Source organism: Papaver somniferum, unplaced genomic scaffold (assembly GCF_003573695.1).
Source record: "Papaver somniferum cultivar HN1 unplaced genomic scaffold, ASM357369v1 unplaced-scaffold_8, whole genome shotgun sequence".
NCBI lineage: Eukaryota > Viridiplantae > Streptophyta > Magnoliopsida > Ranunculales > Papaveraceae > Papaver > Papaver somniferum.
The window spans coordinates 878,514-950,602 of NW_020650970.1; the positions used below are offsets into that span (position 1 = coordinate 878,514).

Consider the following 72,089-nt stretch of genomic DNA (forward strand, 5'->3'; position numbering starts at 1 on the left):
TGGGGGATGGAGGAAAATGACAAAAACGAGATTTAAATAGTAAATCAGAGTCACCCCTTATCCGGATACTTTATATATTTCCTAATCTACCCCTCACTAATTATGTTAAGATGTGATGTGGTTTTTAAAAACACCTCTATTAACCTGGACAAGGTTACAATGGATACTCGAAGGCTGATCTTATGGTTCCTCCTTCTTCTTCTAAAATTATGGATAGAGTGGATATTAAAACTCCACTGCAGGATGTTGATTTTATTATGTCTGTTGATGGTTCTTATAAGGATCTTAATATGGGTATTGGAATTATTCATTGTGATAATGCAGGGATAGTAATTCAGTCAAGAGCGGACTTTGGACTGGTTGCAGGTGTTGTTGGTGCTGAGGCAACAACCTTAATTTTGGCTATCTCTTGGGCAGTAGAGATGAACCTGTCTAAAGTCCAGTTTGTGAGCGACTGCCTTCAATTGGTGGATTTTGTAAAAGAAGGCAAAGGTGATACGGATTGGCGCTGCAGTGATCTTTTAGAAGAATGTCGGATTTTTCTTTCTAGTTGTTTTAGCTTTAATATTGTGTATATTAGGAGACTCAAAAATAAGATTACTAACCGGCTTGCACGTCGGGTTAGAAAGTTTCACTTGAAAACTTCCTGGGTTTTTATTCCTCCTTTTCTGGATATTTTGTTGAGGAAAGAACCTTTAACCGACGTTTGTACTTTCCTTCTAAGTTAATGCATTGGTGTGTTTCTCAGCAAAAAAAAAAAAGTTAATAGATTAATTTGATGATGAGCAACATAAATCATTATCACTCTCACTAATTATGTTTAGTTAACTAATTATAATTAGTTAAGTTAATAGACTATTTGATGATGATTAACATAAATCATTATCACTTCATTTGGGTGGGAGCAGAAAGGAGCAAAATGAATTTTTTGTATGCCGACATGGAATATGTTTGAATACTATGCCGGCAACTTGAATATGCTTGAAGACTATGCCGGCAACTTTTGAAGACTATGTCGGCAATGAAATATGTTTTGAAGACTAGCCAAGACTATGCCGGCAATGAAATATGTTTTGAAGACTATGCCGGTAACGTTGAAGTCTATGCCGATAATGAAATATGTTTTGAAGACTATGCCAGCAATGAAATATGTTTGAAGACTATGCCGGTATTCATTGCCGGCTTTGTTATTCCTTTCTAGTCTATGTCGGTAAATTTTGTAACTGAATTCTTTTTTTCTGGAAAGATTTTTACTACTCCCGGCATTGTAGTCAAATAGTGGAGTATACCCGCATTGTATACCGGTATTGTTTTTTCTTTCTAAATCAATGCCCGCATTGGAAACACATTCACCTGATGTAACGAGTCAGATTCACCCATCTTCTTCTGGGATTTCTCTTGTTCACGAGATATAAATTTATCATTAGAACCTAGGTATGTACTTGCTGTGCAAAATTTATCATCTACGATTAAGTTGAGGGCTAAATATAATTTTAAGAGCTCGGTTTGTAAATACTCAAAAAGAAGGATCAAACCCGGTTTGTAGAAACTTATAATTCATTAATCAAAAAATAAAAAAAAAAACTTGCCATGAACATTTTTTGGGATAATAGGAGTTTGATACTTAGGTTTAGACCAATACTAGGTTTTGGTCTAACATTTGTCCAACGTTAGGGTTTGGTACCTGGACCAGACATTGACCCACATTGACGGTTAATGACCACATTTTAATTAAATTTATGAAATAAAAATTTGTAAAGTACTAAGATTACAAGTATATCCCTGAGGTGGGTCTAAAATCCAACGATTGAAAATAAAATCATTTATTCAACGGCTAGGATGCAATAATCCTAATACTATAACTCTTTTTCCTCCGCCTCCATATCCCGCTCAATCTTCGTCTTCTTCCTCTGCCAGTCTGCCTCAGTTCTGCATCTCTCACTCTTAACAACTCACATGTCAAGTAGAGGTTAGAATCATATCCAAGTTTCGTTTACTAGTTATTGCTTCATCTTCTTCTTTTTCTCTAATTTGTTTTTGTTTAGTTGATCAATCCAGTTTCTTTGATTTCTATCAAGAACCCAAACGCCGCAAACTCTATTAACTTCTTCCCTGATTTCTTCAGTTCACAAATCCATTAGATGAATTACTCTCCCAAATCAAAACCCAACTTTTAAATCAAACAAAACCTAATTTACCGAATCAAACAAAACCCTAATTTGGTGATTCAAATCAAGATCTCAATTTCACTAAACTGTAACCTAATTTATGAATTGAACAAACAATTATTTACCGAATCGAACAAAACCCTAGTTTACCGATCAAATTATAATCTCAATTTCATTGAATCAAAACCAAAACCCTAATTTCTACCCAATTTTGCTAAATCAAAACCCTAACTTCTGTACATGGAAACCCAAGTCTATGTTGTTATTTTGTTTTCTGGTGTTTGATTAGTTGGGGAGCTGTTACATCGGTGGGGGATATGGCGATGCTAAGGGACAAATGACAACGGAGAATGAAATATATGAAATTGTAATGAAGAACTTTTTCCCACTTACCCTACTTATGTATAATAAGCTCTGATTGTGTTTTTATTGTCTATTTGTAGTTAAGAGATTAAGAAATTGAAATAGATTGATGTTTTCTGCTGTTAATAGAAAGAAGTTGTGATTGTGTTTTTCCGGTCATGTGGGCACTGAATTAGTTACTCCGGTGTGGAAACTTGATGGTGATAGACATAGTGGTTGAACTGGTAGCGATAGAGAGACAAAAACGGGGATGGAGATGGTGCTGATGGCTTTAGAGAAAGAACAGAAGATGATTCCCTTCCTTGGATTGTTATGATGTAATTGTTGATAAAAATTAAGGGCATGATTGTAAATTGGTTTGGCAATTTTGTTTTATTTTTTTGTTTGGCAATTTTTTAATAATATTTGGACAGAAATCAAGACTTAAAAATGTCAATCCGGGTCAACGTTCAGTCCAGGTACCAAGCCCTAATTTTGGACAAATGTTAGACCAAAACCTAGTGTTGGTCTAAATCTGAATACCAAACTCCAATTATCCCACATTTTTTACTATCAGAAACTGTACCCTTAGCCATATCTGCAATGTTACAAAAGCTGAAAAGTTAACAAGAAAAAGAGTTACTACCTCCCTCTAAAAGCTTTCCTTTACAAGGATCGAACATTAGTAAGTCTCAGCATATGGTGTTAGTCTACCACACAGTTTACAAGAGGTGCAACAAAATGATATACCTCGTGGCATCATTTTCATCATTGAAAGTGTTTGCAAGAATAGAAAAGGTCAGCAAATCTGAATGACTTCAAACTGTTAGTTCTGGTAACGGGAGGATCGATTAGCGGAGGGACGATCCGAAATGTACAAAAGAATCAAAAGTCATTTACCTACAAATCTGAGGTGAACTGAGCGCAGACTAACCATATCCATAAATAGTAGGCCTTGATGCTATTGTGCTTTGTTAGAGAAAAAGAAGAAGCTGTTGCGTATAGTTTGGGATGAAGATGTTAAAAGGAAGAGAAGAGTGCATGGTGTAGTTGTAGGAAATCCTACAACCACATCCATTCAAGATTAAGTAACACTCTAAGAAATCATGGTGAAAATCATTTGTTTATTCATTAAGATCTTAAGGTTGAATAAGATAATACAAAGACTTTTCTTGCTCTCCAAATAAACTTTCTCTGTTTTAATTTCTTGTCTCACACTGACTCTAGAGATCTCCCATTACACAGTTTCTTTCCCTTTATATAGGGTGATACATAGTGGATGACAGCTAATAGATCCCCTATTTTCGGAATCACTGTGCGTTACAGTCGCTCATGTACATTCGCTCGACTTCGCATACTTTACACTTTCGCACAGATCATCACACTTTACTCGTGACTATGCTGACATCATCGAATATGTCATCCTATTTTTACCATGTGCGATGATCTACGCTTACATTGGATGGCCTTTACTTCGCACAAATATGGAGTATGCGATATTTCACTCCTACATTTTGCCTCTTCTCATGTCGTTCTCTCTATAAAGTGAGCGATATGAGAAATCTCCATCCAATAATATCGCACATGCTCAAATTTTCATATTCTGCTTTGCCGACACATTTCCAGAATTTGAGCTTCCCTAATTGACGCATGTCTTTTTATCCATTCGTTATCTGACACGTCCTTACAACCGTTTATTTCTATCCATTCATTCTTCGCATTAATGAGATAAAATCTCGGAAAACGAAGATAAATTTTTCTTATATATCTTCTTTCATCTTCTTTTTTCTTCTTTTTACCTTCTTTTTTCTTTCCCTCCACTTATGCATCTTAACTGTGATTTCATCAATCTGATTAAGATACATTTTCTTTTACCTATATATCTGTCATTACCATTCTTATAATGGCTCATGCTGGTAAAAAGATGGAAATAGAATTCACCAAACTGAAGAATGAATTTGACGCAAGAGACTATACACTTTCTCTTCCTTCCAAATCTGATTATTCATGCAAACTCAATCTTGAGTTAATAAATTCCGAACAATGGACTAATCAAAGGATCATCGTTTCATTAGGAAAACTTTTGAATAACCTTCATATTCCATTGTATGATCCAGAAATACCCTTATTCTACGAAATTCTTTCTGATGATCGATTCGCAAGGGGCATATTTCAGTTAAGTGGAGATGCTATTAGAATAGCTTTGGAATATTTTCGTCGTCCAGTAGGATTAGGAACTTCTTATTCCTATGAAGTGCGACATGAATCATACCGTGATAAATCCATCAACCCTGTAGAGTATACTCTTGATAATTTCTTCAAACATTACTATGTTGCGATCATGAAAAACAAATCAACTAAATGGGTCGTTCGTTTAAGAAGGAAAGATGGTATTTCTGAAGACAAGAAGATTATGCGAGATGTTGATTGGAACGACAAATCTAATAGTACTGCTCGCAGATCTAAGGATTCATGCTGGTTTAATTTTCCCGTTATTTTAGAAGGTCCTTATGTGTCCGGCAAAGCTGCTGATGGTTCTGACCTTCCCCTTCCTGAGAAACTTTCTTCTTATCATCCTTGGAAATTTGCCTTATCCGAGAATGAGAATAAGAAGATGGTATACGATCTTCGCATAAATACTCTTAATTTCGCATAATCTTATTTTCTTTGTTTCTTATTTTCCTACTTCTCTGATTTCAGGTTGCTAAGAAAGCCAAGACATCACATAATGCGTCATCTTCGCAGAATAAGGAAGTAAGAAACATCCTTTATCTAACTTAAACAATATTGTTGCCTCTGTTTCTTATTTTGGTTATTCGCGTAGGTTGAAGCTTCGGATGTTGAGACTACTGGGAAAATCAAGAAGCAACCCAAGAGACCCGTGTCTAAATCTGAGTCTAAAGCCTCTTCTTCAAATCTTTCCAAGAAGCGCAAGAATTCTACCCTTCTTCAAGTTCTGAATCCAGTGATGACGATATTTTTGCTTCTGAATATCCATCAATCTCTTCTTCAATGAAATAATTATCCAACCTTTTCTCTGATCCAATGTCGGCTCTTAATAATGGTGATCTACAATGCACTTTTGGAATGGTCTCGAAAGTCTGCGACGCTCCTATTTTAGATGATTCATCTCTTCGCGGAGCTGCTTCTGCAGTAAATCCAAGTTTCCAATATGAATTTATTTATATATCCATATTTTCTTTTATATTCTTTCTAGTCTTCCTTTCCAACACATAATACCTTTCTTATATTTTCGCAGGTATCTCGCTTATCCTATGCAGTTTCTTCGGATTACCAGAGGAAACTTCTCAGTCTGGGGAAAGAAAATACCAAACTTAAGACTGAAAATTCTGCCAACACTGAATTACTTTGCAAGGATCGAGAGAGGAATGACGAACTTATTGGTACGTAATCTTTAACCTTTTCATTCTCCCTGCTTTATGTGATAATTCGCACTTCTTATTTTTCTATACTCGCAGATATTTATAACCTTTCTGATGAGGCATCTAACTTTCTTGACGAGGAAAATCTTTTAGAACATCTTAATTCTTCTTTAAATAATTATCCTACTAAAGGATTTGAGAATCTTAATCTGGGGGAATTAAGAATGAAGTATACTGCTATTAGAATGGATCACAAACCCTTATTAACTACTCTTAATAACTTCAAACGTCGTCTTCACGAGAATAAGAAGATAATTCAGGTTTTGGAAGTAAAGAAGAACAAACTCATTAATGAAAAAGATGAGGTTGCTCTCAAGGGTGCGGAAACACTAGAAAAATTCCAAGAAACTGTCCTTAAAGTTCAAGATGAACGTGATTTAGCTTTGAGCGAAAAGAAAGCACTTATTGAGGAAAGAAATTTAATCCGTTCTCGACTTCTCATAGAAAATGAGGCTGAATTTAGTTGGGCTGCTAGAGTTTTGAATGATGTTAGGGAGAATTTATCCGTAAATGTGAGCCTTCAATCTGAACATTCTGCACTGGTTAAAGACATTATTTCCATTCACGAAGGTCATTTGTTTCTCTTTCATATTTGTCATTTCTTGAGGATGATATCTTTTTTAACTCTAACCAGTTTGTTTACACTTGCTACCGAAGAGAATAAACTCCTTGAGGAAGCCAAAAAGTTATCAATGGAGTTATCTGCTCGCAAATCCAAGTATCAGCAGTTAAAAAAGAATTACATCCTCACTGTTTCAAATAATAGCAAGGATGCCATCCGTGCTCGTGATGCAGCAGTTAAGAAGGTCTGTGTTGATAATGACATTCCTCTCTCAAAGTATAAATTCGCAGAAGTTCCTCCCAACGAAGTTGTTCCTGATATTATTGATAGTGAAGAAGAATATGAAGAAGAAGTAAGTGATTCTGAGACCGAACGTAATGATGAATATAATTTAGGCAAAAAATAATTATTTTTCGCTTGCTGTAAATTCTTTTTCTGCGTTTTGTATATCTTCATATATTCTGGAATTTCTTCTTCAATATATACCTTTCAAATGTTAACTTTCGCTCCTTTAACATAAGTTCCCTTTAACTTACATTTGCATTCGCAGATAACAGAGTTCCATCCTTTTTCGCATGTGCATAAGACTATCAAATGGGGAAAATAACATTCTTTTTATGTTTTCATTCCCATTCTTTCCTATGTTAGTTTTCACATATTGATAGGCTAATGAACATAGTGTCGCTCTCTTCCTCAATCACATTTTGTAGCATGCGAACAACTTCGCAGCAAACTTATTTTTCTGTCAACTCCTGCAAAACAAAATTAGATTATATCTTATTTTTCTCATGAGGTCTTATTTTTCCTTCCTAATTAAAGGTTTTATTTGGCCCAAAAATTTTCTTTGATCTTGTGCGACGAAATCGCAGGAAGTCTTTACACTGTAGTGTACCGACCCATTGATGTCGCCTTATCTTTTTCTTGTATTATTGCCTCTTCAGGTTTTTCTTGTGCATAATATGACAAGCCTTAATACTCCCGTGAGTAAAAGCCTCATGACATTTACGTATTTTTACACAATTCAGTTCCCTAATGGAGGGTGTCGTCCTTATATTCCCCCTGATTGTCCCTTCAAGGAAGCTTACCTCTACCGGATTAAGGTTGGCTCCTCCCATCCGGTAATACAACGACCAGTTGATTTCATAGTCTCTTATCCCTCCACCGATAAGGTTTATGGTTATGAGACCGCACCTAAATGGGGTATCTTCGGACCGAGTGCATCATAGTCAGGACTTGTCAAGAGTGGCAAGTAACGCTCCAGACGCCCCGGGGACTCTTGACTCAACCGTGTACCTCGGCGCCCTGATCGAGTTTCTGCACTCCTTAGGAAAGATCTTATTACCCCAATCTTTCGATTTAGGTGTCTTTCCTGGATGGGAATTTTCGTTTTTCTCACCCCAAATCTCCATGACCCAAGTTTAAGGGTCGATGTAGCTCTCCTTTGAGTCATGCTTACGAGGTTTTCCCCGATTATGACGTGCGATAGGTCTTACTTTTTGCCTCTTGCATTTATGCGAACTAGGTTGCACGCCACTTTCGGATGCCTAGCCTCCCTAATTAGAGTTTTTATTTCTGTTGCCTTCTATTAAGGTCTTACTATAAGGACTTACATTTGCCTGATATTATGTTATGAAAATAGAACTTTGCATTCCCATTCTTATTCTTGAATTATATCACTCTAGTACATAGAATCCTTAATAATTTTTCATGCATGAAGCAAAATATTCATATTACTCGTTTGCTTCTGTCATCTTTTGTATTTCTTTAAGTTCGCTGATGCTTCTCAGAACATTATTTCGCATGATAACTTCAATCTCCTTCGTGCGGGAATCATCACACGTTACCTTTTTCCTGAGAAACAACTTCTGCTCTCTGCATTCGTTCTCCTTCTGTAGAAGCAATCTTCCTAGCTCGCTTGATATTATTATTCGTAGAAGATTCTGCTTCAGTATCCTTCTTGTCTATCTTCCCAGATTTAGACACTACATCCACCATTAATCTTTCACCTCTTTGACTATACTTAGCATGCTTTTCCAATTTCGTTTGTATTCTCGTTCTTCACACTTGTCGTATCAATTTCTTGACAATTTCTACCTTCATTTGTATCTCCTCTTATTATACCAAGACCTTGAGGTAAGGAAACTTTATGCATTGATGAAATGACGAAGCCGCACCCAAGATACTATGCAGCCATGGTCTCCCAATCAGAGCATTATAAGGTGACTCAACATCAACAACACAGAATACAATTTCTGTTGGCAGACTTCGCAGAGAATTCGCATTGTCACTTCTCCTTTTGGCTTGTTCGCAGCGCCATTGAAGCCATAAATTTTATAAGTTGAAGGAATTAATTTATCATCTCTTCCTCCCATAGTCTTGTATGTATGATAAAAGAGAATATCAACAGAACTACCAGGATCTATGAGTATTCTATTTATAGCCAAGTATTCGCTTCATCTTCTTCATCATCATCATCATCTTTTTTATTTTCGGATTAATTGCTAACTTCACCACTAATGGACACTCGTGGTTCTCCTGCTCCTGGTGTTTCTTCCCACTGAACGAAATAGTCTGTTTTTGCCAATCCTTTAATGGTGATATCTTCGCAAGGTTGAAGATTTCTCTTCCATCATTATCTCTCGCATGCACACGACTTAAGATGTTGTCATGAAAATCTTCTATATTTTTGAAAGAATGTATAATCAAATTACAATATAGTTCTTTGCCTTCGCACCTACTTCAATTACAAATGTATTCTTTCCTTTCTCCGCACCATATGTAATTCCTCCTGGTGGTGGTGGTGGTAGATTCGGTGGCTGATGTACTAAGAAGTGCTCCAGTTTTCCTTGCTCAATCATTCTCAGTATGATTTTCCTCACATTTCTTCAATTACTTGTTGTGTGACCATGAAAGCGATGATACACAGAATTATTTCCTTCTACATGGTGGCGGCTCATCTCCTACATTATGTGGTTCAGGAATTTCTTCCATTAGTATAACAACTTCCCAGATTTTGTCTACTGTAGTATTCAACTTTGGCAAGTTTTTTGTTCCCAGACCACCTTTCCAGTCCTTGTCTTCTATTATAATATGGTTGTTGACCTCCATAACCCTCTGGAGGGTTGTCCATTCTTTAAATCTTATTATTTCCCCCTCGAGTTTTGGGATTGTCTTTCTTTATATTCTCTTTCGAGTTCCTATTGATCTGCACTACCCATGGATACCAGCTTTTGTTCCACCTATGTAATTTTCTTTCCTTGACTTCCCTGCGATGTGCTCGCAATAGCATTTGTCATCCTTGGGAGTAAACTTGTATTCCCATTGTTCGCATTAGGCATCGCAACTGGGTAAGATTCCATTTCTATCTGCTTCTGCTCAAGCGCTATATACTCCTCTTGAAATTCACCCAACTCCGACATTGTTATGGTGTCTTTTATCCTGAAAATCTGTGTATATAATAAGTCCGTAGGAAAAAGAGCATTGATAAAGGCTAGTATAAGATATCGTTCATCTACTCGTCTTTCCATTTCACTACACATGGTTCTCCAACGTTTTGTTAGATGACACAAACTTTCATTGACCCTTCTACGAAGTCCAAAGGTCGTCTCAATTCATGGTCGCGCCATATTATTGATGATATATTATCCTAAAAAGACGTTTTGTATATGACGAAATGATCTAATAGTTCCTACTGGCAATCCTTCAAACCACTGCAAGGATTCTCCTGTCAAGCTCACAGGAAAATATTTACACAACACCGCATCATTTTCTTCCCATTGCAGTAGAGATCGGCTATAAGCTTTTATGTGTTGTACTGCACACGTACTACCATCAAATATACTAGTGAATACAGGTAAATTGTATTTTGGTGGTATTATTGTAATTTGAATTTTCTTTGCAAAAGGTGTTTTTCCAGCTTCCTCTACTTCTTCCTCTAACTGTCTCCTTCCACCATTTCTTCGCGTACTCATCATTTCTCTCAATTCTGCCATTTCTATGAGAATTTCTTCGCTCATAGTTTGGTCTAAATCCTTTCGCATAGATCTTTTTAGTCTGGCTTGCCTTAATCTGTTCTCATGATTATTCTGACGCATGGCCTCTTCAATCTCTCTTTCTTCAGCTTCTTCTCTTCTTCTCCTACGCCTTTCCCTTTCATCTCTCGCACTTTCACGAATGGCATTGTTTATCTCTTCCTCTTCTTCGCGTGATCCCTCAATATTTCTCTACCATGTAATAGAATTCTCCCTTGTTCCGTATCATCTTCTTCGTCATTTTCTGATTCATGGTGAGTGCGATGACGTTCGGCTGCATCTTGAAGCCTGTTGTTACTTTGACCTTCTTGTCGGCGATGGCGTTCGCGCGGTTGCTTGTATCGGTCATATACTGTGCGTCTCTCGTCGCGCTGATCTTGTAGATTATCATCTACTTGTAATTTCCCATCAATATTACCTAATGGTTGCTCTCGCATAGCATCTCTTCGATTATATTGACTTTGTCTTGATGAACTTCTACTTGTCCTTGACCTTGATCGCATAGCGCTTATTGATCGCCGTTCTTGCAACCTGATATTCTCTTCTCTTAATCATCATTCTGACGTATCAAATTCGCACGCTCTTCATCCTCTCTTCGTCGTTCTGCAATCAATCTTTCTCTTAGTTCTTCAAGTGTCATATTTTCTTCATTTCCTTCAATCCTTCCAGCATCTCCAGTTCTCTGTGTCTCTTCTTCGGTAGAATTCGTATGTGCAGTATGAATACTCACTCTATCATAATCAATATCATTGTGCTGCTCTTGTGTGCGCTGAAGTCCAATCGGAACATCATTTCTTTGATTTTCTCTTTCTTCTTCCTCTAGTTGTTCAGGAATTTCACTTCTTCTTCTTTCTACAATTCTTTTACTTCTTCTGGCTGTTGCCGCTTGCTCAACAGTAGATCTGATTCTTACCATTTCCACTTTCTTGTATTAGCAAAGGAAAAGCTACTTTGAAAAGGATTGAAAAGGTGCGATGATGAAAATCTCAAATGTTTAAAGAAAAGTGCTAGATCTTAAGTTCGGGAAACTTGATTTCTAAACGGATTCACCAACAGGATATATCACTCCAAGCTGTTTCTAGCGCCAAAATGTAGTTGCAGGAAATCCTACAACCACATCCATTCAAAATTAAGTAACACTCTACGAAATCATGGTGAAAATCATTTGTTTATTCATTAAGATCTTAAGGTTGAATAAGATAATACAATTACTTTTCTTGCTCTCCAAATAAACTTTCTCTGTTTTAATTTCTTGTCTCACACTCACTCTAGAGATCTCCCATTACACAGTTTCTTTCCCTTTATATAGGGTGATACACAGTGGATGACAGCTAATAGATCCCCTATTTTCGGAATCACTGTGCGTTACAGTCGCTCATGTGCATTCGCTCGACTTCGCATACTTTACACTTTCGCACAGATCATCACACTTTACTCGTGACTATGCTGACATCATCGAATATGTCATCCTATTTTTACCATGTGCGATGATCTACGCTTACATTGGATGGCCTTTACTTCGCACAAATATGGAATATGCGATATTTCACTCCTACATTTTGCCTCTTCTCATGTCGTTCTCTCTATAAAGTGAGCGATATGAGAAATCTCCATCCAATAATATCGCACATGCTCAACTTTTCATATTCTGCTTTGCCGACACATTTCCAGAATTTGAGCTTCCCTAATTTACGCATGTCTTTTTATCCATTCGTTATCTGACACGTCCTTACAACCGTTTATTTCTATCCATTCATTCTTCGCATTAATGAGATAAAATCTCGGAAAACGAGTATAAATTTTTCTTATATATCTTCTTTCATCTTCTTTTTTCTTCTTTTTACCTTCTTTTTTCTTTCCCTCCACTTATGCATCTTAACTGTGATTTCATCAATCTGATTAAGATACATTTTCTTTTACCTATATATCTGTCATTACCATTCTTATAATGGCTCATGCTGGTAAAAAGATGGAAATAGAATTCACCAAACTGAAGAATGAATTTGACGCAAGAGACTATACACTTTCTCTTCCTTCCAAATCTGATTATTCATGCAAACTCAATCTTGAGTTAATAAATTCCGAACAATGGACTAATCAAAGGATCATCGTTTCATTAGGAAAACTTTTGAATAACCTTCATATTCCATTGTATGATCCAGAAATACCCTTATTCTACGAAATTCTTTCTGATGATCGATTCGCAAGGGGCATATTTCAGTTGAGTGGAGATGCTATTAGAATAGCTTTGGAATATTTTCGTCGTCCAGTAGGATTAGGAACTTCTTATTCCTATGAAGTGCGACATGAATCATACCGTGATAAATCCATCAACCCTGTAGAGTATACTCTTGATAATTTCTTCAAACATTACTATGTTGCGATCATGAAAAACAAATCAACTAAATGGGTCGTTCGTTTAAGAAGGAAAGATGGTATTTCTGAAGACAAGAAGATTATGCGAGATGTTGATTGGAACGACAAATCTAATAGTACTGCTCGCAGATCTAAGGATTCATGCTGGTTTAATTTTCCCGTTATTTTAGAAGGTCCTTATGTGTCCGGCAAAGCTGCTGATGGTTCTGACCTTCCCCTTCCTGAGAAACTTTCTTCTTATCATCCTTGGAAATTTGCCTTATCCGAGAATGAGAATAAGAAGATGGTATACGATCTTCGCATAAATACTCTTAATTTCGCATAATCTTATTTTCTTTGTTTCTTATTTTCCTACTTCTCTGATTTCAGGTTGCTAAGAAAGCCAAGACATCACATAATGCGTCATCTTCGCAGAATAAGGAAGTAAGAAACATCCTTTATCTAACTTAAACAATATTGTTGCCTCTGTTTCTTATTTTGGTTATTCGCGTAGGTTGAAGCTTCGGATGTTGAGACTACTGGGAAAATCAAGAAGCAACCCAAGAGACCCGTGTCTAAATCTGAGTCTAAAGCCTCTTCTTCAAATCTTTCCAAGAAGCGCAAGAATTCTACCCTTCTTCAAGTTCTGAATCCAGTGATGACGATATTTTTGCTTCTGAATATCCATCAATCTCTTCTTCAATGAAATAATTATCCAACCTTTTCTCTGATCCAATGTCGGCTCTTAATAATGGTGATCTACAATGCACTTTTGGAATGGTCTCGAAAGTCTGCGACGCTCCTATTTTAGATGATTCATCTCTTCGCGGAGCTGCTTCTGCAGTAAATCCAAGTTTCCAATATGAATTTATTTATATATCCATATTTTCTTTTATATTCTTTCTAGTCTTCCTTTCCAACACATAATACCTTTCTTATATTTTCGCAGGTATCTCGCTTATCCTATGCAGTTTCTTCGGATTACCAGAGGAAACTTCTCAGTCTGGGGAAAGAAAATACCAAACTTAAGACTGAAAATTCTGCCAACACTGAATTACTTTGCAAGGATCGAGAGAGGAATGACGAACTTATTGGTACGTAATCTTTAACCTTTTCATTCTCCCTGCTTTATGTGATAATTCGCACTTCTTATTTTTCTATACTCGCAGATATTTATAACCTTTCTGATGAGGCATCTAACTTTCTTGACGAGGAAAATCTTTTAGAACATCTTAATTCTTCTTTAAATAATTATCCTACTAAAGGATTTGAGAATCTTAATCTGGGGGAATTAAGAATGAAGTATACTGCTATTAGAATGGATCACAAACCCTTATTAACTACTCTTAATAACTTCAAACGTCGTCTTCACGAGAATAAGAAGATAATTCAGGTTTTGGAAGTAAAGAAGAACAAACTCATTAATGAAAAAGATGAGGTTGCTCTCAAGGGTGCGGAAACACTAGAAAAATTCCAAGAAACTGTCCTTAAAGTTCAAGATGAACGTGATTTAGCTTTGAGCGAAAAGAAAGCACTTATTGAGGAAAGAAATTTAATCCGTTCTCGACTTCTCATAGAAAATGAGGCTGAATTTAGTTGGGCTGCTAGAGTTCTGAATGATGTTAGGGAGAATTTATCCGTAAATGTGAGCCTTCAATCTGAACATTCTGCACTGGTTAAAGACATTATTTTCATTCACGAAGGTCATTTGTTTCTCTTTCATATTTGTCATTTCTTGAGGATGATATCTTTTTTAACTCTAACCAGTTTGTTTACACTTGCTACCGAAGAGAATAAACTCCTTGAGGAAGCCAAAAAGTTATCAATGGAGTTATCTGCTCGCAAATCCAAGTATCAGCAGTTAAAAAAGAATTACATCCTCACTGTTTCAAATAATAGCAAGGATGCCATCCGTGCTCGTGATGCAGCAGTTAAGAAGGTCTGTGTTGATAATGACATTCCTCTCTCAAAGTATAAATTCGCAGAAGTTCCTCCCAACGAAGTTGTTCCTGATATTATTGATAGTGAAGAAGAATATGAAGAAGAAGTAAGTGATTCTGAGACCGAACGTAATGATGAATATAATTTAGGCAAAAAATAATTATTTTTCGCTTGCTGTAAATTCTTTTTCTGCGTTTTGTATATCTTCATATATTCTGGAATTTCTTCTTCAATATATACCTTTCAAATGTTAACTTTCGCTCCTTTAACATAAGTTCCCTTTAACTTACATTTGCATTCGCAGATAACAGAGTTCCATCCTTTTTCGCATGTGCATAAGACTATCAAATGGGGAAAATAACATTCTTTTTATGTTTTCATTCCCATTCTTTCCTATGTTAGTTTTCACATATTGATAGGCTAATGAACATAGTGTCGCTCTCTTCCTCAATCACATTTTGTAGCATGCGAACAACTTCGCAGCAAACTTATTTTTCTGTCAACTCCTGCAAAACAAAATTAGATTATATCTTATTTTTCTCATGAGGTCTTATTTTTCCTTCCTAATTAAAGGTTTTATTTGGCCCAAAAATTTTCTTTGATCTTGTGCGATGAAATCGCAGGAAGTCTTTACACTGTAGTGTACCGACCCATTGATGTCGCCTTATCTTTTTCTTGTATTATTGCCTCTTCAGGTTTTTCTTGTGCATAAATATGACAAGCCTTAATACTCCCGTGAGTAAAAAGCCTCATGACATTTACGTATTTTTACACAATTCAGTTCCCTAATGGAGGGTGTCGTCCTTATATTCCCCCTGATTGTCCCTTCAAGGAAGCTTACCTCTACCGGGTTAAGGTTGGCTCCTCCCATCCGGTAATACAACGACCAGTTGATTTCATAGTCTCTTATCCCTCCACCGATAAGGTTTATGGTTATGAGACCGCACCTAAATGGGGTATCTTCGGACCGAGTGCATCATAGTCAGGACTTGTCAAGAGTGGCAAGTAACGCTCCAGACGCCCCGGGGACTCTTGACTCAACCGTGTACCTCGGCTTCCTGATCGAGTTTCTGCACTCCTTAGGAAAGATCTTATTACCCCAATCTTTCGATTTAGGTGTCTTTCCTGGATGGGAATTTTCGTTTTTCTCACCCCAAATATCCATGACCCAAGTTTAAGGGTCGATGTAGCTCTCCCTTGAGTCATGCTTACGAGGTTTTCCCCGATTATGACGTGCGATAGGTCTTACTTTTTGCCTCTTGCATTTATGCGAACTAGGTTGCACGCCACTTTCGGATGCCTAGCCTCCCTAATTAGAGTTTTTATTTCTGTTGCCTTCTATTAAGGTCTTACTATAAGGACTTACATTTGCCTGATATTATGTTATGAAAATAGAACTTTGCATTCCCATTCTTATTCTTGAATTATATCACTCTAGTACATAGAATCCTTAATAATTTTTCATGCATGAAGCAAAATATTCATATTACTCGTTTGCTTCTGTCATCTTTTGTATTTCTTTAAGTTCGCTGATGCTTCTCAGAACATTATTTCGCATGATAACTTCAATCTCCTTCGTGCGGGAATCATCACATACGTTACTTTTTTCCTGAGAAAACAACTTCTGCCTCTGCATTCGTTCTCCTTCTGTAGAAGCAATCTTCCTAGCTCGCTTGATATTATTATTCGTAGAAGATTCTGCTTCAGTATCCTTCTTGTCTATCTTCCCAGATTTAGACACTACATCCACCATTAATCTTTCACTTCTTTGACTATCCTTAGCATGCTATTTCCAATTTCTTCGTTTGTATTCTCGTTCTTCACACTTGTCGATATCAATTTCTTGACAATTTCTACCTTCATTTGTATCTCCTCTTATTATACCAAGACCTTGAGGTAAAGGAAACTTTATGCATTGATGAAATGACGAAGCCGCACCCAAGATACTATGCAGCCATGGTCTCCCAATCAGAGCATTATAAGGTGACTCAACATCAACAACACAGAATACAATTTCTGTTGGCAGACTTCGCAGAGGAATTCGCATTGTCACTTCTCCTTTTGGCTTGTTCGCAGCGCCATTGAAGCCATAAATTTTATAAGTTGAAGGAATTAATTTATCATCTCTTCCTCCCATAGTCTTGTATGTATGATAAAAGAGAATATCAACAGAACTACCAGGATCTATGAGTATTCTATTTATAGCCCAAGTATTCGCTTCATCTTCTTCATCATCATCATCATCTTTTTTATTTTCGGATTAATTGTTAACTTCACCACTAATGGACACTCATGTGGTTCTCCTGCTCCTGGTGTTTCTTCCCAACTGAACGAAATAGTCTGTTTTTGCCAATCCTTTAATGGTGATATCTTCGCAAGGTTGAAGATTTCTCTTCCATCATTATCTCTCGCATGCACACGACTTAAGATGTTGTCATGAAAATCTTCTATATTTTTGAAAGAATGTATAATCAAATTACAATATAGGTTCTTTGCCTTCGCACCTACTTCAATTACAAATGTATTATTTCCTTTCTCCGCACCATATGTAATTCCTCCTGGTGGTGGTGGTGGTAGATTCGGTGGCTGATGTACTAAGAAGTGCTCCAGTTTTCCTTGCTCAATCATTCTCAGTATGATTTTCCTCACATTTTTGCAATTACTTGTTGTGTGACCATGAAAGCGATGATATACACAGAATTATTTGCTCCTTCTACCTGGTGGCGACTCATCTCCTACATTATGTGGTTCAGGAATTTCTTCCATTAGTATAACAACTTCCCAGATTTTGTCTACTGTAGTATTCAACTTTGGCAAGTTTATTTGTTCCCAGACCACCTTTCCAGTCCCTTGTCTTCTATTATAATATGGTTGTTGACCTCCATAACCCTCTGGAGGGTTGTCCATTCTTTAAATCTTATTATTTCCCCCTCGAGTTTTGGGATTGTCTTTCTTTATATTCTCTTTCGAGTTCCTCTTGATCTGCACTACCCATGGATACCAGCTTTTGTTCCACCTCTGTAATTTTATTTCCTTGACTTCCCTGCGATGTGCTCGCAATAGCATTTGTCATCCTTGGGAGTAAACTTGTATTCCCATTGTTCGTATTAGGCATCGCAACTGGGTAAGATTCCATTTCTATCTGCTTCTGCTCAAGCGCTATATACTCCTCTTGAAATTCACCCAACTCCGACATTGTTATGGTGTCTTTTATCCTGAAAATCTGTGTATATAATAAGTCCGTAGGAAAAAGAGCATTGATAAAGGCTAGTATAAGATATCGTTCATCTACTCGTCTTTCCATTTCACTACACATGGTTCTCCAACGTTTTGTTAGATGACACAAACTTTCATTGACCCTTCTACGAAGTCCAAAGGTCGTCTCAATTCATGGTCGCGCCATATTATTGATGATATATTGTTCTAAAAAGACGTTCTGTATATGACGAAATGATCTAATAGTTCCTACTGGCAATCCTTCAAACCACTGCAAGGATTCTCCTGTCAAGCTCACAGGAAAATATTTACACAGCACCGCATCATTTTCTTCCCATTGCAGTAGAGATCGGCTATAAGCTTTTATGTGTTGTACTGCACACGTACTACCATCAAATATACTAGTGAATACAGGTAAATTTCATTTTGGTGGTATTATTGCAATTTGAATTTTCTTTGCAAAAGGTGTTTTTCCAGCTTCCTCTACTTCTTCCTCTAACTGTCTCCTTCCACCATTTCTTCGCGTACTCATCATTTCTCTCAATTCTGCCATTTCTTTGAGAATTTCTTCGCTCATAGTTTGGTCTAAATCCTTTCGCATAGATCTTTTTAGTCTGGCTTGCCTTAATCTGTTCTCATGATTATTCTGACGCATGGCCTCTTCAATCTCTCTTTCTTCAGCTTCTTCTCTTCTTCTCCTACGCCTTTCCCTTTCATCTCTCGCACTTTCACGAATGGCATTGTTTCTCTCTTCCTCTTCTTCGCGTGATCCCTTAATATTTCTCTACCATGTAATAGAATTCTCCCTTGTTCCGTATCATCTTCTTCGTCATTTTCTGATTCATGGTGAGTGCGATGACGTTCGGCTGCATCTTGAAGCCTGTTGTTACTTTGACCTTCTTGTCGGCGATGGCGTTCGCGCGGTTGCTTGTATCGGTCATATACTGTGCGTCTCTCGTCGCGCTGATCTTGTAGATTATCATCTACTTGTAATTTCCCATCAATATTACCTAATGGTTGCTCTCGCATAGCATCTCTTCGATTATATTGACTTTGTCTTGATGAACTTCTACTTGTCCTTGACCTTGATCGCATAGCGCTTCTTGATCGCCGTTCTTGCAACCTGATATTCTCTTCTCTTAATCATCATTCTGACGTATCAAATTCGCACGCTCTTCATCCTCTCTTCGTCGTTCTGCAATCAAATCTTTCTCTTAGTTCTTCAAGTGTCATATTTTCTTCATTTCCTTCAATCCTTCCAGCATCTCCAGTTCTCTGTGTCTCTTCTTCGGTGGAATTCGTATGTGCAGTATGAATACTCACTCTATCATAATCAATATCATTGTGCTGCTCTTGTGTGCGCTGAAGTCCAATCGGAACATCATTTCTTTGATTTTCTCTTTCTTCTTCCTCTAGTTGTTCAGGAATTTCACTTCTTCTTCTTTCTACAATTCTTTTACTTCTTCTGGCTGTTGCCGCTTGCTCAACAGTAGATCTGATTCTTACCATTTCCACTTTCTTGTATTAGCAAAGGAAAAGCTACTTTGAAAAGGATTGAAAAGGTGCGATGATGAAAATCATCGCACATCCTACAACCACGTCCATTCAAAATTAAGTAACACTCTACGAAATCATGGTGAAAATCATTTGTTTATTCATCAAGATCTTAAGGTTGAATAAGATAATACAAAGACTTTTTTTGCTCTCCAAATAAACTTTCTCTCTCTTAATTTCTTGTCTCACACTCACTCTAGAGATCTCCCATTACACAGTTTCTTTCCCTTTATATAGGGTGATAAATAGTGAATGACAACTAATAGATTCCCTATTTTCGGAATCACTGTGCGTTACAATCGCTCATGTACATTCGCTCGACTTTACACTTTCACACAGATCATCACACTTTACTCGTGACTATGCTGACATCATTGAATATGTCATCATATTTTTACCATGTGCGATGATCTTCGCTTACATTGGATGGCCTTTACTTCGCATACATATGGAATGTGCGATATTTCACTCCTACACGTGGCATTATGTCCTTGCCATGTGTTGTCTTACTACCACACGTGGAGGAGAACAAACCATCTTAGTCTCTTGCAGAGTGTTTGTTATTGTTTCCCACGTCTGACAAACGGAACACCTCTGACTTTTGCTTAAAATCCCATTAAAGCAGCAGAATTGTACACATTCACGGTTTATCACTTGATGGGACATAGTTTGCAGCAATAGAACTTTTTTTTTTTTTAATTTAAAATCCATGTGGTTTGGAGTCTTTGGACTTGTTGGATCGTCGTAGCCTATTGAGCTGCCATTTGGAGGTTGTGATGCTTTGGTTCACGGAAATTATTGCTGCATTATTTCAACATTAAATCAATGCCAGTTAGAATTGTGGGAAGGTCTTCAACATAAAATGTGATTCCAACAGTGGTAGTGCATGGGATGCAACTGCCAATAGCATCTGAGTAAGGGTGTATGAGATGCAACTGCCAATAACATTTGAATAAACATAACTGATTGCGGAAAATGGGTCATATATCAAAAATCCATAAAGTGCGGGAGCAATGGACTTGTAAAATATACATCTGGGTGAAAAAGACACAAACAAATTTAGTCACATATACCCTTTACTTTAAACTTTATTTTTTTATCATATCCTTTTCTCTTTCATTTTTATTTTCTTTTTCTAATTTAAAATTAATCTCGAGAAAGGTCTTAACTTCCGAAATATAAGTCCGATTTTAATAAAATTTATATTTTTGGAAAGGGTTCGAAACTCTCTACAAACCAAGATCCATTGTTGTTATGAAATTCGTAGAGAAAAAGAAATTATTTTAAACCATGCCGAGGATACATTATGCATGCAGGTGCAACTTGACCAAGGTTTATTTCCTATAACAATATGCAGTATGCACCCAGGTGTAACTTGACAAAAACTATTTCATATAAAAATATGCATTATGCCCCTAGGCGCAACCTGGCCAAAAACATTTCTCCTATGAGAATCAAAAAAATACACATTATGCACTCGGGTGCAACCAGCCAAAACCTATTTCCCCGTTAGAATTATACATTATGCATTCGGGTGCATCTTGTGTAATTAGGGGATAAATCTAGATTTATCCTAATAATCACCTGCAATATATTAAACATAACCTAATTTATTAACTCATGATCTCGAGCAATAAATCTTCCACCATTACCATCACATTCACTATCAAAGCATCACAAAAACAAGCTTTAAAGAAGAAAAATAAAAAGAATAACAAAAAATTCAAAAATAATATACATATTGCACTCGGGTGCACCTGGGCAAAACCTACTTTTCTGTAGGAATGTACATTATACATTCGGGTGCATCTTGTACAACCAAACCCTATCAAAATCCCCATCCAATTCGTGAATCCAAACCCACACATCCTGCTGCCAAATTTCCCATCCAACAATTACCCCCTTCATGATTCACTGAAACCCCATCCAATTCGTGAATCCAAACCCACACATCCCGCTGCCAAATTTCCCATCCAACAATTACCCCCTTCATGATTCAGTGAAACCTGGTTGTTTCCAATCTATTTTTCCGCTTCCATCATTCGGAACTGGTTGTACAAGCTCGCTATTTTTTTTGCATTTTCGCACGAAAAATTTTCCATTTGGCCCTAGGCCCAAATAAATAGTTATAGTAGGGTCCTTCCAAAAAAACAAGTTATCTATAGGTCCATAGTAATTTAATATTGTCCAATTACCCCGTTACCCTTGGTCTTTCGTACGTGTGCTAACAAAAAGACTAAAAATTTAGTTCTCTCTCCAGAAACACAATGTTTCTCTCGGTTTCTTCTTCTTCCTTTTGCTCGTTCTCTTCTCTTTTGTTCGCTGGTAATTGCAGTGAAGATCCAAGATCGAAAATCAGTGGTTTCTCATATTAAATCTTCAAACAATACTGAAATCATCAAAATCCTGATTTTTAGTAAAAAATTACAAAAATCTATTGAATTGATGACCTAAACTTTTCATTTTCAAGCAATAAATAAGAAAATCTACACAACAATGGTGACAACAAGAAGAAAATCAACAGAAAACTAAAGGAGGAGTGATAGAAGATGATTTTGAAGATTCAGCATCAGAAAAAAAAAAATTTAAGTTTGATCCAGCGGTACATATATGATGTACTGGAAAAAAAATCTTAGTTTGATTTGTTATTATTCATAAATTCGTCAGTTACTTTACTTTGACATGCAGTCGATTTTTACAGTGTGAAATGTTCATATACGTTGTACTAAAAATTTTAGTGACTTTCATATATTCATCACTTATTCGGTACATTTATGATTTATATTGTTTACTGCAAGGAAAATTCGAGAGCAATTGCACGACACCGCAAAACTTAAGTGAAACTTTTTCAGTACATATTTTTTATACTGCTTTGATTTGATTTGACTTAGGAATGTCAAATAAATAAGAAAATAATTATTTAACAAGACCAAGAAGCAAAACAAAAACATAAAAAGAAAAAGAAATAACAGAAACTTTTGGACAACTAGATTCGCACTTTCCTCCTCCAAGTTACAAAATTTACTATTGACATTAGTTACTGGAATCCTCTTTTTTCAAGAATCCTCACAGTAATCTGGACATGCCTCCCATAACATAAAACAAACCTTAGTGGAATATGCTTAGTGCCACGAGTTTCCAGCTTTCGCTACCACCCTTCCAGCTTTCCCTACCACCCAACGAGCCACTGCTAGCCGAAAAACTCCCTACTGCTCCACTTCCGTTGAACCTTTTCCTCCCAAAGCACCAACAGCCTCATCATAAGAAATTTCGAAAATGTCAGATCCAATTCAATCTGTCCTCTTCGAGTCTACACCAACACTGTCAGCAGCGACCTCATCATTCTGAGGCACCACTCAAAATCCAGGGAATTGAATGAGGCACAATTGTTAGTACAACATATATGTACTGTTTAATGACTACTCTGCGAAGTAGCTTGAGAGATTCCACTGTAGTGCTAGTGGCTGCATGGGCTTCATGAGTAGTGTATTCGTAATGTAAAGAATTTGTGTTTAATTGGGGCACATAATATGTATTTATAAAATTGGTACAACAAATATGTACTCAAAACAAGAGTATATTCTGTCTGCACTAGAAAATGATGACAATATGTTGGAATCTTGCAATTAGCATGCTAGTTAGTTATCAAAAGTGGTGCCGCAAATTTAAATTACCATGGTCTACAAGGGGCAACACACCCTTGATCCCCTTTTCGATTGCCAGTTGCATAAAATGCTAAAAAAAATTAAGAATACATCAGCACACTTAACTACCCTCAGTAACAACCTATGCGTTACACCTTCATGCAAATTTACAGCTAGTTTGGAACTAATCACTGATTCCTAATCATTACCTGACCATCGGAACCAACAAAAAAATACTTTATTATGAATAGGAGAATGTTCCAAAGCATTGACATTACCCTTGTGGCAAAGAATGTGTCTGGAATGAAATTTCTTGTTCACCGTCCCAAAACTGTACACTACCGGTACTATCTCGACTAACCACGGTACCGTACCTAGAAGAAAAAAAACAATGATTAACGACTGCAAATCGAAACAATACAAAATCAGTAGATGATTGAATATTAAACAACTTCTGCCAAAGCTTTTTGTTCCTGCAATACAAACGAAATGGCAATATTAAACAGTCTAGATTTGGAATACAAGTTAAATCAGTCTTACTGGTAACCACACAAGTTATTGGAGTAACACCCAATGCAAAGTAAAACTTTGGAATTCATCTAGTGTAAATTAAAGATCCGTAGTGCGATTACAAATACACAACGCCTAACACCAGCTACCCAAATAGGAAAAGACGAAATGCCAAATCCGACAAAATTAGTAATTAAGAGTGAAACCTCAGTCAGATTGTCTAAACTATTTGTTTTGGCTCCTCCAATATATTTGAGAAATAACACAGAACAACATTTATACAGTGATTTTTTCTTGAGTGTGGCGATTATACACTGAGAAGTATCACAGTACATCATTTATACACTTATTTTCTCAAGAGTGCAGCGCTTATACACTGTGATTTTCTATTAAATTATGAGCCAAAGGAGGTAATCTCCGTATCTCACCAAATACGACAATTGCCAATTATATACTCTATAGTTATACTGCAGAGAGACCAGAGATGCTTACACCCATGTAATTCACAATTTTTATTTTTGTGAAGATGAAAATTGTATCCGAAATTTCTTGTTTGCAAGGTGGCTTGGCAAGTTACTTTCTCAATTATTACATGCATGTGCACCATCGGCTAATGGACATGTTATCGAGAACTTAAAGAAATGATTCTAAAAAGAGTATTTAGTTATGTGCAAGTGTAATCAAAATAAGATCAAGTGGCAGATACAATAGGAACAAATGGAAATTGATTTTTAGGAATACTCATTTATGTACTATGAAAAATTCTTATTCCCCGATTCATAGAATGCCAGCAAATATACAAAATTTCATAGTAACATTATTGGTATGTTCACACAACATAACCTATGCGTAATGCAAAGAAAGGAAATTCTTCCTTTCACAACGGTCAGTACATATTAGCTACATTCATACTTTCATTGGATTTTAAACATCATAACAGGGATTGCATTCTAAAATACAACTAATTCTATCTAAAACCTTTGCATAATGCTAAGATAACAATTTTTCCTTTCACAACTGTGTCAGTACATATTTGCTACACTCATATTTAAGTGGATTTTAAGTATCATAACAGGGATAACATTTGAAAAGATAACTAATTCCATCTAACACCTATGCATAATGCGGCACAAACAAAAATCAGGCTAATGTAAATTTCATTTTGGCAAATGGTGCACTTGTCTTCACAGCAGAGAGATGAGTTTGTAGTAAATCATGGTGTACTGTAATTTACATAATAAGAGAGAATAGACTTACATATCTTGTAGATGTTTTCTTTAGATCTCTTGTTTGTTCATCAAATGCTTGTAAAGTCTAGTAGCACCACCACCTTTTGAGTACAAAATGAACAACACCATCAACACCATTAATGAAACGGAATAGAAAAAATTTAAGTGAAGTCGTGGCGAAGAAGATCTCAAAGATCTAATTTAACAAAACCAAAAATTACCAAGAATAAAAAAATTAACTCAAGATAATCCTCTGAATATGAAATCAAAAACAACAATATTAGAAGAACTATTGTCAGCTAAATCATTGACAAGGACCACTACTCAGTCATTGGTTTAAACTACTCCTGACAGTAATGAAATCTGTATCTGTGTATGAAGGCTTTTCTCTTGGGTGTAGAGTTTATAACTTGAGAAATAACACAATATAGCAATTATACACTGGGATTTTGTCAGCGGTGTAGCGCATATACACTGGGATTTTGTCAGCGGTGCAGCATATATACACCTTGACTTTTCAACAGTGCAACATATATATACATTGTGTCTTTTTAGCAGTGCAGCGTATATACACTGTAACTATCGAATGTAAGCTAAACGAGGTTTAGGATTGTGGAAACATTGGCATTAACATATGCACAAGGTTAAACTAGTACTCCATAACATTACTCTTTCACGAAATGATTACCATTCTAATCAAATTTCTAAATATTGTAACTATGGGCGAACCTGTGTATGAAAGCTTGTCCTATACAAGTTTAGTAAACATTGAGCTGCTGCTGCTGCACTTTCATATCCATGTAGAAGGCATTTATGCAGGAGCTACAAAGACTATATCTCCATGCCTGTAAAAAAAGAAAAAAATGCAACATCAGAAACATCTTAAATCTAAAAATTCAAGTACAGTTGTTACGCATTGTTAAAAAAATCCAGTACAGCTGCTATGTAGTTTATGTTCTACTCTAGTCTCAAACATACTGCGCTGGGTAGTAGTGTGAAGACGGGTATGCAGTAAGAAGAAAAATTACTTAAATAAAAAATCCAGTATAGTTGTTATGCACTGCTCAAAAATCCAGTACAGTTGTTATGTATTGTATATGTTTTATTCTATAATTTTGAACATACTGCATTGGGTTGTAGTGTGGAGATTACCAGCCTCTGATTTTTCAGTAAACCAAATATACTCGCATCAAAAATTAACTCGCATGATGGGTATTATACTCGCATCAAAAATTAACAACAATTTCAGAGCCAAAAGCACAAACATATACAACCAACAAAAACATAGGAATATATCAGAACTGAAACACTTTCAATTCAGTATTTCATATGTACTGCTAGATCATATGAATTAACTGAGTATAACTATGAACACAACAGAATTACAAGCAATTAAACCATTTTTTTTGCTTCAGTATACCGTTTATATACTGCTGAATCAAATAATCTGTAACAACAAACAATCATGATTTTAACAAAAAAAAGAAACAAAAAACAAAACTATGGCTATATTACTGAATAATCTAAACAATAACAAATTTTTTTCCCAAATCAACACATCAATTCTTCCTATAACGTTTCAGTGGCCAAACTGAGATCCATTAATCCACTACCAAACGTAACAGATCATTACATCGAACCAATTCACGGATCAGCAATCAAACATCCAAAATTAGATCTATTTTACCAAACTGTAACTAGTAGATCGAATCCAACAAATCACTCAAATTTCAGTAAAAACCAATTAATTGATGATAAAAAGAACTCGAACAGCAAAGAAGAAGATACTGAAAATATCAAAACCCTAAGAAAATAATAAAAAGAAGACTAAATCAAGAATCTCACCATTTTTTAGGGTGTTAGAAATGATCAATCGAAGGAGATACATAGGAATACATCTAGGGAACAAAATCTTGCGCGGATAAACTAATTAATCGATCAAAGACCTCGTAAGAATCTTCATCGCAAGTCGCCAGAGCTCTTCAAATCGAGAGAGACATTAGAGAAAATGAAAAATGATGAATTGTGAATTGGTCTGTAAAGTAGAAAGGTTATTTCTGGTATTTTTAAATTACACATAAATGTTCCCGCACGTGTACAGGACCTGGGATTAAAAAGTTGGGTCCACTTTTTTGTTTTCTTTTTATTGTTGACTTCTGGTTACTGGGCTTTAGTTGGTGGACCTGCCACTAACCAATACTAGGATATTAGTACCTATAGGTAATTCCTACTTTTCACACACTGTTTTTGCAAAATTGGTTCAACCATTTATTCACACACCGGCATGCCCCTAGTTAGCAATTCGGGATTCGACAAACGTACGGGATGACAAACGTAGGAGTATTATACGGTTTTGTAAAATCCAGATTCGGTCCAAAATTCGGTCAGCGGGACGTGATTCGTCAGTAATTCGGAACAGCATACATACGTGTGTAATTCGATTTATAAATGTGAGTTCGGCTCTGAAAATTCGGTATCTATATATAACAAATAATTTGTATTTATAAGGTCATGGACCAATTTTTATGCATATGTGTGAGTTATTTAAAGAAAAAATAAACTTAATATGATGATATTAATAATATATACAACATTAGTTATCCAAGAGGACATCGTATGGTGGTCTAGATGCTTGGTTAGTGAGTTTGAAATCTCTCTCACCTTCACCTTCAAATCTCTTCAGTCGTTTTTGTTTCATAAAAATTACAACACGTCTAATATTCGGTCGTGTATGCTCGGAAGGCAGTAAAGTCCAAAAAGTGGAGTTTTTGAAAAGTAAAAGCTAAATAATTTATGGAGAATTAAGCGAACGTATCATTCGGGATACGTAAAATTCGTGATCGATTCGTGAATAATCCAGAAATGCCACATAATACGCGACTTGGGTTCGGAGTTGCAAACGTACAAGAATAAGACGGCAAAATTGGTGATATGGAAAAATTGGCCAACGATAACTAGGGGCATGCCTGTTGCTGGTGAAGATGGAATGATTTTAGTTTGATTCTTTAACCCTACAAACAACTCCTTCCCTGTAGAATTTCATTCAATCATATAATTTGGCTCACCCGTAAAGGATTCTATAAATCACCACGATTAGTATTAGTTGACCACAAAGAGAAAGAAACAATAACTCATGGAATGAACAAACTTGGTTCAGATATGTCAGTACCAATACACCTGTCCACAACACCGTAAAGCGATTAAATGTATACTGGAAAATGTTAAAAAAGATTGATGAGATGCCATACAAAAATAAAGAACCCAAACTAATGCGAAAGATTCAGCATGATCAGATGAGCTCTACTGCTTACTATGCTGTTTTTTTTTGTCAATTCATCTCGAGTTAAGTGGGGCGTTGTTGCTTCTAATGTAGTTCTATCATGGAGGTAGTAGGTAAAACAAATTAAACACCAACTACAGACAAATTTCCTTGTATAGAGAAACAATATTTTTAGGCAAAAATCAACCTGCACTTTGTTCTCAACTCATAATTGATTGACACTAAAAACCCCCAAACTTGTACTAACAATCACCCAAATTAAACCCATTTTCAGACCACCACAAACGAACACTACATATTCATTGATTTACATTCAATTGATTGAGATAAAAAAAAAGCTGCAACTAGGGGCATTTCCATTAACATCAACATGTCTATTTGTTTCTTGTATCATCACTATCTCAGCAATTAACACTCAATTAGAAAAAAACAACGACCTCTGCTTCTGATTTCTGAAATAGATTTTGAACAACATCTTCATTCACGTCTGCAAAATCAACATAACGAAATCAAAATCAAAACCCATTAGTATATAGTATTCTTACTGATTTGTTGCTACCGCCGAACAAATACATCACCACCACCAACTAATTTAACATGTATTTCTCCTTTAGATCTTAGTCACGCACTACCACTTCTCCATTGTCGGTGTCGGCTGAAGAGGAAGAAGAGGTTGCAGGTGGAGAGATGATATAAAGGGTGTTTTAGTAAGTGGATATTTTTTTTTTTTTGATCGAGAAAACAAGATTTTTAGTAAGTAAATATAAAAATCATCTATAAATAAAAGTTGGGTGAATTACCCCACAGGGATATTAGGAACACATAATTTAACTTTTTGGCTGTATGAACTGTACTCATATTTTGATTGTCTTTTTTATGCAGGAATTGAAAATCAAGGCCTAATTAGCCAAAAAGCTGATTGATCAATCGATGTTTAGAATTTAAAAGATTTTCTTTTTTCGATGATCGAAGAACTTTTTTCTGGCGAATAATAATTGCCGATAGAAAAGAAGGAAAGGGGATATTGTGAATGATTTTAGGTTTTATATTTAGATTCTTATTTTGGTTTCAGGGTGATATAGTAAATTTTCTAGAATCTTATTTAATATTAAGGGTGGCTTAATATTTTCCCACCTCAAAAATATCCCTTAGCAGACGCTATTGGATGGAGATAGTAATTTATATCCCCAATTAGTTTAACTGATACAAATCACACGTTTTTTAATAAGAAACATGCTTCAAAAAAAAAAAAAAAGTTCATGTCTATATGCTTTCTTGTTATTTCATCATTATTTTTCCTTGGTATTTATTTCCATGTAAGTTATATGAAATTAGAATTTGATTTGTTATTGGAATTGGAATTGTCGGCTATTGTGAAGTAGTCAACATCTTGATGTACACCAAGTATTGCATTTTATGGGATTTTCCTATGATCCAAGCAATTTATAAGATATTACTGCACCTATTAAAACAAATTCATTTCTAAAAATGTTTGATACGTATTAGTCGTCATAGACTCGTAATATTATTAGCATGTGTGCCCACATGGGTACTAAGACTCGCCGGCGGCCCAGCACATAATGGAATTTTTAAATAGTGATGTCGTTGATGGAGTTGAGAGTCAGTCAACCTCTGCAACTCCATATACATCCTCTTCGAACAATCAATGGTGAGGTATTTGAATCACGTTGACTTCAATGTATTTTATCTTCCACTTATATTACTAATTTCACTTAATCAATCCAAATCGGTAACCTCTTCTAATGATACAATTAGTACGGGATTATCATCATCATCATCATTTTCGTCCCGATCAACACTTAAATATTTGCCTGGATTTCCAGGACCGCTTCCTTTCCATCTCGAAACAGGGTTTGTATGATTTATGATTATCTACACTTCTCTAGTTGGGATGTAATTTTTTATATGCTCATTTATATGATATTTTTACCGTGACAGCAGTAATAATCTTTATGTTTGTGGTAATCATTGTGAATAGGTATATCGGTGTTAGGAATATTAGCTATGAAGATTCGCAAAGTAATAACAATGATGGCGCTGAAGATATTATGCTGTTCTATTATTTTGTGGAATCGGAAAGAAATGGTGAAGAAGATCCCCTTGTGTTCTGGTTCACTGGTGGTCCGCGTTGCTCTAGTCTCAGTGGGATGTTTTTTGAGATAAGTATTCTTATCCTTTTTTTAGACGTTCCTCAACATTAACAATGATGTATTGGTTCTCTCTATTGGATAGACATGATTTTTGATATGTTTAATTATTTCAGGTCCTTTAAACATGGACATAGATGGATTTGATGGTGGGTTGCCAAAATTGGTGGTGAACAAACACTCATGGACAAAGGTTGGTGCGTTCTTATGAATATTTCATTTCTGAGTAGTGTGTTGCAAATTATGGTGCATTTTGGTATGTAGCGAAATGGTTTAATGACATAAATAGAAAGATATAATGCAAGCTACATTTTGTGGGAAGTAATGATTAAATTTTCATATAATTTGGAGTTTGAGCACTAATAAATTAGGGAATAAAGGCCTAAATACAAGTCATTAGCTAGGGATAGAGCCTTTTTTAGATTCAGCAAGGGCTCTCGAACAAGTTATCTATATTCTAAAGTGTTCCTTCCAATTAATTCAAGAGAACCTGGGTTAATTGTCCAAATATTTTTAAAACATGGTTCAAATGGACGAGTAAAAATTAATATGGGTAAAATGGACACCAAAAAAATAGCAAGAATGAATCTGGATTCATCCTACTTAAACTTAAAAAATAGAGAGGGTAAAACTGGATGCATCCTAATGTAAATTAAAAATAGGAAAAAGTATTTGAAAATGGGTAGGATGAAACTGGTTACATATCCGGACTATCTTTACATTATCGTCCATTTAAACAGTATCAAATTTTACGTGCCTTTTCTTTTTCAGCCAGAATTTGTCATTATTGGATTAATTGACCAATTTTGTGTTAATCCAATTAGTCTAGCTGTTTAGTAGATAAACACCAAAATGTTTTGGAGTTTTTAACTGCCCAAAAATCTTTGAAGAATGACTTGAGCAGTAGTGATTTCCAATCATAGTTGAGAACCAAATCAAACCCTTAATTCAAACAGGCAACCTGCTCCTCTTAATGACAGACCTGAGTATAAGAGATGCAAATATTGTCAATTCCACCAAGTTTTCTAAATACTTGCATCCTTTTTTACTGTTAAATTTAAATATAGCTAGCTTAATGTAGACCATAATCTTCCCGGAAGCCACATCAATTGTTTTAGTGACAAATGATACTTATCTACTTCTAGGTTGCCAACATAATCTTTCCTGACGCCCCCGTTTACACTGGATTCTCGTACTCGAAGTCTTCACCCAATTTGTATGTCGGAGACAAAGAGTCATCGCAGAGCATCTACCAATTTGTGATTAAGGTAACAAAGAATCAAATACTTGGATGCTTTAACTACATTATACCGACTTAAAGTGCCTTCACTTGAAATTTTATGCAGTGGTTAATTGGGCATCCGGAATTTAAATCCAACCCTCTATACATAGGTGGTGATTCATATTCAGGCATCATTGTACCCGTCGTCGTACAATATTTAATACATGGTACCAAATACAATATTATAGTGTACTTGTTAAATGCAAATACTTTCATCTACAAATTTTCTTTAGCAGAAAATGTCATCTTTAAATTCATTTTTATCAACTGACTTTTATTTCAGATATTGAAAAACGGAAGTATCCATTCCTTCACCTGAAGGTAACATTTTAACTATGTTCAAACTACGTTATCTTTGACCGATGAATTATCACTACTATTCGATCCGTTCATGTTTACCATATATTTCAAGGTGTTTATTTGTTTTCTAGGGTTACTTACTCGGGAATCCAGTCACCGATAACCAATTGGAAACTAATGCAAAGGTACCATATGCTTATGGCATGGGCCTTTTATCATACGAACTCTATGAGGTAATTCAATGTTTTAACCATGATTCACATTTTACATAAATTCGTCTAAGATATTTCCTATTGTGGTTGACATGGAGAATATATTAGGGCTGACTGAAACATTTTTTATTATTCATTTATTTTGTCTCGTTTGGTTAATTATAGTTAATGAAGGAGAGTTGCAAGGAAAAGTACTTAAATTTCTAGACAACGTAAATTGCACCAAGTATCGCCAAAAATTCAGAGAGGTAAATGTCTGTTTGCTCTATAGTTTCATAGGATTTCTCAGACTTTCTGTAATGCAGTTGCGATTCTGCATTTATTTTCAGTGCTTGGAGAATATTAATTTAGCACATGTTTCGGAAGAGAAATATTGCGGTCAGTTTAGACCAGTTGATAATAGAAGATCCCTTTTAGTAGCCGTAAGATAAGTTTTCACCTCACCGGAACCCGAGCTTCCTACTCCAGGGTGCAGGGTATACTCACTTTATCTTTATTACTATTTATATACAATGTTTAGCTTGTGAAGTTGAAATCTCTTTCGGATTCTCCAGAGTGAAAATCAAAATCTGGTATCCGGGTATTGGGCAAATGATGATCGTGTTCAAGAGGCTCTCCATATCAAAGAGGTATGAGATTTTTATTCCCTTAATTGGCACAAGCAGTTATCCCGGATGATAGTAGGTCTTGACGTTTTGACAATGGTACTCAAACAGGATACAGTGACGAAATGGATTAGGTGCAACTTCACCGTGCCTTACAAAGTAGACATTCTTAGTAGCGTGGAATATCATCAAAATATAAGCACCAAACTTGGTTATAGATCACTCATATACAGTGGCGATCATGATTTCTTGGTGCCACATGTTTCAACAGAAGCATGGATACGATCACTGAATATATCCATTATCGAAGATTGGCGCCCATGGCTTCTGGATGATCAATTTGCTGGGTTTGTTAAATAAATAATTTATCTACATAATCGATATACATTGATGATTTCAGATATAGCTAAACGCTTACTTAAGAATTTATTACACAAATTAATTTCTTTCTTTCCAGATATACAAGAACGTACTCAAGTGGTCTGACATATGCGACTGTGAAGGCAAGGAACAATTTTTGTCCTAATTTCAGCATTCTCTTGAAAGTTATATGTAATTAGATATAGGTTGGCCGCAAGTAGTATATCCATACTGATTAACATATGTGGTGATGAATTGTTTGCAGGGAGCAGGTCACACAGCTCCAGAGTACAGACCTAAAGAGAGTTATGCCATGTTTGAGAGGTGGATTTCACATGCTCCTTTATAAGTGTGGCGACTAAAGACAAATTATTGTTGGCAACGAATAGAACCAATGGGCAGAGACTCACAGCTATTAGCTATAATTATTGATGTGTATTCATTTCAACAACTCTTTCCAAATACGCATAAAAATAATCGATTATTCTCATACCTCCAGATTGTGCATGACTTCAGTGGTGTGCAAATTTATTTTACTAGGATGATTAGTGTAGTGGAGTTTTTCCTAAGAACTTTCAATTGAACCCTGGACTTCCATTTTATGAGGCAAGTGTCAAACAGCTTACTTAAGCATACTGTTACTGTCAGTTTCCAAACTTCTTATATTGAAAATCGCTTACCTCAAGCAATTTGGTGGGAGTGGGAGGTTTGGCTGGAGAGGAATAGAAGGGTGTTCCAGATCAAGGCACAATATGATACTAAAACAACCGTAGCAGTAAAAGCTTTGCTTTATCAGTGGGGTTCGCATAGCAGAGAGTTTAGGGGTCTAATTCTTTGATGACTTAGCGTGTTGCTCGAAAGAAAAAAATTACGAATAAGGCTATTAATCCCTAGTCTCTCTGTGTTGTTTCTTTTTTATATTTAGAAAGTAGTTTTCTAGCCTGTGCAGCTATGGAACTCTTTGCTCTATTATCAGTTTATGCAGTGCAACTGTTTCCTTTGTGCGTTATCGGAAAATCATAAAAAAAAAAAATCTTATTAATTTATTTTAACCCCCATTATAAAAACATCAGAAAAGAAAGAAAGAAGGGTTTAAGCTTTCATTTTTTATCAAATTCTATGAATCTCGAGCTTCAGCAGAACCTTGTGATATAATTTATTCCATTAGAGCCTTGAGATAGCAGCGAAGTAGCTGTACAAGGTAGTGAGGAAACTAGAACAACAATTAATTAAATAAAAATAAACACACATTCTTTTATTAATATAAAAACAGGAGGGGACATAAAAGTTAGAAATAAACAGGAGGGGACATAAATAAAACATCGGAAACACATGCAGAAGTACCACGTAGTACACAACAAAGAATTACCCCACACTCTGAATTAGTTTCGCGCCTCACCTATTTCTTCAAAAGTAAATTGCTGGAATGAGGCATGGATGCTACTTCAATTTAATAGGTTAATCACCCATTATTTTGTATCACTTTTTCTTTTTTCATTGCCTCTAAAAATTCATCCACATTCTTGTCAGAACTTCCACCTTCACTTACTGCTTGTACTGCTAGTTCTTTCCAGTTCTTTGCATTCTTTTTCATTTCCTTCCCTTTCTCTCCTTCCATAGCTTCTTTTATGCATGATTCCAGCTCTTTCTTTCTCAAAATCCCATCTTCATCCACTTTAACTCTAATCCCTACTTTCCAAATATCTTCGACGCATTTGGCATTCGATGGTTGATCAGACCATTGAGGAAATGCAATCATCGGTACGCCTAAACTTAAGGATTCCATCGTGGAGTTCCAACCACAATGAGTCACAAAACAACCCAAAGCGGGGTGTGACAAAACTTCCAATTGTGGGCACCATGTGATTACTAACCCCTTCTCCGACCCTGGAGATGTCGAGATATCCTTGCGGAATGTGCTGGGAATCTTGTTTTCTTCTGTTTTTCTGACTACCCATAAGAAATTGTAGTCGCAACCTAGTAAGGCCCTTGCAACTTCCTCGACTTGCTCCTGTTTCAATACTGCCATGCTACCCATGGAGACATAGATTACTGAATTGTCCTCCTTTGCGTTGAGCCAGTCTATGCATTCACCTCTTTTTATGTCGAATATATTAAGACCATAGTCATTGTCACCTTCAATCCGTTTGTCCAAGTACTTGGATGGAATAGTTGGTCCGATTGTTCTCACTCGCCATAACTTTGCCATCCAATTCAATAACTTTATACAGTAGGGAAAAAATGTTGTTAATAACATTACAAGTAATATATATAATGTAAATAAATTTCATTGAAAGAACTTTTACCTCAGGCTCCAACTCGTCGAAGGTGTTGAAAAGAACCCAATCTGCCTTCTCAATGTTGGAAAACTGGTCCACCAGTAGTCTCAAAAAGTGGGGGAGAGATTCTACGTCAGAAACGAAAGAAGGTAATTCCAGTACGGTATATAGTGGCAATCCTGGTATCAAGAACATCTCTCCGTCCGGCACCGGAACCTTTAGTAGACCGCGGTATATGTAATAATAGATACTCGTAACAGCAAGAGGTTGAGTGAAAAAAACAGCTCCAACCAAGTTGAGTTTTTGGATCACGTTCAAAACCCATGGTACAAATGAATCATAAACAACACAACTTACCGGAGGAGTATCATCATCATCTGAGTTTTGTATTTTGTCAATCAAATCAGCTAGTGTTTTCGATCCGATTGTTTCAAAGCGTTCAATATAATCTTCAGCTGCAGACCATCCAACATCGTCGTAACCATCAGATATTGTTTCGATGTTGAAAGGACCAACTTGAATTTTCATTGATTTGGCTAAATAGTTGGTCAACACTACTGTAACTTTGACATCTTGGGAAGCTAATCTTTTTGAGAACTGAAGAATTGGGTTTATGTGGCCTTGAAGTGGGTATGGAATTACTAGTATATGGGCTCCATAAGCTTTCATTTCCACTTTCTCCATTTTCTCTCTTGCTCAAGTTTTTTTTTTTTGGCAAGCTGATCACAGAAGCATTTGTTCATAAAACTAGGGACATGAACATCCTAAAGAAGAGAATATAGAAGAGAGTCAACTAAATCAATATGTAATTGGACATGTCCTTTTATTCCCGTGCAATGACCGGGATTTCAAACCGCTGATAAATTAAAAATTGTTATGCAACACTGTATAACCACGCGAAGCAGATATTCATGACTTTTTTTTTTTTTTTACCTTTGAGTCATGACTATGAGAATCATTTACAGGATTACATGAACAGGTTTAATCTTTTTCTTTTTATCTGCCACACAGTAGAGTGAAAGACATGAGAAAGAACAATCTATACAAATAAGATCAAGGGCACTTAAGTTTTGAAAAGGGTACTCGGGATACTGGGTTGTAGATATACCAAAATGCTAAGGACATTATGTGAAAAAAATTTAAATAATAAGGACATTTTAATGCAACTTGTAAGCCTAACCATGTTTCATTAAAGACACTCGAATCTTGATGGCTAGATTCGGAACCTGCTGGCGTTGGTCAAGTGTCTCCGTAATAATTGGATCAAACTTTCCCACCTGATTATGAGATAACTCGGAAGACAACATTTACAGAGAATGATTGAAGAATAAGTCACGCATCCAAGAAAGATAGAACGTACCCATGAATCAGGAAATCACCTTTAGGAGATGATCATGTAGTCGCAGGAAATCCCACAACTACACCTTAATGATAATCTACGAATTATTCTAAGAAACCATGATGAAATACTGAAGATCTTTTATTAAAACCTAGAACAATACAAAGAAGTTATGAGAAACCCCTAACTTGGGAAGCAAGTAACTTTCTCTCTCCTAAATATTTTATCTCAGCTCACCAAAAAGATCTTCCTCTTCTACAAAGGTATTGGGCTCCTTTTATAGGAGTTTACATAGTGAAGGACAACTAATAAAGCCTCTATTTTCGGATCTGGAGCGCGTCAACTTCGCTTGGACATTAGTATTATCGCAAGAATTTTTTACTGCCGCGTGACTCTTCACACTTCTATTGTGACTCGATGACGTCATTTAGTTCGTCATCTTGCACCTATTGTACGTGCTCACAATAGGTTTGTCATCTTGCACCTATTGTACACGCTCATGTTCGATTGTTATTAAGGGGATTATTTCGCATACCTAACGTGTGTGCGGTATTTTATACCCACGTTTTGCCTCTTCTCGTATCGCTCTTTCGGGAGGAAGTGTGGTATGAGAAACCCTAGTTTTCTATTTCGCCGCACCAACTCATCTTTTCGTATTCCTTTTAGCTGACATCTTTCCGGAATTTCGGCATGGCAACCCATAAATGTCCACTTATTGTCTGACGCGTCCCTGAAAGGATCTGATAAGCGCCTCTCATATTCGTTTCTAATCAATGCATTTATGGGAGGAGATATCTCGGCAGAAGGGAGGTTCCTTTATATAACCCAACACGCTTTTCCTTCAATTTCTTTTACTTTATTTCTTCTCTTCTTTCTTCTATGCAACTTTCATCATCTGCAGCTGTTCTTCTGCTTCTGTCGAAACTTTGATTCATCACCATTTTCTACTTCACGTTCTATCTCTGTCATTCTTATCACTCTTTTCCCTTTACTTTTCCCCTATTCGAACTCTGTTCTTCATCATAAATATCTTGATCATCTTGATCTTGATTGATCATCTTGATTAACTTTTCATCGTCTTATATTCCCATTCTTAAAATGGCTCCTCAACCCGGCTGGAAGAACGTCAAAGAATTTAAAAGTTTGGAAACGGAGCTTAAACCCAAGGGCATTGTTCTTAGATTTCCTCAAGATTCCATCCCCACTTTCGCAATTGGTCCCGAACGGTTTGCTCTTGATCAGTGGGATGATCAAAGAGTTATTGTTTCGCGCGGACAAATTATGGCTGACCATCCCATTCCTCTTTATAATCCCCCGATTCCTTTTTTTTATGAACTCCTCTCTCATGAAAAATTCGCACGCGGTATATTTCAGTTAAGCGGCGATTATATCAGGATAATGGTACAATATGTCCGTCGTGTGGCTGGATTGGGGTCTTCTTATCCAAAATATGTAACAAAGCTAATCATCCCAGAAGAGTATACGGTGCGAAATTTTTTCAAGCATTACACGGTTACCATTGTAAAGAACGAACTATACCGTTGGGGCGTTCGCTTGAGATGGCGGACCGTTTCGCAGGGAATGAGAAGATCATGTTATTCTTGAAGGTCCATATATTACGGGTATGGATGCTGATGGTTCCATTCTTCCTCTTCCTGAGAAGTTTGCCGCTTGCAAGCCTTGGGAATTTAATTGTCCAGGGGAAAAAGATGTGGTAAGATTCTTTTAACCTTTCCTTTCTGTTTAGCTCCTTTCTTTTGCTTTTCATTTCTCTTATCATCTCCTTTCATCTCAGATTGTTCAACAGAGGAAGAAGGCTAAGAAGAACGCGTCTAAGGCGTCAGCTTCGCGCACTAATGAAGTAAGAAATACTTTCTATATTTTTAACAATATTGTTGCCTCTGTTTCTTATCTCTCATTGTGCGTGTAGGTGGAGACTGAAGACGCTGGGGGCTCTAACATTTCCGCTTCTCTTACCAAGGGTAAGGGAAAGAAAACCGTTTCTAAATCTACTGCTCGGAATCCTAATGGCTGACTTGGTTGAAAGAGTATTGCCATTTTCATTTTGGTATTTTTTCCCTTACTCTATAAGAAGAAAACCGTGAACATAACTAAGTTATTTATGTGTTTTACTATGTTCAGTGCTCACCCTCAAATGGATGGAAAGGAGTTCTCCCGCCAAGACAGGTCTGACCATGGGATTCAATTGACAATTTTGACAGTTACAACTATACTGAATTTTGGATATTTGGAATTGTAGGAGTCTTCTTTCTTAGGAGCAGTTTAGTGCATTTCTCTCCAACATCAAGGAGCTTAATTCTCAAAATCAAACTCGAGAGGTAATTCCTTACTGCTTTGTGCTAGCTTTGTGACTTTTGAAACTCTCAGTAAAATCTCAGGTGTGACCTCTTGATTCATCACCATTTAAGCATGTATGTATTCATGTTGTTTATGCTGTAGATGCTATATGCTCTGTACTAGTTGTGGCCCTTGTAGGGTCTTAACCTCTTGTTTGTATGAAATTTCAGAATTCAGTATATTCATAAGAAGAAGGTTTCAGTCCCCAACATAATCCAATGAAACCTATTACATTGCAGTTTGTCGTTTTAACTGAATCTGGACTTGCAACCCTGTTTTACTTCTTGTCTGGCAGCTTGATTTCTCCGTCATTTATTTTTATCACTTATGTGAGAAAGCATTAGTTATGTGACGCCGGAATCCTTTTAACTGAGTTTTCATTTCTCTCTGGTGCTATTACTGGCAATATTCTCTGAGTTCCTAGTTACTGAACTGCGTACTAATTTTTGAGTGTTCTAGATTCTAACTAGATGCCATTATTTATTTTCTGGAAGTTATAGGAAAGATAAAGCTGCTAGTAATGATGATTTTGATTCAATGCTAATTGGCGATTTTGGAAACACAGTTTTTATGTTGACATCTTTCAGGTTTTACAGGCAACTGGATCAAAATTTTCGCAGTAGGAGATGAGATGCTGAAACAGAAAAGACAAAATTTGTACTTGGAATAAATGATACATAGTTTTGTAAAATGAGTTGATGAATTTTTTTAAACAAGTTTGTGGATGCCAAAGAAAAGATTGCAACTTGATCAGTAGTAAACTTGTGTTTGCTTCTATTTTATTTAATCTTAAAAAAAGAACATCAACGGATCAATTTTTGCAACATTAAGCATGTTTGCCATCGTTGTTGTGATGAAATATGAAGGATTCTCTCTAAAGAAATATCAAGGATATCAATTTTCCCAAATTATTATCATCATATGGATTTCTTCTCATTGTCAACAGTTATTCGGGTTTACGCTCGATTTTCCAATGGTAGAAAGCAATTTGAAATTTAATGCGGATTTGCCTCGCATTATTGGGTGGTTACTGTTAATGTAACTATCCTTAATTCGTTCTAATCAAAAATAAAATACATCTTCAAAATATGGATGCCCGGTATGCATACCCTTCTGATATGACCATTTTGATCTTTAAAATTGATCTTTTGCAAAATTTCCCTAGCAAATAACCAGCTGTTCACCCCTTTATAGTAGTCCACTCCCGACCAGGTCTCGAACTCGGAGCATCTTTTTCTTTCTTGAAGTCGTCAGAAAAGGGTTTGTTTAAGGTTTCAGAGAATATTTCAATAGAATCTTACCTGTAAATGGTCAGATTCGTCGTTCCTACGAAGTTTCCGACTTATAGTAGTCCACTCCCGGCCAGGTTTCCATCTCTGAGCCACTTTCTTTCTCGAAGTCACCAGAAAAAGGTTTTTTAAGGTTTCAGAGAATATTCCGATGGAATCTTACCTATGAATGGTCGGATTCATCATTCTTACGAAGTTTTCGACTTATAGTAATCCACTTCCATCCAAGTTTCGAGCTCGGAGCCACTTTCTTTCTCAAAGTCGCCAGAAAATGGTTTGTTTAAGGTTTCAGAGAATATTCCGATGGAATCTTACTTGTAAATGGTCGAATTCATCGTTCTTACGAAGTTTTCGACTTATAGTAGTCCACTCCCATCCAAGTTTCGAGCTCGGAGTCACTTTCTTTCTCAAAGTCGCCAGAAAATGGTTTGTTTAACGTTTCGGAGAATATTCCGATGGAATCTTACTTGTAAATGGTCGAATTCATCGTTCTTATGAAGTTTCCGACTTGGTTAGGAAAATTAGCTTTCCGACGACCAAAAGCTGTTAATGCCGTCGACCAGAAGCCGTCAGATCTGCCTATCGGAAAAGCAGATACGACAACCGGAAAAGGGCCAGCTGTTACATATCAGACCAACACATGTCATTTGTTTAGTGGTCATTTTAATAGTAATAGAAAGAGTTAGCAATGTATATAACATAATATTTACATTACAAAGTAAATATGTAAATATGAAGTATAAAATGTTAATAGTTAGGATAAATATTGTAATGAAATCAAAGCGTTAGTCTATTTAATTTCCATAATGGATTAAAAGAATTAGATAAAATACTAACACATTATATAACTGTCTATGGGTCATCATTTTTCTTAGTTAGGACAATTAGCTTTTATTTTTTCCTAACACTTTCCTTGCATTACAAAAACTTGAATTTGGTGCAGTGTTATATGGGTTACCGAATTATCACAGTGTACAATCTATGGTATTGAAAAAAATTATATTCTAAGAGGTTGCAGTCTTGAATTTCACTAAGTAACGTGTTATTTGGGACATCCCATAAGAGTTTACTTTTCTGATATTTAATCATTATTTATCCCCGATACGTGCTCAGCATGTAATATATAATTTGATATTGCAATTTGCAATTGGTAGCAATAGTTTATAGCAGTTGACATCTTGATGCACACAAAGTATTGGGATAATTATCCATTTGGTTTTTTTTATTAGTTTGATGTATTCTTTGATCCAAGCAATTCAGAAAACAGGAATGCACCTATTAAAAAATAAATCATACATAAAATCTTTTCTATTGATGTTGTCATAATACTATGAGCATGTGTATGTGTAGCCACATGGGTTCCTAATTCCATTCCGTACGAATCTATAAGGAAATGGGGGAAGACATGGTTGTAGTACTAATGATTTCTTGAATGGAGATGAGAGCCTATCCCTCCAACTCGATATACTTCCTCATCAAACGATCAATGTTTAGGAATTTGAATCAGTTTTACTTCAATCTGCTCTTTCTTTTTCTACTTTTGCAAATCTCATGGGTTCATTCCAAACATGGAACCTCTTATAATGCGACACTAATTATTGGATTATCGTCATCATCGTCTTTATCGCCATCAAGAGTTAATCATCTACCTGGTTTCTCAGGACCTCTTCCTTTCTATCTTGAAACAGGGTTTGTGTCACTAGCTAATTACTTCTTTCTACTCCTCTCTAGTTAATTTGTAGTAATAGTCTATTTGTGGCAATCAGGTATGTCAGTGTTGACGGTAGTTATGAAGAAGATTCACCGAGTAATATCGATTATGGCAATAAAAATACTGAGATGTTCTATTATTATGCGAAATCGGAAAGAAATCCTGAAGAAGATCCTCTTGTGTTCGGGTTCACTGGTGGTCCGCGTTTCTCTAGTCTTAGTGCTTTGTTTTTTGAGATAGGTAGGCATCTGAAAGCGCCGTCGTCTCTCATTTTCTATAATTATCTTCACTTTCAATATGTTGATTATTTCAGGTCCTTTACAAAATCTACTGAATTTGACCTGAGATGTTCAATGAGAAATTAGCCTTTTGATTTGGTTCAAAATATCCTGATTCAGACTGATAACCTGTCGGCTGCTCCTGTTTATAAAACTTGAATTGAGCTTACAAATTTATTATTTCAGTGATAAATGTTAGTACTTGGTTACATACTTCCAGGTAGCCAATATAATATTTCCAGACGGCCCTATTTACACTGGATTTTCTTACTCAAAGTCTTCACCCAGTTTACGCGTCGGAGATGAAGAGTCTTCGAAGAGCATCCACCAATTTGTGATGAAGGTAATTAACATGGAATCAAATACCAGTATTGTTGGGCAATAAACTGACCTAAAGTGCATTTACTTGAAATTTATGATATTTGATTATTATGCAGTGGTTAATTGGGCATCCAGAATTTAAATCCAACCCTCTTTACATTGGTGGTGATTCATATTCAGGCAAGATTGTTCCTGTCGTCGTCCAATATTTAATAAATGGTATACAATAATTACCTCTTCCATATTATATGGCACTTGTTAATCAACTGCAAATGCCTTTTAAGTACAAATTTTCTTTCAGATATTGAAACTCAAAAGTATCCATTCCTTCACCTCAAGGTAACATATTTATTATATACGAAAAACAGTATCATTCATCGATGAATTATCATTACTATTCCATTCATCTTTGCCATATATTTTCACAGTGTATAGTTGTTTTCCTAGGGTTACTTACTCGGGAATCCAGTCACCAATAGACAACTAGACCACACTGCACGGGTGCCATATGCTTATGGCATGGGCCTTTTATCCTACGAACTATTTGAGGTAATTTGATGATAACCATGATTTACATTTTATAAGATCACACTTCACATAAAAGCGTATGTCCAAGATGCTTTTTTGTGATTAACACGGTAATATTTAAGGCCTGACTGAAATCCAACATATATATGTATATCTGCAGTCAATGAAGGAGAATTGCAAAGGGAAGTATGTAAATTTTGATCTGGACAATGTGAATTGCTTAAAGGATCGCCTAAAATTCCAAGAGGTAACTAGTAAACTATCTGTCTGCTTCAATGGGTCTCGACTTTCCATAATAATATAATACATGCATCCATTTTCAGTGTACGTCTAATATAAATCAAGCACATATTTCGGAGGACAAGTATTGTGACAATCTGAATCAAAAACCCGAACAGCCAATTGATAATAGACGCTCCCTCTCAGTGAATGCAGGAGTTGTCGCATCATTAGAGCCCATTCTTCCTATTCCAGGGTGCAGGGCATACTCTCTTTTCTATTCAAATTTTCAAATTATGTATATGAAAGTTTAGCGTTCGAAATCAAATTTAGATTTCTTTCTGAATCTGTAGTATCATAATCAAAATCTTGTATCTGGATACTGGGCAAATAATGATCGTGTCCTAGAGGCACTCCATGTAAAGAAGGTAAGAGTTTTTTTTTTCCTTAATTGGCATGGAAAATTTGCTAGTCATACACAAGCGAGCAGTTTATCCAAGATTATAGTAATCGACTTTTTTATGTTTTGGCAATGATTCAAACAGGAAATAAATTTTTTTTCTTTTTTTTTTTGATCGAGAAACAGGAGACAGTTAAGAAATGGATTAGGTGCAACTACGACATACCTTATGCATATGATATTTCTAGCAGTGTAGAATATCATCGAAATATAAGCACCAAACTCGGTTATAGAGCGCTCATATACAGTGGTGATCATGATTACATAGTGCCACATATTTCAACAAAAGCATGGATACGGTCACTGAACTTATCCATTGTCGATGATTGGCGCCCATGGCTCCTGGATGATCAGTTTGCCGGGTTTGTTAAATAAAATTATTTCAGATACAGTTACATTAAGTTTTGAAAATTTATTGCTTAATTTTATTTGTTTCTTTCTAGATATACAAGAACATACTCAAGCGGTCTGACATATGCGACTGTGAAGGCAAGGAACAATTGTTATCTTAATTACATCATTCTCTTGAAAATTTTTCTATATAATTGGATTGGCCATAAGTGATTTACGTATACTGATCGATTAATATATGTAATGATGATGACTTGTTTTTCAGGGAGCAGGTCACACAGCTCCAGAGTTCAGACCTAAAGAATGTTATGCAATGTTTGAGAGGTGGATGTCTCATGCTCCTTTATAAATCATGTGACTCAAAGTGGTTTACGTTGCCAGTTCCCCGAAAATCCAATCATGCAACCATGTCCGTAGTTCTTCAAGAGTTGGTTGTGCATAAGCAATAGTCTAAAAACCAGTAGACCTATGCCAGTGGAGTCTCAGTGGCTTGTATTCACCGAGGCCGGTACGATGGCAATGGAAATTATTGATGACATCATGTGAGCCAATGATCATGTTTCTTAATTCTTGCTAATTAAGAAATCCACAAAAAACGGGATAAACCCAAGCTTTTTTTCTTAGGAAAGGGCTACAACCTGGTTAAGCCTTTAACAGGGTCTTCCCTACCACCAATATCCAATATCCAAAGCCCATTTTCCAGTAGCAAGTACCAGGTTGGGCAGAGATAATTTCTCGTAAAGATCTTATCTCCAAGATATGGTTATGTTTCTACACCGGTTCACCTGCCTGGACAATCTGTTAGAGACAGTAGTAAATCCTTGGCACCTCTCGTGCTGCGTGTGGAACAGGGAGTGGTGCCACCATTTTAGTAGGGTTTACGCATTCACGACCGTTAAAATAGCATGTCCACTTTATCACTGCCCAGAGCAAGCAGGGTTACAGGGAGGAGTCCCCCTTTCACGATCCTGCTGCCTTGCATAGTCACAGGAGAGAGTCCCTCCTTTCACATATGCTATGATGGTTTCACAAATTCACCGTTGTAAGGGACATCAGTCGATAACTTTTCGACAGCTAAGCACTGGGGACCAAACTATTCTTTCTCTCGGATGACCGAGGAGAAAGATGAAGAGGTAGTCGGGCTAGTTGTCGCCGCGTGAAACGGGGACCAACCAGCACCGAAGCCAAACACCGCTCATACGCCAACACGTATTGTCCCTCTATATGAACGACCATCTCAGGAAGAACTAGTAACTCCTTTGAGTGGTGACAACAGGAGCACTCGCTCCCGGGACAAATCCTTCCCAACGGACACGCTAGGGTCTTCCCTACCACAACCGGGTGAAAGATGTAGCACCTGCACTTGAGTGACTCTAACGTCAACTGCCAACTGATCACTTATGTTCAATTTTGAAAGACGCTTGTACCCATCATGTAAAGCCTGTAATCCTAATTGGTCATGGAAATTACGGCATCCGTTCACATGAAGTTCCTCAAAGTTATCAATTCAAACCTACAGCTTTCTTGACAAAAATGCATGGCTCCATTCTTGTTATACTGCGCATTTTTTACATACAGAAACTAATGGGTCACAGGTCCGCTCCATTTGGATCCTTTTGTAGAAATGAAGGATCGCGCTTTATTTGTATGGATTCCACCAGTCTGCCTCGGGCTCAAGGATTTGGTTAATTGGTTCCACAAAATTAAGTTGTACGTCAGATTCGGATTTCTATGAGATCAGAGTATCCTCTAAGACCGGCTTATCCATGACTCCTAATTTTTGCGGAACTAAATTCATGGTGTCCTGAGCACTAATTAAGCAGACTGAAAGCTCACTGTACAAAAAAGAAAGTCATGTCTTCGGCACCAAATAATTTGTTTCTTTTTTACAAACTCAGTTCTTCATCTTCGTATCCTTAACTGCAAAATTAAGACTTCGAGCGTGTTCGTTTTTTTGCTGATTCGGGTCTAAATCTGACTCGGTCCGGGTCAGATGTCAGACAATTTGTTTTTTCTTTTGAGTCAGATTTGACTCGCGATCTGAGTCAGACTTAATTCCTGACACGGACCCGTTTGAATCAGATAATCAAATACTCCTGATTCATGATAACAATTCACTAACTCACATTTTTGTGTCAGATGAATCAGATTTGATTAAAAACAATAAATATATTGTGTAAGCTCCTAATGAGTCAAGTAATTTCAGTCAAATTCATACAAGTCACGTGAGTCAAGAGAAAACAAATACAATGTTTGTGTTTGTGTGAGTGTAACTTGCATTTATTTTATTGTTTGACCTTATTTCTTATTTTGGACGGAAGTGGCTAAAATATGAAAAATAAATCCATAATCTTTAATTTGTTTGCTCTCAGCTTTGCATATGTGGGTCCCCTAATTTTGGATAAACATGGCAATGCGTCCAATGAGTCCCACTAGGACACTACCACCTAAGTAGCTCGCAACATACTTGCATGGATTGCAACGTGCTTGGCTTTTTTGGAATAAAAAAAAAATAAAAAGTAAAACTTTCGTGGATTGTTAAAATGGAAATGCTAGTTGACTCACTATTTTCCACCTCCCTATTCACCTCTCTATAATCTAAGTGTCACATACATATCGAGATCCGCATTCAAGTTCAGATGGGATTCACCATTCCCTTGATGTGGGATTTAGATTGTGGGGAGAAAAATAGGAAGGTGTAGATTAGGTCATCTAGTCCCATACTTGGCTGAGAGATATAGTTACTGAAATGTCTACAAGCAGCAAAGAAAATATGATAGGTGATCATTTATTTACTTAGAGGCTACACAAATACTAGTGTGTATTATTTATTTTTCTGTGGTTGCGGCAAGTTGAAGCAATAATCATGTGGAACTCGCCAAATGATCAGTTGAAAGAGAGTTGGAAGACACCAGACTCGAGGCACAAATATCTCTTTCTACTGTATGTATTGTAGTTGCAGAGAGTGATTGTAATGGCTTCAAGCAGAAAACAAAATGTGATCTTATTTCCATTCATGGCACAAGGTCATCTAATCCCATACTTGGCATTAGCTTTAAAAATCCAATCAAAATTTGGTTATAGTGTAACCATTCTCAACACACCACTGAACATCCAAAAGCTTCAAGAATCACTTCCACTCAACACCCCAACTTCAAGTGTCAATTTAGTTTCATTACCTTACTGTAGCTCTGATCATAATCTTCCACCAAACTCTGAAAATACTGATGTTCTCCCTTACCCCTCATTATCAACCTACTTGATTCATTACATTCTCTAAAACCACATTTTCACAAATTTATTTCAGATTTGGTTAACATGAGAACTCCTCCTCTTTGTATAATCTCTGATACGTTCACTGCATGGACAGTTGAAATTGCTAATGAAATTGAGATTTTTCATTCAGTTTTTCTTACTGGTGGTGCTTATGGTCTGGCCATTTATTACTCAATTTGGTTAAACCAACCCCAACTTCAAAATGAGTCCGAGGAATTTATAGTTCCTGATTTCCCCTATGAGTTGAGAATCCATAGATCTCAATTGGCAAATATTGCATTAAAAGCAACTGGCAATGATTCCTGGTCTCTGTTCCTCAAAAGAGAGCTCTCTCAAACATTGAATTCTGATGGATTCTTGATTAATACAGTTGAGGAATTTGACCAAGTTGGGTTAACTTATTTCAAGTCAAAGCTGGGTCATGATTCAGTTTGGGCAGTTGGACCTGTTAGTGATTATTCATTGGCTCTCAAAACTAGAACTGCTAGTACTGATTTGAGCATTCAGTGGCTTAATAAGCATGAAGAGAAGTCAGTTTTGTATATCTCATTTGGGTCACAGAACACAATTTCTAGCACCCAAATGATGGAATTAGCAATTGGATTAGAAAAGAGTGGGAAGAATTTCATTTGGGTTGTTAGACCACCATTGGGGTATGATATCAATGGAGTTTCGGTCCGAATGGTTACCGGATGGGTTCAAAGAACGGATGGAAGTTAAGAATAGAGGCCTGTTAATGAGGAAATGGGCACCTCAGTTAGAGATATTATCACATAAAGCTACATCAGTGTTTTTAAGTCATTGTGGATGGAATTCTACTTTAGAGAGTTTAAGCTTTGGTGTGCCAATAATTGGATGGCCAATTTCAACTGAGCAGTATTACAATTCAAAGTTGTTGGAAGAAGAGATTAAGGTTTGTGTTGAAATGGCTAGAGGGAATAGAAATGAGATTAGACATGAAGATGCGGTGAGAGTAATTGATTTGGTTACGAACAATAAAAGTAAGAAAGGAGTTGAGATGAGACATAAAGCTTGTGAATTTAAGCAGATGATTGAAAATGCAATTAGAGATGAAGAAGGTTTTAAGGGTTCTTCTGTGAAGGGTTTAGATGAGTTTTTTGCAATGGCATTGTCGAGGAAGAAAATGAAAATGGATCAGAGTCATCAGACAGTGGCAACTAAGGATAAAGTTGACCACAATATATACATTCGTGTAATGCATTCTGCTTTAACTATGTATCATGGATTAAGTGGACCACAATATATACATTCGTGTAATGCATTCTGTTTCTAATGAATGTTGGGAATGTATAAAGGAAGTTTGATTCTTGACCTTCCACTTCATTTTTTTTTAATGAAAAGGCTTTTGAATGGAATTAGGTGTTGCCATTGCTTATTTAGTGCTTTTTCTTTAGTGCTTGTCTAGGACTCTCGCTTATTTACCCTTTTCGCATGAACTACAACCCATTGCATCAAAATGCAAATTCATATTCATTTGAAGCATGACTAGGTACCCGTTTTCTTTCTTATTCAGCTCATCACTGTCTTGGTGGTGAGTTGAATTTGTTCATATATTTACCCTTCTGAGACAAGAAAATAAAACATGTATGGTATCGACAAAAAATATATTTGAAGATGTGTAGCATGAGTTTGCAGTTGCACACCTTGCCTAACTAGCTTCAAAGCCCAAAATTTGCAACGTATTAGTTTTTAAGACCATTTTATCGAGCACAACTCCGTAGAAAATTTTCGCCTCCCCTTGGTTAGTTATCTAGCTTCGCCCCTTGGCTGCGGACTTGAATTTTATTTAGTAACATGGTATTAATATCACACTTGAGCCCTCGCTTAGAACACAGCAATAGATCTATTTTTGTCAATTTTGGGACTTCCCATTTACTTTTCTGATATTTCATCATTATTTATCCCCGATATGTGCTGAGCATGTAATATAGAATTTGATATTGGCATATTGCAATTGGTTGCAATGGTGCAGTAGTTTATAATAGTGAACATCTTGACGGACACAAAGTATTGGATCCATTTGGTTTTTTTTATTAGTTTGATGTATTATTTGATCCAAGCAATTAACAGGACTGCACCTATTAAAAAAAATTCATAATTAAAATCTTTTCTATTGATTTTGTCGTAATACTATAAGCATGTGTACCCACATGGGTTCCCTCCATTCCGCGGCACATACGGATCTTTAAGGAAATTAAGGGAAGACATGGTTGTACTACTAATGATTTTTTGAGTGGAGATGAGGTCCAATCCCTCAAACTTCATATATTTCCTCATCGAGCAACCAATGGTTAGGAATTTGAATCACTTTTACTTCAAACTACTTCCATTGTTTCTTCTTTTGCAAATCTCATGGGTTCAGTCCAAATTTGGAACCTCTTCTAATGCGACAATAATTACGGGACTATCGTGAACATCATCTTTGTCTCCATGAAGAGTTAAATATTTATGTTGGATTAACTTCAAAGTAGAAGTTACTAACAAATTGGTTAGGACAAGATTAGGAAATCGATGTAATCCTAAGGGAATTAAAAGTCATCTAGTTCTAAAAAAAGGAAAGACATGTAATAAGGTAATATGATTAGGAAAAGGAATTCATAATGTCAGATTATGGTAAAACTCCCATGCCCTTCCTTTTAGGAGAAGGGGCAATATATATTATTATTATCCTTAATTAATGAGAATATTCTGGGTCCTATAAATATGGTAGAATATAATTTATTACACCCCCTTAGTCTTAGCGGGAGAGGAACAAACACTTAGATTAGTACGAAAACGAATAAATAATTGTCTAGGAAGACCCTTCGTAAAAATATCAGCATACTGATTTTCAGATGGAATGTGTAACACCCGAATGTCCCCAATACGTACATGTTCACGAACAAAATGAATGTCGATTTCCACATGTTTGGTGCGTTGATGTTGGACAGGATCACCAGACATGTAGACAGCACTCACGTTGTCACAATATACGATAGTAGCGCGTCGTAGTGGTATATGTAGCTCAAGAAGTAAATTCCGGAGCCAAATTGTCTCGGCCACAACATTGGCCACGCCCCGATATTTAGCTTCAGCACTGGAGCGAGAGACAGTTGCCTGACGTTTGGAAGACCAAGAAACAAGGTTGTCACCCAGAAAGATGCAGAAACCAGAGGTTGATCGCCGTGAATCAGGACATCCCGCCCAATCAGCATCGGAGTATGCATGGATGCCAGAAATGGTGGATACAGATAAAAATAACCCATGATTGATAGTGCCCTGGAGGTACCGAAGTATACGCCTAAGCGCCAGCATGTGAGGTTCTCTAGGGTCGTGCATGAATAAACATACCTGTTGAACCGCGTAAGATATGTCCGGTCGTGTAAAAGTAAGATACTGTAATGCCCCGGCCAAACTTCGGTATAAGGTAGGATCCTTAAGAGATGGTCCAGAGGTAGCGCTAAGATTGGAGTTGGTGTCGACCGGAGTGGCTACTGGGTTGCAGGCAGTCATTGATGCACGAGAGATGATGTCCTTCGTATAGAGTGACTGAGATAAAAACAGCCCGGAAGATGACCGAGTAGCAGTAATGCCCAAAAAATGATGTAATGAGCCAAGATCAGTCATACAGAACTCTCGTTTCATCATGTCAATAAAACGGGTGAGAAGAACATCAGTGGAGGCAGTGAGTATGATATCATCAACATACAGTAATAAGTATGCGGTGTGCTGTCCCGACCGATAAATAAATAGAGATGGATCACATACACTACCCTGGAAACCACATCGAATGATGAAAGTCGAAAACCGTTGAAACCACGCCCGAGGCGCCTGTTTTATACCATAAAGAGATCTACGAAGGCGACAAACATGATCCGGGCGAGTAGGATCAACAAATCCCGGAGGTTGGTGCATATAGACTGTCTCAGCTAGATCCCCATGAAGAAAATCATTCTTGACGTCCAATTGGTGAATGGGCCAAGATCTGGAGGTAGCAATGGTGAGAACTGTGCGGATAGTGGCGGGCTTGACGACCGGACTAAACGTCTCAAAGCAATCAACACCAACTTGTTGTGATTTACCGTTGGCGACAAGACGGGCTTTGTGACGTTCCAAGGTGCCATCTGCATGAAACTTGTGACGAAATAACCACATGGAGTGAATGGCATGAGCACCAAGAGGTCTCGGCACTAGATCCCAAGTGTGAGTTTTCAACATTGCAATGTATTCATCTATCATGGCTTTCTTCCAGTTTGGGTCCCTAAGGGCATATAGGTGAGACTTGGGGAGGTTGGAAATTTGTTTTTGGGTTTGAACATGGAGATTTAGCTTGTGGGAGGGACGAAAAATCCCATGAGAGACCCGAGTGGCAGGGCGAGAAGGAGGAACAGGAGTGTTGCTCGGATTGAAATTGTTGGCAGACATGGAAGCTACTTCTGGGTCTGGAGTGGAGCCGTGTGATGGAAGGAGTTGTTGGGCTTGAGAGGGTGAAGACGTGGTTGTAGCTGGAGTGAGTGAAGACGTCCGATCAGGAGAGTTAGAGGAGATGGGCTGGTCAGGAGAGGTAGAGGAGCTGGGCCGGTCAGGAGAGTTAGAGAAGATGGGACGGTCAGGAGAGTTAGAGGAGTTGAAGGGAATGTCCGTGTCTATGAGCGACAGACAGGGAGAGGGAGAACAGGAGAGTGGAAGAGAGGAGACAGCGGAAGGAAGTCGCCGTTGACGGCGATGAGGTGGAGTATAGAGTTGGTGAGAGGACGGCTGGGTAGGAGGAGGAGATGGGTATGCCAGTGGGAGTTGAAACATAGGAGAAACAGATTGGGTAGAGGGATCGAGATTTTGAGAGGGATGGTTGGAAGAAGTGCGGAAGGGGAAAACGTTTTCATCAAACGTTACATGTCGAGATAAGATAATTTTGTTAGTGGCTAGGTCGAGGCAACGATATCCACGATGATGGGGAGAAAACCCAAGGAAAAAACATCTAGAGGACCGAGGGGAAAGTTTGTGTGGGGTGGTGACGGACAAATTAGGATAACAAAGGCAACCAAACGTACGTAGGTGAGCATACGTCGGTTGGCGTTGGTAGAGAATTGACACCGGTGAGGCGAAGTGAAGCACGGTTGAGGGGATGATGTTATGGAGATAGACGACCATATGGAGTGAATCAGCCCAATATTTGTATGGGATAGAAGCATGGGACATGAGAGTGCGGGTGATGTCGTTGACACGACGAATCATACGCTCCGCTTTCCCATTTTGAGATGAGGTGTGAGGACAGGAGAAACGAAAGACTAAACCAGTGGTTTTAGAAAAGTCATGAAAAGAAGAGTTATCAAATTCACGTCCCATGTCGTATTGAAAGCATTTGATATCGCGCTCAAATTGAGTTTTGACAAAAGACCGAAACTCCAAGAATTTGGAGTAGACTTGAGATTTAAGTTTCAAGGGATATACCCATAGATAATTGGTATAGTCATCCAACAATATAAGATAATAGCGAAAGACAGTATCAATATGTGAAGGACAAGTCCATAAATCACTATGAATAATATCAAAATGAGCAAAAGTGAGAGAATTTGAGTCATAGAAAGGTAGACGAACATGTTTACTAACTTGACAAGAATGACAAAGTTTGGTAGACTGTTTCTTATTACATTGAATTAAAGAGTAGGAACGTAAATTATCTAAAATAGCTTGTCCAGGATGGCCAAGACGGCTGTGCCAGACATCGAATGAGAAGGAGGTAAGAGACAAGGGAGGAGATTGGGACGGTTTTGAAGTGGGTACGGCAGAATCTGTGAGAGGATAAAGTTCTCCGGAGCTATCACAGCGAATAAGAATCGTCCTCGAATTCAAATCCTTCACAGAAAAACTATATGGATCAAATTCAACAGACACATGATTATCAATAGTGAATTTACGAAAGGAAATAAGGTTTTTGATAATATCAGGAGCAACGACAGTATCTTTAAGATGAAGAGTTCGGGAAGATAGATTTATAGAGTGGATACCACTGGCCGTAACTGGGATAGAGTTGCCATTGCCAACTAAGATGGATTTAACATTGCGAGTGTTGAAAACAGTGTGTAACGTACCTGGATCCGCAGTAATATGTGAGGTTGCACCAGTGTCCATATAGAACGTGTCGTCCAGTGACTGCAGACTCATGGAGCTGTAGGCTTCCTCAAAGTCTTAAGGATGCAACATCTCTGTGGAAGGAATAACATGCGCCTGGGCCTGTCCATATGCGGCAGTTCGTGGATGCTGTGGACGTTGTTGGGTCTGGCGGGAGCGAGCTGGAGAAGAAGCAACAGGAGCAGTGGGCTGCCAGTGGGGGACGGTAGGGTATGGGCTTGGAGGTGCAGCCCAGTAAGGCATGTAAGGAGTTGGGTATGCAGAGTTTGGGTAGACAACAACTCGTGGGTAATTGGGCTGACGGAACTGGGCCGGGGTTGGCAGAAGTGGGGGTTCTGCTGAACGTTGATGGGCTGGAGGTCGTTGGTTGAGCTGATTCCGCTTGCTAGGGCGTAGAGGACGCTGTCCTGTGTAGGAGCCAGTGGCTGCTAGTGCTGTAGAGGATGCCATGGAAGTTTGTTGTGTACGACGAATTTCTTAGGTGCGTAGTTGTGAACGGGCAGCGTCAAACGTTGGCATAGACTGTTGAATGAAGGATGCAACGGTGTTGTATTCCTCCAGAAGACCATTGAAAAGTTGGATAACCAACCGTTTGTCATTCATGGGGAAGTCAAGATCAGTCAATCGATCCGACAATGACTCGATCTTGTCACAATAGTCATCAATGCTAGCACAATCAACAAACTTTAAATTGACAAATTTACTTTCGAGGGTCGCAGCACGATTGCCTTTGTTATCTTGAAACAGCTTATGAAGATGATCCCAAAGTTCTCTAGCGGTTTTTCCGGATTTTAAAACCGTGAGCATCAAGTCCTTGGCCATGGTGGAGAACATCCGTTGACGACACAAAGCGTCGAGTTGAATCAAGATATTTTTGTCAATCTCCGTTGGTGGTGCGGATCCATCAATGAGGAATAGAAGACCGTGAGTTTGAAGATGTAGTTGAAAAAGAAAAACCCATGAAGAGTATTCATCCTGTTTGATATCAAGGAGAATAGGGATTAGGGTTCTTATGTTTGTCACAGCAAAGGCTGGATGAAGTGATTTTTTATCACTTGCCATGGATTTTCTAGGGTTTTAGGGAAGAAGAAGGAGAAGAAGGATCGGTTTTAGGATCGTGATACCATGTCAGATTATGGTAAAATTCCCATGCCCTTCCTTTTGGGAGAAGGGGCAATATATATTATTATTATCCTTAATTAATGAAAATATTCTGGGTCCTATAAATATGGTAGAATATAATCTATTACATAGTTATATATATATATGATCACCAAAGTTGTGGTTGATTATATGAGCAAAATTAAAACTTGTGTTTAGTTTTGAGAGATTTTCTAAACATCAATAAAGAGAGTTGTCTTTATATAAGCTAAGTTTCATCTTGCAGTTGCCATTAATTTACCTGGTTTTTCAGGACCTCTTCCTTTCCATCTTGAAACAGGGTTTGTATCACTAGCAAATTATTTTTTCTACTCCTCTCTAGTTGAAATGTTGGATGTCATGTGCTTATATTGTCAATTGTCAGATTTTACCATAACAGTCTATGTATTTGTTGTAATCATTGTGAATAGGTATATCGGTGTTAACGGTAAGGATGAAGATTCACCAAGCAATAATGATGATGGCAACACAGACATTCAGCTGTTCTATTATTTTGTGGAATCGGAAAGAAAGCCTGAAGAAGATCCCCTGGTGTTCTGGTTCACTGGTGGTGAACAAAGACTCATGGACTAAGGTTGGTGCATTCTTGCACATTCAGTTTCTTAATAACGTGTTTCCATTTATGGCGCATTTGGTGTGTAGTGAATCGTTCTAGCTGTTTAGTAGATAGATACACTAATATAATTTCCGACCATAATTGAGAAGGTTATATTTGTTGAACCTACTGATTTTGAACGACTACCGGCTCCAGTTTATAACAGACCCGAGTTTTAAGGGATGTCAATTTAAGCAGTTCTACCAAGTTCTCTGAATGGTCACATCTTTCTCAACTTAGTAGAGCTTAACGTAGACCATAATCTTTCCGGAAGCCCCCATAAAAGAGTTGAGCTTACACATATATTATTACTTGGTTGCATATTTCCAGGCTGCCAACATAGTCTTTCCTGACACCCCTGTTTACACTGGATTCTCGTACTCAAAGTCTTCACCCAATTTATATGTCGGAGATAAAGAGTCATCGAAGAGCATCTATGAATTTGTCGTTAAGGTAACATGGAATCAAAATACCAGTATCGTTGGATGCTTCAACTTCTTGAATTATACAACCGACTTAAAGTGACTTGAAATTTATGACAATTGAATCCTCTGCAGTGGTTAATTGGACATCCGAAATTTAAATCCAACCCTCTTTACATTGGTGGAGATTCATATGCAGGCAAGATCGTTCCGATCGTTGTACAATATTTAATAAATGGTATACGATCATCACCTCTTTCATATTATAGTATACTTGTTAACTGAATACCACAAATTTTGTTTAGCAAAAAAAGGGTCATCTCAAGGTTCATTCATTCAGCTGAGTTTGTTTATTTCAGATATTGAAACCCGAAAGTATCCATTTCTCCGCCTCGAGGTAACATATTTACCATGAACAATCACCACTACTAATCCGTCCACGTTGACCATATATTTCACGGTATTGTTTTTTTAGGGTTACTTACTCGGGAATCCGGTCGCCGACAGACAATTGGAAACCAATGCAGGTGTACCATATGCTTATGGCATGGGCCTTTTATCCTATGAACTCTTTGAGGTAACTTATTAGATGCTTCAAATATGACTGATATTTTTACATCAAAGCGTCAAAGACTCAAAGATGGTTTAACATGGAGAATATTTGAGGGCTGACTGAAATCCAACATATATATATATATATATGCAGTCAATGAAGGAGAATTGCAAAGGGAGTTATATGAATTTTGATCTGGACAATGCAAATTGCTTAAAGGATCGCCAAAAATACCAAGAGGTAAAATTATCTGTCTGCTCTATACTTCTTCTATATATGGTCTCTCAGACTTTCTATATACTTCTATAGATGCTCTAGTAGGGTAAATTAGCTTTTATATAAACTGAAACTCTTTATCCTGATTTTTGTTTTTTTTGTTTTTATTTACACATTCATGTCATCTCAGTGTATACGGAATATTAGTGTAGCACACATTACGGAGGACAGGTATTGTGGTGATATAGGGCCAAAACACGAAGAACCAATTGATAATAGACGATCCCTCTCAGCAGTTGCAGAAGTTGTCGCCTCATCAGAGTCTGTGCTACCAATTCCACGGTACCGGGTATACTCTCTTTTGTATTCAAATCTTCCTATTAGATATACTAAACTTTAGCGTTCGAAATCAAAATACTCTTCGATTCTCTAGGATTACAATCAAAATCTTCTATCTGGATATTGGGCAAATGATAATCATGTTCAAGAGGCTCTCCATGTAAAAAAGGTATAAAAACTTTGCTCCCTAACTTGGCTTGGAACTTTGTTAATCTCGCAATCATCACTGTTAGAATACGGGCATCCAACTCAAAACCAATTGGTAATGAGTGGAGAGGCCCTAAGGGATTATAAACCGCGGGATCTTAGATGCCCAAACAATATGGGACTAATAATCTCAACACGCTCCCTCACGTGTAGCCTCGTTGGGTCTAACACGTGGACAACAATTAAATCGGGTGACGCGGAGTAAAAGCGCGGTCAATGACTCGTCGCAAATAGCTTGCTCTGATACCATGTTAGAATACGGGCATCCAACTCAAAACCAATTGGTAATGAGTGGAGAGGCCCTAAGGGATTATAAACCGCGGGATCTTAGATGCCCAAACAATGTGAGACTAATAATCTCAACACGCCCCCTCACGTGTAGCCTCGTTGGGTCTAACACGTGGACAAAAATTAAATCGGGTGACGCGGAGTAAAAGCGCGGTCAATGACTCGTCGCAAATAGCCTGCTCTGATACCATGTTAGAATACGGGCATCCAACTCAAAACCAATTGGTAATGAGTGGAGAGGCCCTAAGGGATTATAAACCGCGGGATCTTAGATGCCCAAACAATGTGGGACTAATAATCTCAACAATCACAAACAGTTAACCTGAATACAGTAAGGTCTTGGTCTTCTGACAATGACTCAAACATGAAACGATTAAGAAATGGGTCAGGTGCAGCTTCGACGTACCATATAAAGAAGACATTCTTAGCAGTGTGGAATATCATCAAAATATTAGCACCAAACTTGGTTATAGAGCTCTCATATATAGCGGTGATCATGATTTCATGGTGCCACATGTTTCAACCGAAGCATGGATACGATCACTGAACTTATCCATTACCGAAGATTGGCGCCCATGGTTCCTCGATGATCAGTTTTCCGGGTTTGTTACATAAAATTATTTCAGATATAGTTAGATTAGGTTTTAAAAACTTGTTATTTAACTTTATTTGTTTGTTATTTTGTTTGCAGATATACAAGAACATACTCGAGCGGTCTGACATATGCGACTGTGAAGGAAAAAAAACAACTTTTATCTTAATTTCTACATTCTCTTGAAACTTATATGACCTGAAGTCGCATATGTATACTGATTAAGTATGTGGTGACGATTTGTTTGCAGGGAGCAGGTCATACAACTCCAGAGTACAGACCTAAAGAAAGTTATGCCATGTTTGAGAGGTGGATTTCTCATGCTCATTTATGAATCACGCGGAGATGGCAATGAAAAACTATTGATGTCAGTGATGAGAACCAATGATCATCGGTAATAGCTATATTGTAGTAGCAAGAAATCCTACGTCCCAAATGTGAAGATATAACGACGCATAAATGAACACAAGAAGTATATATGATGATGAATACTAGTTTGATATGTAACATGTGCCGGCCCAGCACAGTCCAGCCCACAAACTCATGTGCTTATTAGCATGTTTTGTGCTGTGTTGTGATGTGCCGCAGATTCAAACGTGTTGTGTTACATGGAAAAGGCCCGTATAATAATTATGATCTTGTGCTTATGTTCGTTTCTCAAGCTAAAGGTTTTTGTTTTTCTTTTTGATGAAGTTTCTCAAGCTTAAGTTCTTTGTTTGGTTTGTCTTGTGGCAGATAATTTACATCTGTTGCGATTGGCATTATGTGCTTTAATCCCTTCACTTTAAATCAAAGAAGTACATATATTATTCCAGAGATCTTTTTGGAAAGTTTGAAAAGCTATTCTCTGGGAGGACATTGCAGTATTGCATGTAATTGCTTCCTTTCTTATTCTTCATGGAGATCTCTATGACCATTTGACGTGACCATTTGACGCACATACTACCTTTTCTCTAATATATCCTTTTCTTTTCTGTAAAAGAAAAAAAAATGATATTTACTGACCGGTAACTGCAAACATAGTAGGGACATGGATACGATGCCGATTGAACAATTTAATTGTGTCCCAACCTTGCATAGGATATACACTTTAAGATGCACACAGTTGTTTAGTGATACGATCCGCTCATTCTTTCGTTATGGATCGGGCAAGATCCTCAACTTTTTTTTTTATGGAAATAGGGGCTTTGGAAAACTCCTAGAAAATTTTATTAAATTACCTCATTCAAATTGAGGTTTGGATTGTTAGATGACAGAAGTGGTTGATAAACATACCCTCCTGTTTCATCATTGTAATCTTCAACCATTTAGAGGTTTCTTCTTCAGTAAGATGAAATCCGTTGTAAAAGAAGTTTCCGCTAATCATTGTAATAACGATCCATTCTGATAGCCATTGATCTTCTTTATATAAAGCCTGATCATCGTCATGTCGGAATTGATTGTCTTCAAAGATATGCTTGAATCTCTCATTGGATTTCAATATAAGAGCACAGAGGCTATAATTAAACGCACTAATGGCGAATAGAATTGAAATTATTACAAGGCATAGAATAGCCATTGTATACAGAAGAACAAAAACATAAAAACCTAAAACCTAAATCACAAAGTGATTTTTATTAAAAGCAGAAAAAGTTTATTATACAATTACAAACCCAAATTTACTAGAAAAAATCTGATATATCAGATTCAATCCAAGTAAGTCTAGGTTTGAAGAAGAAGATTGAATAGAAAAAAATTGGTTTGGATAGTTTTTTTTGGAAAAAACGGTTATGCGGAGGATTTATGAGAGAGGAATTAATGTTAAAACACAAGTATCAACTCAACAGGAAAGGACACACCAAAGCGAGGATTATCCCACACCTTTAATTTGCCTCGCCTTGGAACAACAAAGCCCAAGCCTTACGGCAACAAAAGGCCTCCTATCCCTCCTAAAAACCTAAATAAATAAAGTTTTCATGTCGAACGGTGATGAAATTCTCGCTTGCTATCGGCCAAAGCAGGCCTTCTCTAAAGCATGAGCTATGGTGGGGGCATTTGCCAAAATTTAATTTATAGAGCTATGTGAGGGCATTTACCAAAATTCTTCGGTGATGGAAACCCACTTCTTATTAGCTATTTTATTTAAAAATTATCACACTTCTTATACTCGGTTGTATTAGGTCATCGTAACCACAGTGAAAGGAAAACACCAAAAATTGATGGTCTACGTCTTAATGGTTTTTAACAATCTCTTATGGACCAATTCTATATACTATACAAAAAAGGTGAAAAGAAAAAAAAAACTGTTTTCTTACTAAATACTTGAAGGCCCCACATCATATGTTCAGCATAGTTTTCGTCGCAATAAAATTTTCCTAGCCACGAGTTATCAGCCGAACCTCTGAGTTATCTTCCACATCCAGGTATACTTGAGAAAAACATAGGTTCGGATGACAAGTTATCAGCTGAACTTCATTCTGTAACTGACGAATTTAGGTTCCGCTAATTCGAATAAAAAATTGAAGAACCGAATTAAGTGTGTTTTTTAACAAAGTGAAGTTCGGCTATCATTGTCATGTTTAATTATCAGCCGAAACATCCTTCTGAAATAGAATAAAAAAAAAGGAACAACAAAGATTTGGGTACCAATATGTGGATCTGAAGCTAAATTTCTCTGTGCAACGCTTCACACGACTCATTTTAATCAATGATCAGAGATTTATGAATCAACAATTAATCACTGACGGAAAATAAAATCAAAATTGTTTGACTAATGATTAAATTAAGTTAGAAATGAAAATGATTTTTTATTTGAAAATAACTTAGGATTTTGGTTAGTTTAGGTTTATTTTTTAAATTTAGATGAATGATATTTAAGTTATTTAAAATAATTAAGCGTAACTTAGTAATCTTCCCAATACTAGGACATCCCTTATAAACCCACCCTAGATAATAAAATAGTTTTGTATTCAAAACATTTGAATACGCCTCAAAACGGGTTTCCTAGAAAAAATGGATTCGAAAATTTAGACCTGCTCTTTATGGCCCATTTTCACCACCTCCTCCCCTTCCTTTGCATTCGTCATGTACAGGCCCACCATACAAGCCCGCTTTCCTAAATTCATATCGATTTACTTCTTCTCCTTCTCCTTCCCCTTCCCCTTCCCCTTCCTTATCATTACAGGATTCTGATTTCCTGTTTTCCACCTCTACTTCCCCAAATTCTTATCGATTTACTTCTTCTCCTTCCTTTTCTCCCCTTTTTTTTTTCATCCCCAATTCCACCATTAATCGATCTCTTCATCCACCCCCAAATCATTTTCTCCAATCTATATATCTACTATGCCATCCATTCTTGGTCCTCCACCTGTTTCCCATCCCGCTTCTTCTCTTCCCCGTTCTATTTCTATTTTATACCTTTCTCAGATTTTAAATAGTAGTAAATAAGGTTGTCTTTCACTCGGACTTGATGAGATTGATGTTATATTTAATAAACAAAAATATTAAAAATAAAGAAAATATATAAAAAATATATCACATGATGAAGAATTTATTGGGATTCAGGATTTCACTGTTTTTCATATTCAAGTGGTTCGGAAATTAATTCAAGGAAATTATATAGGTCAAAATAAAAGAAATATTAACTTTATTCTTTGCCAATGTAGATTTCATAAAACATTAGTTGTATATTTTAAGCATGAAGCATCACAATTACCTAGAACTAAGCATGCGTCATCAAACAAAATGACAAATAATTAATTAAAATCATGAATCATTAAAAATCGTTGCAAAAGTAAATAAAATAATTAATCAAATTACCACATTGACGAAGTACAACTTCCTCCGTCATCCCGGGGTTGGGGATTAGCTCCACATGGTGAAAACAAACTCAAAAAATAACTCATAACTCAAATAATGTTTTTATGAAGAAATACTAGAAAACAGAGATTTGCAATGGTAAAGGTGTTGCAAAACCCACTGTTACGATGTACGATAAAAGAGAAGTGTTGTAGTCACTGTCCAACTGTCGCTGGAAAGACTGTTGCAAAACCAAGAAAAGACCACGGTTTATTAACGACAGTCTTTCTCAGCCTAATGTTCTTCGTGTTTTTTCTTCGCCGTAGCAGAGAAATCTTCTCTGCTCTCTAACTCACTCTCTATCCTCCCCTAACTCTCCATAGCTCCTCTCTGGCTTCTAACACCCCATTTTATACTCGACAGGGTTTAAAATATCGCAGCAATCAATGAAAATATTTTTTTTGCCCCCTAAGAAGAATACGAGAATAACTTCCTGTTATTTGATTTTCACGCACCTGCTGCAGCTCATCACGTTTCTAACACCATGGTTACATAGTATAGATTGAGTCAAACTTCCGCAACTTCCAATAATAACTCAACAACGTGTGCAGCAACATAAAATCCCGAGAGTTTTTCACATCCCATGTTGCATCGAGATTCATGATTTCCTTCCTTTTTTACGATTCCAATTGACTTACCATTCCTGTTTGACCGAAACAGGACATATCCAACCAATTCCGCCGATTAAGTCTCACTAAATCTCTCCGTAATCAATTCAGGAAATCCGATTTTATCCTCCATCTCTGTTTCGTCGAGAAACGATTATCCAGTCCAATTTACGCCAATAAAACACCTATACTATCCCTGTGTATCTTTAGCAAGTCCAGCTCAACGAGTTTCGGCAATTGAATCTCTCTAAAATGCTTCCATAATTCTAACCCAAATCTTCCAGTCACTGGAACAAAATTCCCGCCAAAAGAAATGTTGAAGATGAAGTGCCCCTACCAAAATGTGGTTGCATTTAGCAGATTGGGTGCTCTGGGGTGTGAATAGCAGGTGGGTACCCCTTAGCAATTGAGGATCCCCTTATCCAAAGTATGGGTCAATTTAGTAGTTGTCCTCCAGGGTGCCTTTAACAACTTTTAGAGCTGATTTTTCCAAACATGTTTATTTCCCAAAAATACCTACAAACAAGTTTATTAGTGATAAAATGAGTCTCAGCTAATGTTGTTATTGGTGAAAGTGTGTCGCACTTACGTGCTTATCAAATTACATTTTGCTAGTCCTTCGAGCAAAACAGAAAAATTGACCCGCTCAACATCTAATCATCATTTTTCTAGACCCGCTCAACGGCTGGTCATAAATTGATAAGAAAACAAAAGAATAGACCCACTCAACAGTTGGTCTAAAAAGCCTACGATAGACACGTTCGATAGCTGGTCATAATAAAAATACTTTTTTAATTTTTTTTTTCTTTTAAACCCGCTCAACAGCTGGTCATAATATACCTACAATAAACCTACTCAACAATTGATCATAATTTGTAAGAAATTTACTGAAAAGTAAAATAAAAAGTTAACCACTCCCCCACACTTAAATCTAGCATCGTCCTCAATGTTCTAAAGATGAAATTAAAAACATAAACAAGGAAAAACTGTTATTTACTACTTAAAGGAAGTGAGGAAGGTTACCTCCCAGCAAGTGCTAAGTATAAAATCTTCATCCAGACTAGAAAAGGATCACTCACCTCGTACAATCATAAAGCAGTAACCTGAATAACTGTGGGTCATCTGAGTCAATAAGTGTTACCAAAAATTATTGGAAATTGCAACATACCAAGAAGATATCAAACATACCCTTATATAATTTTTTGTTTAATACAACTACATCTAGTTGTGGTTCAGGTTCAGGCTCTATAAAAGGGTTTTGGTGAAATGTTTTCCTGGACTGGATTTCCTCAAAGGTAAGATCCCGAAGAGGCGAAGATCAAGTTGTAGAGTCTGAAAATACTCAACCAAGAACTTACAGGCACGTGAAAATAACCTGAATAATTGGAGATCCTCTAAGTCAATCAGATTCGACTCACACAGTTGACCACATTGGTGGTCAGTATTAAGCAAATGTGTCGACCCTAATCTCCTAAATTAATTAGGTTTAGTCTCAAAACTTAATAACTGACACATATGTAACTCTTACGTTCCCACAACTTAAAGAAAATTTTTTGGTGGGAAAACAAAGTCAATCTTGGTATCATAGCCTGGGTTAACCACATCAACCAGAGCGTGGGTTTTTAAAAACTGCGATTCTTTCTGGACATCATGAAGTTCGGGAAAACGTGTATGAAGATAATCTTGTAAAATGGTTGAGGCATAAATGTTAAGTGCCACGTGAAGGAAATTTTTAAAAGTTAAATGTGAGGCATTAGGAAAGTGATAATCACCCACAAACTTAGATTTTTCAGTGTCTCTAGATAGACTAGTCACAATTTCCTTAATTTCTAGATCATCAGATTCCTGAAACTGGTCAATTGATTATTAAGTTGTTATCAGGTAGTGCATCCTTACTCATCTCTAAGGATTCATCTTCTTTGTCTAGGACTATTGTTTATAAATCTCTAAACTCTAAAAGAGTATTTTCATAATAAACCGTTCCTCTAAACCATTAATGGCTTCGTAACTAGCAATTACTATATCGTCTAATATAAAAATATCTTTATTCAAATGGTCATCATTTTGAATAGGTGAATAATCATTAAAATTAGTGGGATTTGAACCAGAAATAACACTATCGTTATAAAGCTCATCCGGAGTAACAATTTCATGATCATTATGCCTACCTATTTCAGATTCTTCATCAACACTATCCTCATCATAATCATCATAACATGAAAATGGTTGAACCTTATCTAAAACAAGCAGTGTCATCAATTCTAACCTCGTCATCTTGATTATGTGAATAAAAACTATCCTTTTTTTCAAAGGTAGTATTGGGAACACTGTTTTGGAAATTAGGACTATCTTGAGCCATTTTTTTCATAATCCTATATGTACTCGCAGTAAATCTCTTGAGAGACTCTTCTAGAGACATCTCAGTTGACTGTTCGAGGGACTCGTCTGAAAGAGGGATATTAAAGGTTTCCTTCATAATAAGTGAATCTTATGTGTTGACTCAGTGAAACTCTTGAAAGACTCTTCTAGAGAAACAAAAGGATTGTTTTTCTCAAATGACTGGGTGTTTGAATAGTAACTGGGCTCACCCTAGTATGAACCATAACCTTGAAAAGGTTGGCGTTCCCAACCACTAGTCACATTATGGTCATAATAAGAATAATGTCCATGTTGCTCAGTCAAATATTCATTGTATTGCCTATGGTAATACCAGTTCGACATCTTAACTACAAGGGAATTCTACATAAGCACAAACAAGGATGACTCGACCGAAACAAGCCTATTTAATCTAGCAAACAAAAAACATGATGGCTGATGGTTATTTTCAATGATGTTATAGTAATAGGTTCGTTGAGACTTGTGAAAGCAGATTTTTAGACTTAATTTTGAAACTAAAGTATGACAAAACTAAAAATAAAAGGTGTTTAGGAAGTTATGGAGATACCGGGGCTCAAGATTCCACCAAATTTCCGCACTCATGTGGTTCAGATATCAATTCTAAATAATAATGGCTCATATGATGAAATTTCATTGACTCTAGTATATTGCCTAAGGTAGAATTTCGAAAGTAATGAATGTAAAACTAAATTATGAGACATCAAAACATCTAAGTTAAGCATGACCCATCAATTGTAATCACAACCATTCAATGAAACTCATAAATCAATTGAATAACAGTGCAATTAGTCGTAAAAAGAATTAATAGAATTGCCACATTTGTGAAACCTGGCTTCCTCCGTCGCCCCAGAGGATGGGTTTAACTCTTCATCATGGAAACACACTCAGAATAAGATTTCATTGCTCAAAAATGATTTACAAATGATGAAAAGGAGACAAATTGAATAAACCAGGAAACTGCAACACTTTTATGTTGTTGCAAGCCCACTGTTACAGAGATTGATATAAAGAAACTGTCGTTGTTACTGTAGCTCTACGACACACTCCTTAGAGTCGTTATCACTGCTGATAAACGAATGTTGTGGATAGTTTGTTCTTCGTGTTCTTCAGAAAATGCAGCAGCAACAATGCTGATTCTGCAACTTGATTTTCACGCCTCTGTAATGTTCTCTATTCCCCCAAAACTCTCTCCATCTCACTCTACTGACCCTGAACGACTTATATAGCCTCACTGCACCCAAATCTCATATCATAACTGCAAATAATTCTCTCTTCAATACTCTTCTATCACGGGATTATTTTTTTCCTTTTAAAACCCGTTCACGTGTCTGCAAGTGATTCTCCGTATCTGATGTTGGTTATACACACTAAAACACGCTGCAAATATTACCGAGTCGCATGAGCGCGGGTGCCTCCCAGTAAATTCTAAATTTAAAGTCTCTAGCTAGACATCAAATACCTTAAAAAGGATTGCCACCTCGCAAAGTCGTATACCAATAGTCAAAACAATTGTGGGTCCACAAGACCAAATAAAGCTAACACAAATATGAGAAAACAACACTGGTTCAGAAAAATGAAAAGAAGGAGCACATCCTCGTCTAAGGTTTCTGTCAAGACAACTGGGTTTATCTGGGTAGCATAATTGAGCTTCTTATGTGTATCTTGATAAATAGATTCATCCGAAAAACGAGTCTCTAATACCTGAGTTACCTTCTGGACAGTATCAGGTGGATCGGGTTGCAGAGTCTGAATAGACTCATGTGATATCTCAGATGCACAAAGCTCGAGTCCCAAGTTAGGGACTCTAATTAGGGATACGTGACAATCATAAGAACCATCACTACTGTTGTATTTTTGAAAGTGGTAGTAAAAGTTCGTTGCTCGGACTTGTAAAGATTTAAAAATAAAAAATATATACAAAAAATATTAACAATATGGGCAAGAGTACTGGGACTAATGATTCGACCAATCTTCATAAAATAGGGCTCGATGAATTATTCTCGACAATAATCTCTCAAAACATAAGTTATATGGACTCTTATTTTGCCAAAGTAGATTCTCAAAAAATTGATTGTAAATGTTAAGCATGGAACATCAAATCACCTAAGCTAAGCATGACCCATCTAATCAAATAACACCCAATTTAATCAAATCATATTTCAATTAATTTTTAATGCAAAAGTCTTAAAAAGAATTAATTACATTACCCATGTATGAAGCTCGGTCTCCTCCGTCGTCCCAGTGTTGGGTTTAGCTCATCATGATAAAAACACGCTCAAAATATTTATTTATTGCTCAAATGGTGTTTACAATGAAGAGAAAAGGAGAAAATGGTGTGAAACTGTAGTCTGCGACCCACAGTAAGCGTCATAAATTAACGATAAAAGAGAAGTGCTATTGTCGTTGTGGTTCTAAGACCCACACCTACGACCCACGCCTGTGAGTCTTTCTCACTGTTGATAAACCACTGCCCTTGCGAGTCCGTTCTTCATGTTCTTCATCTTCATCACGAACAGCAGCAGCAGAGAGAATTCGTGATTCTTCCTCTACAGCTTCCTCTCTTCTCCTCCCAACTCTCGACAACCGTTCTATGACATCCCAGAAGCATTTATATAGTCACATCACCTCCAAATCTCCGCCATCAATTCGAATAATCTTCCACTAATGAGTTTTATTCTCGGAAAATATTTTCTACCAGAGTTACGTAATTATTTCCTTCTTTACCTTGTTCACGTGTCTGCATGGTGTTCAAATTCTACCACCATGTTTATTACGCGTCTCTGATGAAGTAACGCACGCTGTATACACACGAAATCATTCCAAATATAGCTAAAAATCCCGAGAATATCTTCCATGTGACGTGCTTTCCCTGTTTTTCTTCTCTCGGATTAACTAGCCAATTTGGATCAAAACCAACACCCATATGACGCCTTTTAAGCCAAAATAAACCTTTCCGAAGAATTACAGCGATTTAATCTCGCTAAAACACTTCCAAATCACAAACCAAAAATCTGCCAGAGAATAACTTTCTTTTCCCGCCAAAAATTGATTTTGAATTTTGAGAAGATGACCTCCCCCTATCCTGTATAGGTGTCCGAATAGCAGATGCCTTGGGTGACCTGGGGGTGCCCCTTAGTAATTAGGTTACCCCTTATCCAAACTTGGGAGTCCAAATAACACGTGTCCTCCGGGTGCCAAAATCAACTTTTCGAGCCGAATTTTCCAAAAATGTTTATTTCCTAAAAATACATAAAAACACAATATTAGTACAAAAATAGAGTTCCAACAATACGGACATTGAGGACAAATTAGACACAAAAATGTGTCTATCAACTACCCCCAAACTTAGGGTTTTTATTACTCACGGACAAACCTCTAACTATTGCTTGAATTTCCGGATCTTCAGAGTCCTTAAAATACTCAAGAGATTCTTCCAATTCTCCACCCCCAATCTTATGGTTATCATTACTCTCAGAAAAACCTAACACTATTGCCTGCATTTCAGGGTCCGTAGAGTCTTTAAAATACTCAAGGCTTTCTTCTAAAGATTGATCACACATCTGGTCTAAGAGAATGGTTTCCTCAAATTCATCTAAAGAATCTCCCAATAGAGTATCATGCCAATTATCCTGAACTAAATCCTGAACGAAAGTGATAATCATATTCACTTCTTCTAATTCATCATTCTCATAAGGTTGTCTAATAACATTAAAGACATTTAGTTCAGTGGTCATATTACCAAAGGATATGTTCATAAGTCCGGTTCTACAGTTGATGACAGCGTTAGCTGTGGCTAAAAATGGGCGACCTAAAATCACCGGGATTTGAGCACTTGGGTCCTGAACTGGTTGGGTGTCTAAAACAACAAAATCCACTGGATAAATAAACTTATCAACCTCAATCAGAACATCCTCTATGACACCACGAGGGACTTTGACAGACCTATCAGCTATTGTAGTGTCATTTTGGTCGGTTAAAACTTACCAAGACCTACCTGGGTGTATAATGATACGGGAGTAAGTTAACACTAGCTCCTAAGTCAAGTAATGCCTTATCGACAGTGTGGTTACCAATTGCACAAGATATGGTAGGGCATCCATGGTCCTTATACTTAGGGGTGTTTGGTATAGAAGAATTGGACTTACTTGACCAGCTAAAAAGGCTTTCTTATGAACATTAAGCTTACGCTTTTTTGTACAAAGACCTTTAAGGAACTTGGCATAAGCAGTCATCTGCCTAATTGATTCTAGTAAAGGAATGTTGATGTTCACCTGCTTAAATATTTCCATTATCTCGTTGAAATTTGACTCCTTCTTTGTTGGGGTTAACAACTGAGGATATGGGGCTCTAGGCACAAAGATAGTCCTATCAATAATTTCTTGGGACTCCTTAGAAATTGTTTCAGTTTCCTCAGTTATGGGTTCCTCTTGGGAAGTAGAGGGGGAAACTACAGTATGTTCACTAGGCATGCCTACCTTATTGTCTACTGTTTTACCGCTCCTAAGGGTTTTTATCGAGTTAACATGGTTTGATGATTCCTCACCAACTAAATATATTTGATGGACCCCTCTAGGATTGGCTTGAGTTTGACTAGGAAACTTACCTTATTTTCTCTCACTTAAATACTTAGCTATTTGGCCGACTTGAAGTTCTAATTTAGCAAGAGTCTGGGAATTATACTTATGGTTCTGCATGGTTTCTTGTTGAAATCTAAGTTGGTTAGCTGATAACATATCATGGTTCTTTACTAACATAGTAAGAGTTTCTTCTAAGGTAGAGATCTTTTTCTCAGAAGTGTTCTGAAACTGGGTTTGACCTAAAGGGTTCTGAGTATAACCAAAACGTGGGGGAGGCTGAGTATTACTAGGCTGACCTTGATTCTAGCCCTTGGACCAAGAAAAATTAGGATGGTTTCTCCAACCAGGGTTGTAGGTCTCTGAGTATGGGTCAAACTTCTGACGGTTCTCGAACCTAGCATTGTTATAGACAACATGGGCTTGCTCTTCACTAACATGACCTTCCCAAAACGAGTTATTGGGTTCTACTCCATAACTAGAGAATTGAGAGGCTCTAATCCTATCATCAGTTTCAACAAGATACCTATGTTTAGGCTGATTCAATTCTAAAGCTTCTAACCTTCTAGACAAAGCAACAAACTTAGCATCTGACCCGAAGATTGTATCTACCACATTGGTGCTACTTCTATTGACCAAGAGTCTTTTAGGGGGTTCAACACAAGACTCCCACTGTTGGGATTTTTCAGCAATAGCTCCTAAGAAGGTAAAAGCATCATCAGCATTTTTATTAGTGAACTCACCAGCGCACATAGACTCGACCATGGCTTTGGTAGAATAGTATAAACCATTACAAATAATCTCAAAAAGTTTCATCTTATCAAATCCATGGTGAGGACACTGGGATAGGAGATCATTGAATCTCTCTAAAAACCTATAGAGAGACTCTCCCTCTTGTTGCACACTAGCACTAATTTTCTGCCTAACAGCTGCAGTTTTATGCTTAGGGTAGAATTTTATATAGAAGGCATCAATAAGTTCCTGCCATGTTTCCATGGATTCAGATGGTAGGTTGTTCAGCCAGGTCTTGGCTTTATCTCTCAAGGAAAAGGGGAACATCTTAAGTTTCAAAACTTCATCAGTAAGGTCTTTTATTCTAACTGTCCCACAAATTTCCTCAAAGTCCCTAATATGAAAATAAGGGTTCTCATCATATTTTCCTAAGAATATAGGGATCATCTGAAGAATACTAGGTTTTATCTCGAAATTAGATGTATTGGCTGGCAATTTAATGCACGAAGCTCGGTTGGTCCTAGTTGGGAACATGTAATCTTTAAAAGTTGTCATCGCTGGCACAGCTGAAGTACTAGGGGTACTTTCTTCACAGAGAGACAGATTCTCAAAACTGAAGTTTCCAGAAATGGGGCTCTCAAAAGAAGAGTCTTAGAGATCCCCGCCTTCACAAGAAGAACTACTAGGTTTATCACTAATCAAACGACCTAGAGTGTTTCTTTTCCAAGACCGCTCTCTAATAACCTCGGGCATACACTAGAAAAACAAAAGAAAAAGAAAAGTCCTAAAAGGAAGGAAAGTTCTATGCAAACACAAACAAGGCTGACTTCAACACAACAAACCTACTGATTTCTAGAAAACAAAAAGCATGATGGCTCCACTTAGATTGTTTCTATACCAGCTTCTAATCCTTCGAAAGGGAATTCGTTAAAATTTAAGCAAACCCCTCTGGAATCAATCCGAGTAAAAGTAAGTTGAATAGAGGCGAGGGAAGCTGCGTGGAGCTTTGATACCCAAGGCCTCACCGCATTACAAGGCTGCGCATTCACGCATTCAAACTCACAGAAACCATCATGAACTTCGAAGTATGCTTAAAAGAGTAACCAATATTTTTCGAACGACTCTCCTATTAAGATCGTTACCCTATAGGTCTCGTTCTAGTCAGTATTTTAAGCTTAGGTTCGCGTTTGGTATCGTTTTCCTAAGGCGGGGAAGAAGAGAACGGTGATGAAATCCGAACAATTATCTTGTATGGCCAGTCCTTTCCCTTTACTAGGAAATTAAAGCAGCCGTATTCAGTTCCTCGACATATCTTCACATGAAGGAAGACAGTACCTCGCTGACAGGGGATTCGCGAGTGTTTCGACAAACTTACCTTCCGTTCCAGACGGGGGATGAACCGCTGAAGTCGACTCGGGACACGACTCCTATGTCATGTACGAACCCGAGGGGACGAGGCGATATCGCAATCGCCGTCCTTCTCTGCAAACAGTTTAATATTTAATACTACCCTTCCGTAGGGTTTAAAAAAAAGAAGAATGTCCAAAGTCCAAGTCCAAAGTCCAAAAAAAGTAAAGTGCAAAAGAAAAAGAAAAGTCAAAAAAAAAAATATATCTAAAAAAAATGTCTCTTTTTTTTTATTAAATAAAAAAAATCTTCTTCTTTTGCTCCTTTTGCTTTTCCTTTTACTCCAAGTCTTTAAGTATTCACCAAAATCTTTGGCAAAATATTCTTTCGCTCCAATTCCAAATTCTGTAAGGAAAAGACAAAAACCCAAAAAAGAAAAAAGAAGAACAAATAAAATAAAACAAATAAAAACCTAAAA

At 37.0% G+C, this 72,089-nt stretch overlaps 5 protein-coding genes and 1 long non-coding RNA gene across 6 annotated transcripts; 5 read left to right on the forward strand and 1 right to left on the reverse strand.

The window, feature by feature from the left end:
- Positions 1-1,738: 1,738 nt before the first annotated feature.
- LOC113344832 lies at positions 1,739-2,922 on the forward strand. Its single transcript, XR_003357922.1, has 2 exons — positions 1,739-2,535; positions 2,661-2,922. It is a non-coding gene; the product is annotated as an uncharacterized LOC113344832 (long non-coding RNA).
- A 27,019-nt stretch (positions 2,923-29,941) lies between these two features.
- LOC113344811 (serine carboxypeptidase-like 7) lies at positions 29,942-33,551 on the forward strand. The gene is made up of 12 exons (XM_026588719.1): positions 29,942-30,147; positions 30,275-30,459; positions 30,560-30,636; positions 31,589-31,711; positions 31,790-31,892; positions 32,009-32,046; positions 32,157-32,268; positions 32,403-32,485; positions 32,792-32,866; positions 32,954-33,189; positions 33,300-33,345; positions 33,468-33,551. Exons 1-12 carry the CDS (start codon positions 29,942-29,944, stop codon positions 33,549-33,551), a joined length of 1,368 nt encoding a protein of 455 aa, XP_026444504.1.
- A 932-nt stretch (positions 33,552-34,483) lies between these two features.
- Positions 34,484-35,975, reverse strand: LOC113344780 (UDP-glycosyltransferase 74E2-like). Its single transcript, XM_026588696.1, has 2 exons — positions 35,509-35,975; positions 34,484-35,423 (listed from the first exon to the last, which is right to left on the reverse strand). Exons 1-2 carry the CDS (start codon positions 35,674-35,676, stop codon positions 34,665-34,667), a joined length of 927 nt encoding a protein of 308 aa, XP_026444481.1. The 5' UTR covers positions 35,677-35,975; the 3' UTR covers positions 34,484-34,664.
- A 5,831-nt stretch (positions 35,976-41,806) lies between these two features.
- LOC113344812 (serine carboxypeptidase-like 7) lies at positions 41,807-44,929 on the forward strand. Its single transcript, XM_026588720.1, has 12 exons — positions 41,807-42,156; positions 42,234-42,477; positions 42,677-42,799; positions 42,894-42,996; positions 43,079-43,116; positions 43,225-43,326; positions 43,466-43,552; positions 43,629-43,832; positions 43,878-43,952; positions 44,111-44,346; positions 44,428-44,473; positions 44,601-44,929. The coding sequence occupies exons 1-12, from the start codon at positions 41,900-41,902 to the stop codon at positions 44,682-44,684; spliced, it is 1,599 nt and encodes a 532-aa protein (XP_026444505.1). The 5' UTR covers positions 41,807-41,899; the 3' UTR covers positions 44,685-44,929.
- A 2,724-nt stretch (positions 44,930-47,653) lies between these two features.
- Positions 47,654-48,331, forward strand: LOC113344813 (UDP-glycosyltransferase 92A1-like). Its single transcript, XM_026588721.1, has one exon. The coding sequence runs from the start codon at positions 47,654-47,656 to the stop codon at positions 48,329-48,331; it is 678 nt and encodes a 225-aa protein (XP_026444506.1).
- A 5,522-nt stretch (positions 48,332-53,853) lies between these two features.
- Positions 53,854-58,450, forward strand: LOC113344814 (serine carboxypeptidase-like 18). The gene is made up of 12 exons (XM_026588722.1): positions 53,854-53,948; positions 55,315-55,435; positions 55,830-55,952; positions 56,057-56,120; positions 56,227-56,318; positions 56,397-56,498; positions 56,628-56,714; positions 56,881-57,039; positions 57,124-57,198; positions 57,891-58,126; positions 58,216-58,255; positions 58,367-58,450. Exons 1-12 carry the CDS (start codon positions 53,854-53,856, stop codon positions 58,448-58,450), a joined length of 1,278 nt encoding a protein of 425 aa, XP_026444507.1.
- The last annotated feature ends 13,639 nt before the right edge of the window (positions 58,451-72,089 follow it).

Bases quoted from the DNA above. Each gene is read 5' to 3' on its own strand.
- LOC113344811 (XM_026588719.1), top strand. From the start codon at position 29,942: ATGGTGAGGTATTTGAATCACGTTGACTTCAATGTATTTTATCTTCCA. The intron at 30,460-30,559 runs GTATTCTTATCC...TAATTATTTCAG, and splicing joins TGGGATGTTTTTTGAGATAA to GTCCTTTAAACATGGACATA. The intron at 30,637-31,588 runs GTTGGTGCGTTC...ATCTACTTCTAG, and splicing joins ACAAACACTCATGGACAAAG to GTTGCCAACATAATCTTTCC.
- LOC113344780 (XM_026588696.1), bottom strand. From the start codon at position 35,676: ATGTTCTTGATACCAGGATTGCCACTATATACCGTACTGGAATTACCT. The intron at 35,424-35,508 runs GTAAAAGTTCTT...TACTGTATAAAG, and splicing joins TCGACGAGTTGGAGCCTGAG to TTATTGAATTGGATGGCAAA.
- LOC113344812 (XM_026588720.1), top strand. From the start codon at position 41,900: ATGGAGATGAGAGCCTATCCCTCCAACTCGATATACTTCCTCATCAAA. The intron at 42,800-42,893 runs GTAATTAACATG...ATTATTATGCAG, and splicing joins TCCACCAATTTGTGATGAAG to TGGTTAATTGGGCATCCAGA. The intron at 44,474-44,600 runs GCAAGGAACAAT...CTTGTTTTTCAG, and splicing joins TGACATATGCGACTGTGAAG to GGAGCAGGTCACACAGCTCC.
- LOC113344813 (XM_026588721.1), top strand. From the start codon at position 47,654: ATGAGAACTCCTCCTCTTTGTATAATCTCTGATACGTTCACTGCATGG.
- LOC113344814 (XM_026588722.1), top strand. From the start codon at position 53,854: ATGCGGCAGTTCGTGGATGCTGTGGACGTTGTTGGGTCTGGCGGGAGC. The intron at 56,121-56,226 runs GCAAGATCGTTC...AATTTTGTTTAG, and splicing joins TGGTGGAGATTCATATGCAG to CAAAAAAAGGGTCATCTCAA. The intron at 56,499-56,627 runs GTAACTTATTAG...ATATATATGCAG, and splicing joins TATCCTATGAACTCTTTGAG to TCAATGAAGGAGAATTGCAA.